The sequence below is a fragment of the Lethenteron reissneri genome, chromosome 23 (genome assembly GCF_015708825.2).
Source record: "Lethenteron reissneri isolate LAM-NWPU_2019-01 chromosome 23, ASM1570882v1, whole genome shotgun sequence".
Taxonomy (NCBI): domain Eukaryota; kingdom Metazoa; phylum Chordata; class Hyperoartia; order Petromyzontiformes; family Petromyzontidae; genus Lethenteron; species Lethenteron reissneri.
The window spans coordinates 19,477,092-19,549,180 of record NC_083801.1 but is presented as its reverse complement, the minus strand read 5'-3'; the positions used below and the strand labels follow the sequence as shown (position 1 = coordinate 19,549,180).

Sequence of the window (72,089 nt, the reverse complement as noted above, 5' to 3'; positions counted from 1 at the left end):
CATGCTACGGGCTCCCCACTTTCAAGGGCACCGCGCTAAATGCTTTCAAGCTATCAATTCCGCTTCAGTGATTCTGCACTTGCTCTATTACTATAGTACTATACGGCGTGTATAGTACTATAGTAACTTTTATAAACGACTGGGTGTTTAAGGTTTGCGATTTGTCGCATTACCTGGCTGTATAGCAAATGAAAAAGTACAATTACTTTACTATGCAAGTAAAACATGTGTTTTAATATGTGTGGTTTTTCTTAATAACATATGCTACAGGCCCCGCACTAGCTTACTCCGGCACTGCCTACACACTATACACGCCGTGCTATTCTAAAGGTTGAAAGGTGCGTTTAACGCGACACATATATTTAGGCATCTCAATGCGTGACCGATCACAGTTGAGGTTGCATTCACGTGAGACAATACAATGCAGTACGCATAAAGCACACCATTTAAACACGTATGTTTATAAATTACCTAACTTTACCATTTGTTTCAGAATAAAATAATTGTATCCAATGTACATATTGATTTTTTTACTGCAAATGTTATATATTTTTTTTATAATGCCATATTGACCGACAATACACACTGTATATAAAATATACATTATATGAATAAGTAGACCATTATGCGTGGAACAGAGGCAACGCACAATGGTTAGTGCACTACTACTCTGAACTCCCGCAACCTGAGTTCAATTACTGGCCATGGCTAACCTCATTGGTGAGTGACATCTGGAACAGTCCTGCCACCCCCCTCTCCACCACATCACCACCCCCCTTCACCGACCCACACTGACAAGCTGAGTGAAGTATGAACACACAACCCCCATGACCGACAAGCCAAGAGAATGCCCCTTATCCAGGAGTGCGTTCACAAATGGACCGTACATTATTATTGTTATATTGGTGAAACACTTCGTTTAAGGAGGCACTTTTAGTGCACCTTGCAGCATTGATAAATATAGTACTATCAACAAAAAGTGTTTTTGTGCGATGAATATTTTAGGAGCAAATGTGGATGTAAAGTGTGTAAGAAGATGCTTCATATGCATAACATAGTCGCGTCCAATGAATTATTAATCACACGGGCGTTTTAAATGTTTCTTTTGTATGAAATGTGGTGAAATCTCCGATATCGTCAATGGGGAAAATCGTCAACACGGTGCGTACCGTCCAATTTTGTAAAGATATGAGTCAGGCCCTTACGGTTTATTGAGCGACATCAAATGCGAACTATAATAGAACATTATAGTTCGCATTATTTACTGCCTAATATACGCACATCAGTGGTGCGTAAAACACTGCCACGGAGGCTTAGATTCTCATGTTAATATTCTAATAATAATACTGTATGTCTGAATAGGGTACATCTAACTTCGAAACCTAAAATAATCTCATGTCAGCTGGGAATCGGGAAGACACAAGCACAAACTTCGTGAAAATGAGAACATCTGCTTGAATTAAAACACGCCCAATGTCAGTCAAATGTGGAAACCACAGAGGAATAATTTATCACTTCCCGAACATCGTTTTAAGAAAATGAATACAACTCACAATGTAACAGTTACAAAGCTATGAAAATGTGCACTCCGAAAAGTCCTGTATTGATGGTAAACGTGCCACATTGTTAAATTAACCCATAACCTAGCAGTGATTAGAATGCCCATGCAACACGTTTGCGATGAAGATAATAACGGTCTCTTTGTGGCCTCATACTTGGCATCATATTGCACTATCTGCAGTATATGCAGAATGTATCACAGGTGTCACAATTAATCTTGTCATCCGGTCATTGCACTAATCGGATTATTAAAGGCTTCAAGTGCGTACGCCTGTGACTTAAAATCTCTCGCTAGCGTCCTACAGGATCAAATGTCTGGTTGTCTCTGATCTCGTTAGGAAAATTGACAGCAACGTGGACCTGGAAGCATTGAGGATGAAGCTCGCATTTGAAGTGGAGGATGATTTTGAGATCTCCATTGTGAGCTGTTGCACATATCTTTGTATTGATATTCATGATATCACTTATTTACGTATGTTATATTCTAATAAAAAAAATAATGTGGCGTAAGTTCCCTCACTCTTAAGAGAGTCAATTAGAAGGTAATGGTCGAGAGGCCCCTCTGCAAAAGCCTTGCCATATGCAGGCCGTGCTGCACGAGCGGCTTGCTGTGCAATAAACTTTAATATTTCAGCCGGAAAAAGCTTAAAGCAGCAGGGAAATTCAGATAGCCCAGGTGTAGCGAATGGCATTGCACCTCTGAGGTAGCTAGGGATGCCGCAGTCTAATTTGAAACAGACAGCCCTTGGATTATGGATCGCTCAGTTTCAGCGGCCAATCATGAAACGCACCCAAACTAAGCCACGTGTAAGAGTCCGCAGATATGCAGTGCTTTTGATTCTGATAAACCGGGCTACTAATAAGAACCATTGGTTGTGCCTGAGGCTCAGGGGAACTAAACCACCTTTATGAGTCAGTGGAGAAGTTAAAACACACATTCACCACCATAGCACATGACCTACACATGTCGCTGCACTGGGCACATGTTTTTTGACCATGTAGAATGACTATAGTCCTCGAACTGCAATCCACCACCAGTATTTTTGTTGCTGCTGTTATCAATGAAAAACGATAACTATTATAATTAAATTACAAATGCAAATGAGGAAAGCAGGATGCGATGGGAGAGACCGAGCAAGAGAAATTGAGAAAATAAGCAATTAAGACGCTTCGAAAGGGATTGAGGAGATATTTGAAAGCAGAGGAAGAGGCGACCGGGTGGCGTTGCCTGAGGAGGGAGTTTAAGAGGGTGGGGGGGGGGGCTAGCAGCGGCGGTGGCTCAAAGAGTGACCACCAAGAGTGGAGCAGTTCCCATTGGGAGATAGGAGGAGGCCAGCGTCCGTGGAGCAGAGAGAGGAAGCGGTGCTGGGATGTGGGAGTGGAAGAGGTTGCAGAGGTGGGGAGAGACAAATACTGCAACGTGATTTCATGCGTTCTTCCACGTGAATTTCAGCCACTGCACGGTCAACAAAGGCCAACGCATTGTGTTCGGGGGTAAATAGAATTATAGTTTACACTGTATAAATCGTGCAAACCGGGTATGCAATTGTGTACGAATATAATAAACTACATTTGTTTTTAATCAATGACATATCTTGCATTTCATTAAAAAAAATGTTGATGTCATTCATTTCTAATATAGTTCATCAATCTTCTTGGTTCTTTCGGTAAAGTCACGTAGAAGGGAAATAATAAAATAATAAAAATAAAACATAATAAAATAATTCTCACGACGTGTCTCCCCGACAGACCTGGTCTTCACCTGAGGACGGCTGCTTGCGTTGTGGCCGAAACGTCGTGAGAATTATTTTATTATGTTTTATTTTTATCATTTTATTATTTCCCTTCTACGTGACTTTACCGAAAGAACCAAGAAGATGAATCCCTGCAGTCACGAAAGCTTTCAATCGAAATTTAGTTCATCAATGTTTATTTTATGATTTACAGCTTGGTTCTTGGGTTTTAGATATTGAGCAATGAAACAAACTGAACCAAGGTACATACGAATCAGAATAATAATCAGAAAATGTATTCTGATTATTACTGGAGAAATCCGATTAGCTGTAAAGCTCTGTTTCATAAATGTCCATGTTAACCGTAGCCTGCAATCAAAATTAATCGAACTCAGGTCACCAGGTTCGCACAACGGTTTGCACAGACCTCGAAGTAAACCAAAAATGTGATACACTGTACCAAGATATTTTAGATGCGAAATCGGTTGTTTCTTTGATAGTACATAACAGGGGGGAAATAGCTTGTAGATCACCAACTTTAGCATTACACACTTTATGCAAACATTTTATATGAGCACCAGCTGTTACAAATAACCACAAAGAATGCCCCCATTTTCCATATAACAAAGGGGTATTTTTGCTCTGCAGAATGTCTAAAGCAGCAATGAACGTCGCAGTAAAAGCGCCGAGGATTTGCTGCATGTGGCTTGCATATTTTAGGAATACCCACAGTGTTAAACCTTTTGCACATTTCTGGCTTTCATTAACTTTCATTCATTGGAGTTGCAACGCAAAAGTTTGGATCTCAGTTTGGCACGCCGTTGGAGAACTGAACATTGCCCAAGCCGACAAGTTTAAAATATTGATTTCCCTTCTTCCAATCTTACTCTCACCACTACCGTAGTAGTAGCCCTGTGATGTATGTGAAACTCTTCCCATTGATTCACTCGGTCAACCTCACAAATATACAGGGCCACTATCTCACCCCCCCCCCCCCGCCAATGAAGATGCCATTATTTATGTTATTACTCACAACAAGCACAATTTCACTGACCTCACTCTCACCTTACCGCTACGCATTCGAGTAATCCTTGCAAACACTGTTAATATTGCTCACACACTGTCAGTTGGCACATCCGCTTTAATAAAACCGCTTTTCGCTATATTACTTGCATGAAGCCACTGTAACATTTGATACACATTTCGTGGGTTCCTTTGACTACCAAAAATCACGTTAAACAAAAAAGTTTTACTTTTGAATAATTCATGTATGAGAGGGTTAAGGATGCATTTTGCCATGCAGCTCATTAAAATGTAGTTCGAAGCGCAACTAATAAGTTCACACCTTCACCAATTCCGTTCGTTTGCCGTCAACGATACTGCCGGACACTTCATTTGGGTGCATTTCTCCAATTTCCAAACGTACAAATTAACCACCAAGCTCCCCCCCCCCTCTTTTCACTGCACGTGTGTTGCTTGCCTGTTGATTGGGCGTTGGTAATTGCCATGGGAGAGAGGAATAAAACAATTCCCCGCGCCCTTCCGATATGCTACGTATGATACGAAAGAAGTTCAACATACGTACGTACATACATTCTTATTTTTCATACTTTGATACTGGAAAATAAGGTCCCATGATATACATACATATACATACATTACAAATGAGTCAACATCGTTTGCATTCGTTTACAGACAATATTTGGCTGTCGCATAAAATTTTGCAACATCACCCAGAATGCACCTGATCCTGTCAGATCTCAGCATATAAGAAGTTTGAGCCTGGATCGTGTTTAGATGGGATGGCCACCATGCATAACAGCAGGTATAGGATGCATTGTGAGCAGTCGAGAGCAATCTAGCAGCAATTCACAGCAAGCATCTCTTTACAGACATGTCATCTTCTGTTCCATGTTCGTGTTCGTACGTGTTTCCGATCCATATGTCATAGCATGCATGCAATGTACTGACGATGAACATTCTTATTTAGGCATATGTTTAGTAAAAAAAATGTTGTTAGTTCATTCAAGACAAGTACGCTCTAGATCTTGAACCAATTAGGCTGAAAATATGCAATCCCAGATCCGCTTATTTATTTTGTTATTTATACTCTCTACAATGATGCAAATCATTTTTTTTACTCCGAATCAGATGAGAGTAGACTTTCACGTAATTTGACACTATTTTTTGTATCCATGTAGAAAGCCATAATGTACTTATTTTCGGAGAACCAAAACAGCAGCAGAAGAGGATAAAGAATACAGTTTAACATGTAGGCTTTCGTGATCAATATTATCCATAATATAAGTTTTAGCGTTATATCGTGTAAAGATAAATGTATAAAGGTGCTAGTTGTAATTACTGGCGAAACGTCGTACTCGAATTGTAAATGTTGTGGATTTACTCTCCGACACACCAGTCTGCTATACTGGGAACGAAGTGCATGTTTTGTTTACGTGACAAACCTTACCAATTGGCTGTGTCGGGTGGTGGCGGCTTTAACGACACATTTATAGTTACACGATCTAACCCCCCAAAAAACCTCTCCTATGGATAAAGACTACAGTTGAGCAAAGCGGAGAAAAGCTGAACAGAAAATGAAATATGATTTTATTGGACAAATCTCCAGCAGGTTTTCAAAACATTCGTACATCTTATTGTGCTTAGCACGATTATCACGTGTTATTCATATGTGTTAAACTGACGATTAGCACGGTTGGCTTCGTACGATGCTAAATAAGTTCAACATATGAACGTACATCCATACAATGTGAATGACTGGCACATATTGCATTTTCAGTTTTTTCCTTGGGCCATGCCGTGTGAAGAATTCAGGGAAATGATTGCACATCATTGAACAGGACCAAATGAGAGCCTATATCTAGCACTCTCTTGCCAGTGGGAATTATATATATGCTTCATTAAATTATAGCTCGTGAAATGTTAACCACAGGCTCAACTGTGCACGGAAATTGCACAGAGCCAGCCAAGGCAATAATTAGGTTGCACCTTTGATTCAGTTGATTCAGTCGTAAACTCACAACGTAGGGCTGTACTCACGAAACGTGTACACATTCATAACACGAGCTCATGATGTAAATAAATAAATTGATACACAATTTGCCAAGCAGCTGCACGTTGAAGTAACACAAAGCAGCTACTGTTACTTGGAGCAACTTTTAATTCTATTCATAATTGTTATTTTTAAAATGGCTTTTGAAAGTAATTTCCTGTTCATTGAAATTGTCTTATGTTTGTATTTTTTTTATATATATGAAGCTATAGAGTCACTCAAATATAATCTGTACTACAAGCAACACATTTGCATTCATTGTACACTTTTAGTGTTAAAGTATTGCATTTTAATATGAGCATTTAATTTGTATTAAACGTACATTTATTTGCAGGCCATATTCTGTACCCTTTTTCTAAGGGATGTTTACTGAATTATTTATCAGGGGTGCATCGTTCTAGGCCAATGGATAAAGGTCATGTCAGGTCTGATCATGACCCGTATCCAATTCCACACAAATCAAATTCAATCCGTGATTCCTTGGGCCTAATCTCTTGGCAACGATTTTTAATCCCGATCCTTTAATCGGGATTAGTTATTTTTTTGTGCATCACGACATATTCGCCAACTCCTCTTGTTCACCCTCCCATTACCCACTCTCCCATTACCCACTATCCCTACTATCTGCCCCCCCCCCCCTGAAATGCCTGCAGACCGTCCCATTATTCTTCTATTTCTCTGCAATTTTCTACAGAATAGTGGAGCAATCTGGAAGCAACAAGAAATGTATCCTATTTCCCACACTCATCCATGGGTTTTACCCAACCCAAAATGACCTGGAAGTTTTGCATTGTTTCTCCGTGCATGATGAACACTAAATAACCTGTAAGGAGTGTAAAAACAAATCCTTTTATCCACATGTATCCATGGCTCTCTGGATTGACAAAAGGAAGTTATTTGCGCCAACAAAGGCAGACAAAATCTGCTAATCGTACCCTCCATATCAGTGCAAATAATGTGTCCCACTGTTCTATACTTTTAAACACGGTATTTAATTATTCTTCAGTTAAGATCAACGCTCATATGAAAATGTCATTTTCTTATATAATTTATGTTGCATGTAAAAATGTATGTTGTATGCAAATGGTAATCCTGCCACCACTATTGATTCTACATGCTTTACAATTCCCCAAAAATATTGATTTGTGGATCACATATTGACCCTAAACGTGACCCTAAATTTTATAAATTTGTCGAATTGTAGAGAGGGTCGATTGTTGAATACCTACCAGGAATGCATTTTTAAAAAGTATTTCTTCTCAATATGGATTTAATTTGAAAACCAACCCAGTTAACTACATTCAATTGTTGCGATACATTTTGGTGCAGTGCTTCGAATTCAAGTCTGGGTAATATACTATTTAAGTGGAATGCTATTTTGACGGAAGCCAACGGTGGGACTTTTTTTTTCGAAGCCAAGACTTTGGCTTCGCTCTATAGGATGCATGCCCAAGTGATGATGTCCCGTGGTGTCGCTCTGTGGGAAGCGTGGGGAGGAGGTTAGGGCCTGCTGAACCCAAACCGTGGCACGTCTGTGTAATTGCGTCCTGAGCTGCGGTATACAACTCATGAATTAGCAATGCTTAGTTTGCATTTTCACTTCAATTATTCGTGAATTAAAATGAAAAGAAGCGTACGTTTCAAGGTTCTTAAATTAACAGCGACATTTCTGTTTGGCAGTGCAAGCTATGGCAACATGCTTAGTTATTTTTTTAGGATAATGAGCCAAGCTCAAATGCTACACCGAACTTGTTTCTGATGTTTAAGAATTACTCGTGTGAAACCCAGCATTGGTGCTGATGTTGTTTCGTGTGCATTAGCCATGTTTAGACTGGATTGTTTGTTCAGGACAAAAGGGCGTGACGCATACTGACGTTATAGAACAAGAACATTCTTACAGAATTATGGCCACCGTCAGCCCTAAGTCAGACCCATATTTTGGGCCCCCTCCAATGCCTTTGGAAGGCTGCTTGTGGCGCAATGGTTAGCAAACTGGACTTTAAATCCACAGATTTCCGATTCTATCTCCTGGCACAGAGCAGTTGAAATAATTGGCACGTTCTTAATTCCCACCACCTCCATCCACCTAGCAGTATAATTTGGTACAATTTAGTACACCATACTTAGGCATCTGGCCAGCATGGAAGAGTAGATCAAAAATCTCTAGACGGGGGCTCTGAAGAGAAGGCACCTTTCACCAGCAGTGGCATGAGCAAGACATTTGAGGACTGCTCCTTTACCTGACCTGTACCTTGAGAGATGCTGTTACATTCTGAACTCCTTGGGCCCCCCATAGGCAACAACCTATTGTCACTGCGGAATAATTGGGCCATGATTTTGTGAAGGTCACAAATGTGGAGGTCACAAGACAATAGTTTCATCATGGCCAGCAGTGGGGGGGGGGGGGGGGGGGTAACCATTACACTCTGTTGCTGTTCTTTTTCTAGACCCCCAGGATAGATGGGCCCTGTGCCCTGACATTACCTGATTTAATACAATCTAGCCTTGGGGGCAGTGTTACCACACTCTCCCCGCAAAAGGCAATGTATATAATTTTAAACATACCGCCGGTTGCTCTCCAATAAATTCAGTTCCTGAATAAGCTGAAGAAGCTCCCAGCATGTGGAATGAAAGGTCGGGCGTCATGCCGTTAGACGAGCCGTAACAACCCAAACAAAAATGGAGGGCTATGCACCGCAAGCTGAAAAACCTACGCAGTGGGAGACAGTTGTTTAACGTTCCTTTTAACAATTAAAAATGATATCGCATTTCGTATTGAAGATTTGTTGTGTTTAATATTTCCCAATGATTTGATAGTAGTCTCCTCGAAGTAAAGGTAATTGATGTTTTTACAGGATTTCAAAGTCATGCCCTTCTCACGTGAATTTGTTCTCATTAAAATAGTTTGCTTTGAAAAAAATTGACATTAAACAAAACAATTATGATGGTAAATCAGTGTAGCTGGTACATCAAGACAACAGCCTCTTCACAGTGAGGATTTTTGTATGTAGCTCATCTGATGAAGCACATCTAGGGTTGTGACCTCTGAAGTACAATAAACAGCTGGTAAACATGGGGAGAAGAGTATCTCACAATACCGAAGAGGAGGAAACTAAATGTAAATTCATCGTCTTGAGTGGGGAATTATTGTTCAGCTGACAAAAACCTTGACTTTTAATGTTCCCTGAAAACTGAGAGGTTTTCCCAGGACAGTTGCTACCTCGATCTTGGGAAAACCAGAACTGGTAGCAACTTGAAACATATCACATCCTCCCTTGCACCCCATCTCTCATAATACTGAAACACAGATGGTACAGGATGTTAGACATGGTGGGGAATCGGACTCGGGTCACAATCCGTTAACCACTGTGCACTGCTCCGTCACCATATCCTGTTTAGTAGCATATTTTACACCTTAAGTTAGCAGACTTGTGTTTGTTGCACAAACAGTTGAGCAACTAGGAATGTCATTTGTTGCAGGACAAAAAGACCAGTACGCAATGAAAGATGTAATGGAGTGATAGAGTCAATGGGTTTCTCATCACAAACCTGCACAGGTCATTTAACAGCACACTTTCCATGGTGTTTTTTACACAAGAAAGCACACGCTGTTCAATTACTTGTACAACTAGGACGCTGTTATGGGAAACGTAGAAACTTGAAACGATTTACTCACTAGCTTGCCGAGACCTGTGCGGTTTATAAAGCCATCTGCCGCTCGTGCTTGAGGTCGCAAAATATTCCACAGCACTGTTGAAGAGAGCAGACCGTCACCGTGTAGTGTGTATACTGATATTTAAAACAAATATGGCCAACCACAATTGGCCTTCATGAATGTGTCGGTGCTATTTATAGGTGGAAACCCACTTTAGCCACTAAATTGACTTTACCCTCAACGGACAACAAGGCGAGGCATTTCACAGCGGGGGAAACAATAGTTTAGCCCCAGTTAATGCTGTTTGGAAGTAAATCCTTCCAAGATGTATATCAGGGCCAGTGTGTAATAACATCCTATTAGTCCAATTACAAGGTTGCTCAGGATATGAAAGCTCACATGCCCTGCTGATAATACTTTTACCAGCAGACAATTGATAAATATTGTACCGGTTAATGTCAGGGTGCACGAGACCACAACAACACTACGACGCTTGAAATGTTTGTGGGTGCAGTTTGGTGGGCCTTTAAACGTAGCTTTCTATTTTTTCATCTCATCGTCAATTCATTCTCCTCTACCTCTGCTTTGATTTCAAATGAACATCGCAGCACAAACCTAAAGAACCCAGAATCAGCCTCAGCCTGATGGCAGGAGACCATTTCAAGTGCACGAAATGAGCTAAAGTAATGTTTAATACAATTATAAAACACCGACAATGTGACTGTTCTCATGATACACCTCAGCAGCCCAGAATCATAATGTTTATTGACACTGGAAGAATCCGATGAGCTATGAAGCTCTTTTCAACAGATCTCCAGTAGAGGCGGGTCAGATAGTTACAAGAAGCAATACAAAACCACGACAGGACTGCAAAGTATATAGGAAAGGTCAGCAAATCATTGAAATAAAAATACACAAATCAAACTGAACAATTTTTTTTATCTTACCAGGTAAAGCCCGCTAAGCTATTAACCTCTTTTTCAGAAACGACCTGAGTGGTCTCTTAGCAGACCTTGTTTCATTCCGTGTTCTACCTCCCCCTTCCCTCTCCCCCCTGGTGATCCTAAGCCCATGCGCCTCCCAACCAGACACATCTGCGAAGCGTGGGCATGGGGGGTGGTGCGGAGCACATTGAATAGGATTTCGTGGAACGGTCCAGACAAGTTCATCCAGCACGCTGGAGTCCACACCATCTGTCGAGCTCAGGGCAAGCGTGCGGGGCCGGGGGTTGTGAAAACACCGTAGGTTAGTGGCACACTGACAGTAATTGCTGTTAATTGATGGAAGGAGACATTCGCCGAGCGGGATAATACCTAGTGTATATGTACAACAACGTGCAGTTGCTTGATTATGGTTCATTTTAAAGTCCTTTGAATGTCACACAGCCTGACGTGTGACGTTGCTGGCGCACGGTGAGGTTGGCTTTGTTAATCTGCTGTTGTGTCACGTAAGCACCTCCTAGTTCAGGCGCACCGCACCAACACTTAACGTGAGACTGATTGCATTATTCCAGCTCAAAGCGGCGGAGTGCCCTGCACAGTGATGGAAAGCAGGATTATGTTCACAAAAGACAAATATGGAACCATTGCTCATGGGGACCTTCGTACGTATCAACCGAGGGTCTGCAAGCTCAGACTTTTTTTTAATGGGTTTTAAAGCTGTGTGCCCTTTATGGAATAAAACAAGGACACTGTAATGCATCAAAGAGACTCTTTACAAGTCAATACTTCAGCGGTGACCGCAAATTAAAGTTATGAAAATTAACGATTTTTACGTTTATACACACTACAGTTTGCGTTCATAAAAGCCAATTGATTATGAAACACGCAAGAACTTTAAAGAATGCATATTCTGTACAGAGTATTTGAAAAGGATCACATTTATGTATGTTCTAATTCATTTACATCATGTAGGAAATTAAATATTACACCGCAATAATACAACAATAAACCCCATTTCAATGCTGTATTTAATACGTTGCAAAATGAACAAATCTCTCAGTGTGTCGAAGATACAGCAGGCTGCGAGTACAGTGCAGCTAAGTGTAAAGGAAATTCAAATGTCTGATTCAGTTGGCAGCCTTCCCTGAGCATGTTCAGCCTCTGAAATGAAATGTATGCAAATGCAAATTGTGTTGCCCTCTATAACCACCCATTCATTCCAACTCTACACTGCTTTCCACATCCATGGCCCAAGCACAGGCCTTTCAGACTTCAAAGTGTCCATTTCCTAAAGCTGAATCCACGTAGGCTGTTTAATTTCCTATTCACCGACTTTGCCAGGTTGCGTTTGTCTGAGCCCCGGTCGGCGCGGTTTACACAAATATACGGGTGCGCCCACTTAAAAGTTCAGATTTCGGAGCTTTGCACTCCAGCAAAAGATGTTTGGGTTCGAGTAGCAGACAGAGTGAGTTTCACCATCGATGCATACTGTATGCGCCCACGATTGGAGAGGAATGCAAGAGACAATAAGTCAGCTTACCAGTGCTCAAATATCCACAGGAGCCTAATGTGTTTTGCAGTCCACCGATACTTTTTTAGTGTGTGCAGCAGCAGCAGCAGCAGCAACAAAGCCATTGCAGATCAATCGTAAAGTTATTTTAGTGGCTCTCACACCACATCTGCTTCCTCAAGACGAGCAATGCTGGTTGGGAGTCTATCCATTTGCTAATGTACCAAGCTTGAGCAAATCAAGGGCACGAAGTGTCTAGTTAGGCCGAAGCTTCTACTAAAGGCACATTTCCCCCATTAATTTTTTTTCCAAATTATAAATATATAGTATATTATTTTGACCAGGCAACGGTACATTTTAACTTGTGGTGGATGTATATGCGTAGATTTAAACAAAATGTTTCCAATATGTCATTTGGATAATCCCTTGAGATGGAACATCTCATTCGCAAAGATGTCTGGGGTGTCCAATTGACACATATACAACAGTTTGATATCTAGGTTAGATATTTAATTGACAGAGTGGTATTTCATAGAATTCACATGCTATGATTGTACCTCAATAAGAGCCAGGATATTGTGCATAAAATACAAATGTTTACAACCTAGCGAGCAATATAATTTTGCTTGCTATTTGACACAACTTAAATACGTGAAAATATCCTTTAAAACATTGTATTATGATAGTAGTGTATCCAGGTACTTTGCAAACACACAATTGTTGGGAGATAAGTGGGGTCCATATTGTCCCGGTGGTGCATGTTGTAAATTGTCCTCCCAATGTATGCTATACTGAAATTTAATCAAATATTTTAAAAATTACGTAATTCTCAAACATTAACATGCACCCGTATCTCGATCTCAGTAATAATAACTATGATGCAACACTTGGTCTCATTAATTATATCTTCTGAGCACTGAAAATGAAATTATGCATTTAACAGCAAACAAATTTAACGTAAGAAAGAGAATAGTGGCAGATTGCCAAGCAATTCGAGATTAAATCTTCTATATAAAAAGCACGTTTCTGTGGTATATAGCAAATAAGTGTAGTGTTGCTGTGTGATATGCTTCACTTGGGGTTATATATGGTAATATGAAATATGACATTACATTATTTCAAGGACATTTGAGCACGATAGCATGTATGTAACATGCGTGTTTTTTTTTTACTTTACAGTATAGTGAAGTGTTAGAAAAGCAATCAGGGGTCCTTAATAACGTCGTGTTAATTTCTCAAAGAATCACATATATTTGCATATTTCACAATATTCTCAGCTCTCATGTCGATAACTTTGGTGTGTGTGTACAATTGTACACTGGCATCGCTTTGATTGGATTTGGTTCATAAATAACTGGGAGTGAATCCCAATTATTTGCAAATCAATTTTCATCATCCATTTATGAAACTCGTGTGTTATGGAGAACACTTGCCTGAGGTCTGGCTTTCATGAATATCCATAGTTAACACATACACACATCATAATGGGCTCTGCACACAGGGAAGAAAACGTGATGCTGTGCAAATTGGAATTTGGCACAAGCATTCCTTTGACAGCCTGCAGCAGCTTATGTGCAAAATCAATATGGAGTTTGAAAAAGAAAAATCTGCAATCTGCAGTTGCCTCAGATATATGGCAATTCATATATTGATATAGGATAACATAAAAGGCGAAATTATATTCCAATTCTAGGGAACTTTTACACGATTACTTTTTCTTCTAATATGCTGCATTATACGTACGTAGCATTAAATGTGGCATGTTTGCTGTGACGAACAGCGTGTGTTTATTGTTTGAAAACGCAAGCATTTGGGAAACTCATGCACATAATGTATAAACCAGCTCCTTTGTGTCTTCTACAGTGTCAAGCTCTCTCAGAGTCGCATGTAAATACAGCGGGAATGAGAAATCCCATTACAATTCCACGGCAGTGCAGTGGATAGCATACACAAAGAATACGTTTTTTTTTTCTAAGAGGGCTCACCCTACATCAAGTACGCTCTTTCGTTTAGAACATTACAAATCCAATAGAGCTCTCAAACTCAAAAATACTTGCACCTTTCTCCACTCATTATGCTCTACAGTTAAATTGCAGAACTAAAGGAGGTAAACTTGTATGAAGGGTATATTCATTTTAGATGACAAAAAACGCCTGCCATTTAAAAAAAAGTAAGATTGCAATAATATGATGAATTTATTTTGTGTATTACATGTATCCCCACCTCTCAGTAGATTAAGCTTAGCTAAGCAGTACATGGGCACATATGAAGTACCATGTACTCTACTGTGATTTTAGTTCACTTCATTTAATAACATTACTCTATTATAAATATATTTTAATCTTGATTTGAAGCTTTCGTGACTGCAGTAAAGTCACGTAGGTATAAAATAAAATAAATCACGACGTTTCGGGCGCAACACCAGTGCCCATCATCAGGTGGGACAGCATGCTTGATGGACGCTTGTGTTACATTTAATGTACCATTCATAATATCGAATATAGCAAGCAATATTGATCATTAATAATACATATTTACGGAACTTTGTCAATCCTTTGCTGAATAAGTGCCTCCCCGTGCTGTGAGTCAAGGGGTTTGTTTGACCGTACTTCACCGCGCTGGCTGGTGTGGGTTGGTGAGAGGGAGCAGGAACCACTGGGCTACCACTCTATCCCCAGTGCTGATCTTAAATACATGTAAATATAAAGCAGCCACTATATTTTGGAATTTACAATTATTATAGATCGATTTTTAGCCCAGGCTCAAAGCTAACCTGAGCCGTTTAGACTGAGGTCACAGCCCGTCCGAGCCCGTTATTCTGAGGTCAGCTAACTGTGTTTACGATAAATCATACTATTAAAATATGACAAGATTTTAATACGAAAATATTGTTATAATATTGTTTACACATTTTTTTTATTAAGTGCATGGAGCATGCTGAAGGGTTTATGTTATTTTTTGCCAAAGATTAAAATAATAAATAGGTTAGGCATTATTTAACAAGCTATGTTGTCAGCATTTTTGAGGAGGCTTATGTTACATGTGTTTATTATTTACATATTAAGAATAATTAACTTATATATTTTCATTCATTTCTGGTAATTTTTTGGAATGCAATATATATAGCAGTGCCTGATTTTGTAAAATATATTTACTGGAGTAACTTGTTAATGTATGCCCTGTTCCTGTCGTCTAAGCATCAATCTGTGCATCACAGCAATTTTGTTTAATAAAATTCTCCTGCTTTCTCGTCTGGCGCAGACCCAGGGTAATTATAACACTATTAGGCTTGAGAAGATCATGGAATATCTTGGGGCTTCGTTCGGAAAGACTGACAGCACAGGTCACAAAACATGACCCTTTCCAATCCCAGATGAAAAGAGAATTGAAATTAATGAGATTCTCTACACACTCTAAGGAAAATCAGAGCAAATTAAAGTTCCACTACATGACTACTACATAATGCTCCAATGTGATGAAAGCCAATGCCTAATTTAAACAAAATTATGCATTTCAAAACGGATGCGTCAATATTATCTTACGTAGCAATCATTTGATCCTTTAAGGCTATACGCAGTACTGTATATGGCATAAATTAATTAGTGGTAAATACTTTTAAACAATCAAATACAACATCCTCTTCATACCTCCATGTTAATATGAGCTCAATGGAAAAGCCTACATTCATAACATGCAGTACTTTTTTTTTTATAAATCTCGCACTTTAAAATCAAAAGTTGCATTTATTACAACACACACAACTGCCAAACACCCGCTGTACTTTCAGTGAAAACTGAGAAAACATTAATCTGAGAATCGTACACAATAATAACTATCCACTGGTATCAATATAAATATGAATCTGTCGTGAAGCCAATTAGTAAGCTTTGTCACGTCAACAGAACATACCAATTCGTTACTCTCCAACACACCAGTGTGCTGTACTAGTAACTAATTGGCATGTTCTGTTTACGTGACAAACATTACTAATTGGCTGTGCCGGGTGGTGGCGGGTTTAACAACACACTTATATATCTACGCGATCTAACAAAAAAACCCTGTATTATGGATGATATTGGTCGCTAAAGCCTACTAAGTGTTAAACTGAGATTACATAATTGTGTGGGTTTTTTTCATGCCCACACTTGTAGGACCGCCACTCTTGTTCCCCCCTCTCCTCCTCCTCGACATGCAAAAGGATGCATTCAAATTGAAAAGCCTTCTGGAGAGAGTGAGGCTGACAGCAGACGTTGCCATGGTTAAGCTTTTGGCCCGAGTTTGATTGAGGGGCACCTCTTCGCAAAGCACCGCTCTCTGAAGTTTTGCGGCGACCCATTTCCTGGTGCGTCTCGAACTAGACTAGGCTCCAAGATGTTTCTTCTTTTTCTCGCTCTCCTCTTCTCCTTGTTAGGTTGCTGAGCTGACAGTGTGAATTGGAGATGACTCAGTGAGCTTGGAATTAAAGAGCCGCGGTGAAATTAAATGTGTTTTCATCGCAAAAAAAACCCACTAAATAACCACCCAGGACTATCATCTCATAAGAGAAGCAGCTGCTCTGACCGATCACTTCCAGAGTAACTGGCTCCAAGCATTGACCTTGTAGTAAGGCAGTCAGTCAAGTTAATACATCTTCCAAGTACACACACACACACATCACAGGCAAATAGTGGGAACTACAGCAGTGGACAACAGCAGTAGTACGCCCGCTGATAAAGTGGCAAGTCCCAGCAGAGGCACGTTTATTTTCATTCCTCACTGCCTGCGAGTAAAGAATCAGCCTTGCTTTGTGCTTGATCGCTGCCGTGACATCGGCCAACATAGCACGGAGGTCAGGTTGCTCTCACTCATTCGCGGGGATACAAAGGCAATGTGATGTTGGCCGTGTCTGCCAGAACCATGATAAGGGTTTTTTTTTTGCTGATTGATCAAATGACAAACAAGTGTACAATATAATGCTGGCCTTGGCAAAAATAATATGTGCCAGGTGGGTTATTATTATTAATTTAATATAAAAGAACAATGTTAACATGCTGCACTTTGCTTCGGAAACATTTTACTTTAATTATACTCAAATAAAATGGAACATTGTCAGCATGGTAATACTCGACTTAACCAGACCAAGGATGTTGGTCCAATATTCCAAACAATCCCAGTTAAACATATATAATAATTACTTTACATCCTCATTTCCAGGCTTGGGATAAATTGACCTCATAGCACGTGCTTATTATCTGTCTCTGAGTGTCACAGTGGCTGTATATAGCACGAGCTGTGGGTTCCCATCACCATGAAGTTGCCTCATAAACTGCCTGCCCTAAGATGGCCTCTCTAGCCAGTGGCAGAATGCAAAAAGAAAATGATCTGTTGCTTGAATGAGTTGAATGATTGTGGAAAGTACAGCAGACACCGACATGCTTTGAATTTAAACAATTTCCTTACCCAACCCTTCGAAGTCTGCATGCTGACAATTACATTATTTACATTAACTCACTAAAAATTTTTTTTTAAGTAGAATGTTTGAAAAATCGTGATAAAAAAGGAGTACAAGTCTTACACAGTTAAGTATAAATATATACAATCTTTATAACAATGTAACAATTTGAGAAGAATTGTAAGTAGGCTAATCAGGATTTATTTATTTATTTAACATTGTAGTAAAGATATTTGTTGCATATTTTAAGCTTTACATTGATAAAATACAGTACAATGTTCAGAATTTGAAAGACGAAAAGTGCTGTTTATTTATCCTGGCAATCAGCACTCGTTTCTTTATTCCCCGCAGGCAACAGCCAGTCTGCCTAGTCTTCCCTCTAAAGAGCACTTTTACCATGACCTTTGACACTGGCCGCATGACCCACGCCCACCAAGGATGGGGGTCAGAAAAGTCAGCGGTGACAAGATGCATGAGGAATGACTTTGGGATGTCATCCATTACATTTTGCTTGTCAAAGCTGAAAACCAATTGCATCAGGACAATGTGCTGATCAACACATGGCTGTCTTCCCGCTCGTAACACCACGCATTGCTTTGTTTACACCTCTGTTTCCAGTCAGGTGTGATGGCATAAAGTAAAATGTCAACTTTTGGCACCGAGGCTGATGTACATGCTAACAAAGTTATAGCAATGCTCTGAAAAAGGACCAATATCTGAAACATTACTTTTTACAGGTATAAAACTATACTCTTTGGTTCTTTCGGTAAAGTCACGCAGGTATAATTTTTTACTTTTATACCTACGTTACTTTACCGAAAAAACCAAAGAGTATGGATCGCTGTAGTCACGAAACTTCAAATCTAGATTGAGGAATTAAACTGTGTATTACTACACGCATCAGTGTATAAGATACTATTTTTATTACACGTTTTATTTAACCCACTATTTGTTGTTGTCGTTGTTGCATCCTCAAATCCTGTAACTCAATTTTTACCCACTTCCCAATGTGGTATCGACTGCAAACTTGGTATACTTATGTTATACTGATGACAATACTATATTCTATCATAAAAAATATATATTTTAAAAACATTATTTTATAATGTTATGTTTCGGCTTAGGTCTAATTGTCCACGCTCAACTGACGTTGGCTGTAAATCACCACGGTCCCTTAAGTTATAGCAAGCTTCGGGGCCACTTCCTGGTGTCATTTCATTAAAGCATGTTTTTAAAAAAGTTTTTTAAAATATTACTTATTTATTGTCATGGTGGTAAAGTTGCCTATGATAAAATGATAAATACAATGCAATAGTTGTGTTAAAATCCTTATACTAATAGTTGTAACTTACAATTGAATAAATCACACCAATGAATTAGTATTATTATATTTGTTTAACAAGGAAATCCCTACTAGGTTTCATGACTTTTTCAGCAGGGTCCTGCCAAGTTTTTGCAGTAGTGGGCAATGTTGCTATGTGAGATCCCGGATATTTTTTCAGCAATGGAATTTGGGCAATACCAGTTGCAGCGTATGTTTGTATAGCTTTGCCAGAAAACCAGAGAACCTTTCGGAACCCCATGCGGAACAGGGAGAGGACATATAAACTCCACACAAAAAAAAGCTACCGCATCTGGAATCAAACCCAGTCACTTCTTCCTACGAGGCACAAGTTTAACCACTGTGCGCCCAAATAACCAAATCTTGCCAATACAATTAGGACTACTTGGTGGCAAGTCAAAAGTGGTTGTCCTATTGAAACACTGGCTCTCACCATGGGAATGTGGAATTACTGCTATTGATTCAAGACCACCAACAGAGAAGAGAGCCACTCCTTTGTTCATTTGAAGAGACACTTTCACTTGACTATGCCAAGTGTCTGTAACACCTGTCTGCATATCACAAGATGCCCTTTTGGGGCACCACCTTCAAAACCACTTATTGTTACACAATGTGCGTGCCGTAATGTGGAGGCTGTGGTGAAATGGAGAGAAAAATATTTCAGCCGGGTAAGTTGGCAAAGAGGTTGTGGAGGAAGGGTTAGGAGAGAAGGTGGTTAAGTGACAGGAGGGGGTTAATTTTTTTTATCTGAGTTTCTTTTGCTTACTGTACTCTCTATGGATTTATTCACATTCCATTTTATTCTTGTATCGCACCATTGCTTAAAAGTAATATGAATGTCAGTTTAACACTTAGCATTGTAAAAAAAAAGTATTAATGTGTTTTTATTTATTAGATTTGTGTTAAAAACAAGTTTTGCTTATAAAATCCACCAAGCATTGATATGTTTACGCTAAGGGAGTTCTTACAGAGGAATGTTTCTGTTTTAAAGTTCAAATCTTGGATAGTATCATATTTCGCTTAGAACTTTTAAGTTCTAAACTAAATATTTGTCACTTTTGAAATTAAATCAATTGGCAAGCATAAATTAAGTTATTGGAACAAAACCTAAATGATCAGTGATTAAATATTGAACAAATGTTGCAACCAATCTAAAGTATCATATCATAAAGTGATGTGAAAATATACACTTCAACTGTACATGTGGTCAAGTAATGGCAATACATGATGCAGCCTTTTAAAATATTTCTTTATACATAACGTTCTCAAACCACATAATGCGAACTATGTCGCATTACTGCATTCCAAATTATATTATGTAAATATACTTGATATCCCAAGGATATGTCGTTCCACCAAGTCTCAATAATATGAATTTGAAAACGATAATATAATTCAACAAATTTAATTTAGTCGCATCACGTTAAATGCGGCATGTTTTTCAAATATACTTCAAGTCCTTGGGTTGTGCAGAGCTTTCATTTTCTTTATATATGTGATGGTTGGTCAGGATGTACATCTGCAATGAAAACATTGTGTACAGCATTTTCTATTCTCAGGGTTGAGGCTTGGGCAGAAGGAACACCTCTGTGTATTGCTCTTGGCCAATTCACCCACCATTCAGCAACCTTTCATTAATCTTTCATCCTCCCCAACTTCAACACGATCAGCAGATTACATGGTTTACACTTAAGCAATTTCATATCCTTGGTTACCAGTAAAAGTTATTTATTATACAGTCAAAGCATTGGACCTTACACCTTTTACATTGTTAATATGGTATCTCACATACCACCTACTGTAGACTGTTTGCAAACAAACGAATATTGACACAGTCCTGAACAAAAACAACAATTTACATTTATATTGTCTATATGCAACTGCATTTCAAGAAGCTTTACAAGAGTGAGGAAGGTGGGGGAGGGGGTGTAATGGCAGGGAAAACATGGAAAGGAGTAGAGAGAGTGCAATGACACTCAGGGCCCAGAACAAATGACAAAAACAAGCTTCACAGACAGCCATGGCAGTCAAGACAGCACCACTGAGTAACAGGGCAGTCTAAATGCGACCTGAAGCCCGTCACCAATGACGCAGCCTCTTACATCCATTATGCCTGTGGACAAAATTAAGAGATTAAGGTCCACCATATATTTTTACATTTAACTTAGAGGTTTGTGAGCATGGTGACAACAGTCAAATCTATAATCCACACTTTTTTCTGGATAACAATGAAATTGAATTCCCTGGCGCTGCTGAAAGATGCATTCTATCGCAAAAAAATGATGGTGGTGATGACGCTGCTGATGTTGACAATGATGATAATTGTCATCATCATGCTACTTAATGCCAGGAAAGCTTCTGCGTCTCAATACTATTTTTTTAGGAGGTTCCTTCATTGGGAGGTTGGGCAAATCATTTTTAAAAAGTGTCTTGCACATAAGAAAATATATCAGTACCCAAATAAATCCACGTATGTGATAATATTCAAAGCCCCCACATAGATCTGTTCACATGTAGTTTTTCCTCCCTCCACCCGCCTTACTTCAACACAGATAACATGTATTTAACTCTACTGTACTCGATATGGTCGGTAAAACGACAGTTACATCAAGGTCTGTCATTGCTATGCATGGGAAGCCAGAAATATTTTGATGACCCTTGTGATAGACATGATGAGGAATAACAGTTTTTGCTTTATCATTAGTCTATGTAGCACATACCAAATACTGTATGAAGAAAAGGACATGGCCGAAAATGATGCGTATGCCACTTTCAATAACTGGATTATTGTGAAATAAAATCTTACTTGAGATATTAACCATGGATTATCTGACAGCACATGTCATGTTGAGGCAGTTGTTAAAAAGAAATACAGGTAAACGTGGAAAACATTAAGTTAATTAGTACATTATAGTTGGCCTGCCTGGCATGGGTCCTTTGCACTGTTTGCCTGATTTTCCCAAAGCAGTTTACATGTAAATTAACAAACGCCATATACAATACTGTAACTAAAATCCATGTAAGGTAGAGAGAGGTTTGTACTGTTCAGAATTTATGTAGTAATGTATGATTGAGAAATTTTTAAATGTCTAGGATCTTGCCTCAAAGTTAGCACAAACCATGTCTCTTTAGATTGGGTGTCTTTTCTACGACAAGTGTATTTGTATAAACATAACATTTTCTATTAAGGACTTAGCATATTTACGCAAATATTATTTACAGGGAACTCATATCTTTCATGAGCATTTTTGTTATTGGAAGTCATGCTCCTTCTTATGCTTACACTGCTGATAATTTTTGTTGTCATAATTTATGATAGGGGAAATAAAATCGTGGAAAAGGATCGGGTATTCCATTATCATAAAATTCCTGTTCATAAAAAGTAAAATGCCCGTTTCTCGTCTCGTCGACAACATTCCCCATTGCTGTGCTGGGACCAGTCTCTTATAAGCCAATCATTTTTTTTCATCAATGTTCACTTTTCCAAGGCTGAAGGGAAGATTAGCTGAGTATATCGCCGACAAGTATTTAAATGTGGTACTGTATGTCGCATATCCAACTCGCCGTGAACAGACGTACAGGCGGATGTGTGAAATGGTCAGATATGTGAATACCAAGCCGAATGAGCTACACCATGCCCCAACTATGACAACGGGTGTGGGTGATTAAATGTCAAAGCAGATATGCAAATATGTGACTTTGTACTCTACATATAGTTTAATGTTATGGTTTTTACCATTCTAGTACAGTATAACATTATTATTATTATTCAAATAAGGCCAAGGTATCCAAGCAAACTCTAATGGCTGCAGTGTTTAATATTCATGCTGCATTTTCAACACTGCAGCAGCTTAGAGACATCACTAAACAGCAGAGGTGTGGACTCGAGTCATGTGACTTGGACTCGAGTCAGACTCGAGTCATGAATTTGATGACTTCAGACTCGACTTGGACTTGCATAACAATGACTTTGTCCCACCTCTGCTAAACAGTACCCATATTATCTGCTAAAGTGCAAATACTGCACACCTACCAATTAACAGTACAGTAGTAATACATGTACAGGCATCAGGTTCGTAATTTACTTTGTCCTTGTTACAATAATAAACTGTAAATCAGTATGTCAATTATTTTTGACAGGACAACCCAAGTCTCAATAATGTTTTCAAGAGAGCAGCATTGGGATGTTTGACCAGTTCCATGAATGTGTGTAGACTTATGTGGGAGTAAATAGAACCCAGATACATGAAATACTATTTCTAGTACAGAATATATTTGCCATTAGGGATTGTAATTATACAGATGTGTATAAATGCAGTAAGTGTTACCATGTTGTTTTTGTATTCGGCATTAGTGATATAAAAATATATATTTATGCCAAATTAATGGCTTGTCAATCATCGTTAGCCATGGCATCAACCAGAGCCACCGTGATCTCTTGCGGTCCTGCTGTGTTGACAATCCACATAGCAGCTGGACATGAGCCGATTTCAGCGCTCTAACTCCTGGGTGGATGTACTCTCCGTTCGCTTTCCATTCATTTCTTGACTATCACCCCCGTCATCATTCTTGACTGCGCAAGTATTTTTTTCACACTTTTGCACAGATGCCTCGCATCGCGTACACAAACTCATGCGACATGTGCTGTTAGCAAGAAGGGGGGTAGAGGTTGCAAGCGTGACACGCACGGCTGGCTGCCTTCGCCTCTCCCCCAGTTTATATGTTTACACACCACAGCAGGTACTCATTTAAGGCCGAGTCGTCCCAGGGGAGACACAGAGCAAGTTTTATTACAATTCGCCACCGACTTGAAACGTGAATAATCACTGCGGTGGCCGGGTTCCGAACGAGGTCCGTCAACAACTGCACCACCTCCCAACCACGTTTTGTAATACAATTGTGCAAAAGGTTTTGTTTATGTGTGTGCGTGATATACTACGTTGGCAATGGGGCGCAAATAATCAATAAAACCAACACATTTGCCAATAACACGGCCATAAAAGTCAACGAAACGCGGGATATGTACCTCGAATAAACGACGTTTCGGGCAATGTGGCTTCATAGCATTTCGATGGATCTCCATTTCCGTCCAGATTGTATAATGTGCTAAGTATATACAAATATACCGTGTGTGTAATATATATAAAAGTGACAACTTTATCTGGTTAACCTGGATTTCCCGTTATCACCTAACTCCATCTCCACGAGAAGTAACAACACTCACAACGGTAGACAAAGGGCCCTTGCCCGAAACGTCGCCACCGCCACGTGTTCCCTTTTGAGAACACTGTGCTATTGACGGATGTGTGCGTAGTTATTTACGTATTGTAAAGTATTTATCGACGGCTGATGCCAACCACGGCGATGTATCGATGACCCAAAAAAGTGTCGATATTATAATTCGGCGCGAGAGAGACGAGCGGACTTCACACGAAACAAACGCGTTAACTAATGCGCGCGAGGGGCATAAGCAATTCGTTTGAATAGCTTAGCCCAAATGAAAACGGCCGATTTGTGGTTAATTGATAATGTTATTGATCATAATCGATCGCGACTAATCGACGAGGCAGTAGCGGCGACGTTGACGGCCAACTGTAAGTCGTAGTGCGGTTAGGGAGGCCCCGCCTCCTGCTTTTGCGCGTCGACCAATCACAGGCGCCGCTGTCGCGGCTTGGCTCCGCCCTCTCGTTGGCGTTCAGCCAATGGGGCGAGGGAACGCGGTGTGGGCGCTTGTGCGTGCTGGGAATTACAAACGGGGGTGTTGAGGTAAATTGTGCTTTAAAGTCGCGTGAAGTTTTATTTCTTTCTTTCCCAACTTTTAATTGAAAACTCGGTGAGTTAAGTGTAATTGCTTGTGAATGGTACAGCAGGGATTAACCGCGGGCTGACGGACCTAGCGATTGTTTTGTTGATGAAAAAAAAACGGTATTGTATGTTGAGCTTCTTTCGCACCGTACGTATAGGCATTGGTGCTTAATCGAATGTGTTTATGTGTCACTGGTTAAAGACTAACAAGTGTGGTTGAGATGCATTTGTATGCTAGACGCAATGTAAATGTAACGTTACGCTGTTTTACTACCTCGTATCCTCAGCACAAGGTACCGACTATGTCTCGATCTCCCGTGTGAATCGACACAGATGTTCAAGCTAATAACGCGGCTTTTATTATACCGTGCTGGAATCGTGAGGTTGGATAGGGCAAGTAGTAGGGTGTTGAGTCTCGCTCTTTGTTCGGCAAATGTTGACGTCTATTACTGTCCTGCAAACCATTTGCAATGCAATGTGCGTTTTTGTTTTTGTTCACGAAAAATACTTGTGAACGGGCTGAACAAAGAGCGGCGTTTAAACCTCAAAACAGCCTGCAATGTTAAGAAACAACCGAGTGGAGCGAAACAAAAAAAAAACTCCGCCTCTCATTCGCCGTCAATGCAATTCTTAGAAAGTAAAAACAAAAAGGGACGGAACAACTCGGAACCAAACGACGGCGGGGGCGCCTAGCGGTTTGTTTCCCCTCTTGTGGCGGCGATTGTGGGGGGGGGGGACCTGTTCCCCGAAGACGCCCGTGAACAACTACATCCGGCTCGCCGCTCATAAATATCCAACAATTTTTTCCTCTCAAACTCATGAATATTTAAATTTGACTAATTAATATTCATGTTGGAAGAGGGGGGGAGGAGCTTATATTAATATTCATGTGGGTGGGCGGAGCCTATCTAGGCCAACGGCGCGTGCGATGGGCTTTGGTTGTGGGGCGTGTTTTGCCTGGGCGCGTGGGTGGGGGGAGTTTGCGGTGTGAGTGGGCGGGGCTTAACCTCGATGTGGGCGTGTCTTGAGCAAGTGTGACCAATGGGAGGGCGACTCGCGGGGAGGGGGAGGAGCTAGTGGGGGGGGGGGGGTGGCGCGCGAGCGAGTCGCTTGGCGCACGCGGCCCCCGAGGTCGTCAGTCGCGAGCGGCGCTCGCCGTCCTTGGTCGCACACCGCGCGCGCGTGCGGCACATTTATTTTGTTTGTTTCGAAACGAAGCGTCACCCCCACCCACCCACCACAACAATTACGACCGATTTTTGCACGGAAAGGACCGAGGCGAGAGAACGTTGTAAAGCAAAAACATTGGGCACTGCTGAAACGATAAACAGGGGCTTGAAACGGCGTTTACCAAATCGCGTAGAGAACAATCGCAGCGGCTACGGCGCGAGTGAAGAAGGCGGCGCTTTGTGTTGAAATCTGCACGCGGTTTCGGGAAGGGGGGGGGACGACGACTCCGTTAAGCCACAAAGCTGCCGTCGCTACTACTACTACTGCTGCTGTTCGAAGTTGTTTATTTGTAATTGTTTTTTTGTCATTCCACATTTTTTTCGCCTTTGCAGTGCTCAATTTGAATTAGATTTTTTTTTTACAAACGCTCGTGGATCGGAAACCCGCTGGGCACAACAATCGGTCTTACAGGGACGGCCAAAGTGCACGGCTGCCCGGGCAGGAGGGAAAGGGCAGCAGCAGCAGCAGCCTCTGGGGGTCCAAGCCCCCCTGCTGCTGCTTCCAGCTGCTTCAGCCTCTTGGTGCTTACTGCCCTGCTGCCGTCAGCTGCTGGCTGGCTGCTGCTACCTAGTGGCGTGCTGAGTGGTGCCTGCTGCTGTTGCTACTGGGTTCCAGGGTGGTCCCTGGTGCCGCTGTTGGTTCCTCCTCGGACCATGATGTCGCAGGGCCCCCAGAGGACACGCCGAGGCGGCGGGGTGGTGGCCCCAGCCGGTGGCACCTGCTCGCCCACCCCGCCAGGCGCGGGTGGCCCGAGCCGGCCGCAGCCCCTGCGAGCCACTGTGCCCTTCCAGCTGAAGCACGGATCGCCGACCCGCGGCACCGCGCACCCCTCCTCGACGACGCCGGCTGCGTCGTCGTCGTCCACCGCCTCCTCCTCCTCGCCCGCAGCTTCGGCTCCGTCCCCGGCTCAGCCCCAGCAGCCTCCTCCTCCGTCCCCCGCACTGTCTCCGGCTGCCTCCGTGGCGGCGGCGGCTGCGGCGGCTGCGTCGTCGCCGACCCCCCCGTCAGGGTCGGCTTCCTTGGCGTGGGGGGCCGCCGAGCATGGGCGGCTGAGGCCCCGGCGTTCGCCAGAGCACAGGGACTCCCCCGAGAGGCGCAGTCCCAGCTCCCCCGTGTGTAAAGGTAGGCTGGCGAGGAGCGGCGGGCGGGTTGGAAGTGTTGTTCGTGCCACCCCCCCCCCACATGCTCCCACCAGCAACTTGCACAGACGTAAGCAGCATCACCCGCAAGCCCAGACAGGACAACCAATTTGGCCCCGCGTGTGTCTGTGTGTGTGTGTTGGGGAGGATGGGGGGTGGGTGGGGAAAGAGCTTTGTAGCACATCGGATTCGTCCAGTATAAATATGCTGAGGACATAGCGCCACCACCAACTTATATCATCGATCCGCCAGCCGGCACCGACTCCCAACTCTTATCTCTATCGACCACTAAGCGAACCCGCACGCTACCACCTCCTCGACTCACACAAAAAACACGAATTCCATCGACTCCACGCAACAAGCACAACCATAAACAATCGCCCCCCAAACCGCAACCTTCGCAACGCCGCCACCCCCAAACCCAACAACCCCATTTACCAACCTCAAACCCAGACGCGCGCATCAACAAATCCAGCACCGACGACGACGGCGGCTGTCGTCGCTACTTGCCCCCGCGTGTAAGTGTTTGGTGTGAAAGATATACTCTACTGTATACACACGTGCGTTGCAAACAGGCACGGGTTATGCACGAAGGTTCGGGGAAAAAAACCACACCAAACGTGGTTGTTTTATAGACGTTTGCGCGCACAGGTTGTAAACACGCTAGATATTGCATAGTATACGCATTTACTGTGTGTGTGTAGTCGTGCATGGTGAAAGTTAATTTAAACGCGTGCACAACTCGGCATTCGTTCATGCACACGCACAATTTAAGAGGCGGCGGGCGTACGTGGCACTGATGAATAACGTGGGCACATAACGGAAATGCTGCTCTGCGTTGGGGATAATGTGCACGCGTAATGCACACACACACACACAGCACGTACCACTGATACCCGCCCGCGCCAGCCGTACGTGCACTACGGTATTGTGTGTAACACGAACACCTCTACATGCGTACAGAGACAAAGACCCCCTCCCAATCCCGTGTAGCTTTGACAGACTTTTGGGGCAAGTGTTAGCGAGCATCTATTAAAGGCCGGCACGGCACACGAGGGCGGTGGGTGGTCAGAACCACTCCCGGCCGCCTTTGTCTCCCCGTGTGGCGATGTTTACACGTCGCACAAGGTACTCGTTTGTGGCTGAGTCGACCTAGGGGAGGCCCATGACCGGTTCAGATAATCGTCACTCGCGTTCGGTGGCCGTGAGCGGGAATCGAACTCGGGTGGTCGGGTTCGTAGCGCGGCGCGATAATCTGTATACGACCGTACGCATATACACCACCACATGGTAACACGAACATGCACATGCCTGCGTGTACACGCGTTAAAAACCAGGAGGAGTTGTCGGGGGGTAGTAGAGGGGGTCTCCATCGCGTTCCCGTCCCCCCCCCCATAGTGCCCATTGCCGGCAGCGTGAGCAGCTGGCTCTGGTCCCAGGTAGCCCAGGTGTTTAAGAGGAGCAAGGGGGGGGGGGGCCTGCCGGGGTCGGGAATGGGGGTTGTTGCTTATTGCTTTGGGGTTTCGGTCGAGGCGACGACATGCTTTGGGTTCGGTGCTGTTTTTGGATGGGGGTTGGTGGTGGTGGGGCTGGTGGCTGTTGCTGAATGAATGAAGACGTGTAAGTTAAATGGGCACCCCGTGTTATCTCTGAAACTGAGCCTTGCCAATTAGGACGTCGTGCATTGTGTGTGTGCGTGCGTGCTCCTCTTCACTGGCGTGGTGCAGGCCACGGCGTGCCGGCATTCACAGGTGCTCTCTAACAAGCACTTGCCCCAAACAGCCTGTGTAGGTTATACGGGGAGGGGGGGTTCTTTGTCTTTATCTTATTCACATGTCCCTACCGTTCAGCCCCAGCCTTGGAAGCCAAAAGGACTCTGTTTTTGTTACGCCCAAGCTCCCCCCCCCGTCTTTTTTAAAGCGCCCCTCTGCCTAATATCGCACTTAGAGACTGCTGCTGCTGCGACTGTTGATCTCACACATTGTGCTAGTTACCTGCCCCCAACCGCAATGTCTTACCCGCAGCATGTTGTGTAGGCAAGCGGGCTCCTTCTTGTGAAACATATTGCAATAGTTGTTTTTCGTTCGACGAAAGATCGGATCGTACAAATCAATGGGTGAAGAAGAACGTCTGTGAGTGTAGTTCACTGTAAATGCAGCACACGCAGACATGTGTGTGTGTGTTTCACTCGGTTTTCGGGCAAATAATTAACAGCTCCTAATTGTTGATTGAAGGCGGCCTCATATCATTGGGGTTGTTTGACCATATTTTACCACACTGCTCAGTACGGTTCAGGTTTGTGAAGTTGGGGGTATCACTCCCTAATTTAAAATCAGCCGCGGCGGTGGATGTGTCCACCACTGCACCACCACTCGACCCTTGTGCAGTATTATTATTGTATTAACAGCAAGCGTGGTTTATTTAAGCCAGGTGATAGGCCTCAGATATTCTGCAAGTTGCTTGCCTTTTTCTGTAGCTTGTCACTTTTTTGTGAGAGCGTCTTTCAATCTGCCCTACTCGTGTGTGTATGAGTGGCACCGTCACATTACCGTAATGTTGGCACGGTGACGTGAAAATAAACAAGTGGATTAAACAAGAGGTAAAAAAGATACCTCGCATTCCATACAGCAAAAGCAAAGCAGAATTTTATTTTCAGAAGGAAGGAACTCCAAGCACAACCCCCCCTGTCAGTGATTGCAATCAGCTGCAAACCAGCAGTGTTGGTGTGTGTGTGTTAATGGCGAGCTGTGGATATTGCAAAATCGCTGCAAGCGTGTTGTGGTGGGGTGGGTGCAAGTTCATCTTCAGTGGACGGCTGCCAAATCGTGAAAGGGGGTTTGCTTAACGTGTGTGCCCTTGCCTATGTGTCTTTAACAAGAGGAGTTGATGACGAAATGTGACATGAAACGAAGTTACTTTTCTTATACCCAAGAGTTTTCAACAAACATATAATTTGGGTACACGTATTTTTTGGGGTGTATTTTTTATCAATTGTAAAAAAAAAGTTGACCAAGTTATCAAAGTAGTGATCCTTGCTATTAAAACAAATCAAAATGAAAAAAAAATTCCCTTTCCTAGACTGTTAAATATATTAGTATTTTTAATCTGTTATAACAATCTCTAATTCCACACGTTTGGTGGAATGTTGCATTGAAGAGTGATCTTAATTGATCTGCTAATCATTAACGTCTGCATCTGTGAGAGGGGATTCGTGTAATATTTGGACAATATATTTAAAATAAATTGCAGATATGGGCATTTTTGCACATTATTCTGGACATTTGTGCAACCTCCGCCTGTGCCGTCGTGGCGAGATGTTAACTACCTCGCTTGGTACATCCTGACCCAGACATCTGCTGTATATTTGGAGTTTGCATGTCTCTCCCTGTGGTCGCGTGGATTTTTCTCCGGTTTAGAATATTTGGTTGCTATACATTTCCACTTGATAAGCCACTTTGTTGAGCTATCATTTGTGGCTAATTCGCTTCTGAAAAAGAGCAATATAGCTCAGTGGGCTTTACCTGATAAAATAAAAAATAGTTTGGCGATTTATAGACTGATTTCTCACAGCTGGAAAGTTATCAGAATATCGACAGTATGTAATTGTTTTTTTACTTCTAAAGTTTACATTAAATGAAGCATTCCACGTTTCCCTCAAACACGTGAAACATTGCAACTGAGCAGTCAGTACATTGTGGTCACATGAATAACTGTATACAGTTGTCATTGTTGGAAGATAAATCTATAAGATAATTGTGGAAAGTTCTACATTGCTTATGTAAAAGCTTTCCTGTTTTCAGAACCTTCAGTTTCTCATAATTAAATATTGCAATTTTGAACTTTATATTTTTCAAATTAGTATATTTGTATTGCTCTCCTTCATAACTACTCTTGTGATTTGCTTTTGACTCAATTTCAGTTTCATTTATTTGGTACAGCCCTGTGAGCCATTCGGCTCTTTATTTGGGTGCAACCGCAACAAACAAAAACATGAACAAGAAAACATCTTAAAGTGACTATGTACTAAGTGCAAACAGATAATCCAAGAAAAGACAGCAAAATATTGCAAAAAAAGCACCGTGTACACCAACGCTGTGTGCAAAAATTGCAGTGGGATGCAAGTCAAACAACAACAACTACCACAAGACAACATTAAGGCCATCAGTCTAACTCCGTCTACAACAAACAAACATGGCCAAACCAAAACAAGTTTTCGATTTCACCAAAATGAAGCAATGAAGTCTTATCTCACCGACTGTAATGCTGTATAAATACTGTATACATGTCCAAGCTGGAATATAACATTTCTGTCAACTAAATAAAAGCAATTGGTAGCTATAAGGCAATTTAAGAGTTGCCATTAATAGTCCAATGTGTTTAAATTTGCAAAGAATATATAGATCAGGTTAAGTTGAGGAAACCTACATTTGCTGCAATTTATACAGCACGTTTTTCTAAAGTGCATTCCTTCCTCCATTGTGTGAAAGCAAATGGCCCCATGTTTAAAGGAGTCACAACACACCATCTTTAAACAATTGATGTATTGAGTGAAGTAACAGTTGGAAGTGCGCGAATTTTCCCTCAGGCAGGGAGGACCCGCAGATGAAAGTTGTTGAGGAGTGTTAGCCTGCTGCTGCTGCTACTCCTGCTGGGGCCAAGGCTTTTGTGGTATCCTGGAAGCCATTTTGCTTCCAACATCAATGATTCATGCAAATAATTTGGATTATAGCACGAAGAATATGGGACATATAAAACTGTATTGCAGTAGTCACATTGTTCTGTTTTCACTAATGGTTGCCGTACCTATTTTTTGTAATAAAAAAAAATCATTTCCATTTGATATGCCGAGTACAATAACATTTACATCCACGTTAAAATGCATCGGGGTCATGATTGCACAGTCGTGTGTGTGATTAGATGTGCTAGGCCTGGTGTGTTTAAAAAAATATATACTAATAACATGGTACAGTTTATTTGGTATGAGAAATGCAATGAAGGAATTGAATATTATGGCCTATTGCCCCTCTTGTAGAGAAAGTGCAGCCTGCCATTGTTAGTCACCTGCAGGGAACCGCATGTGGTAATATTTTGTCATTAAGTTGTATTAGCACTTGGCTTTATTTCGGCAGTTTTATTGCAGAACTGGGGGGTGGAGTGGTGGCACAGTGGTTAGTGCCTTGTGCTATGAATGCAGCGACCTCAGTTTAATTCCCAGCCACAGCTGACATGAGTGGCAACTGATATCTCAACCTGTCCTGTGCCGCCCCCTTTACCGACCCGCCCTGACCAGCATGGTGAAGTCTGATCAAACGACACCCATTTTCAAAGGCTGTGGAAAGGCCTTCATCCAGCAATGGATTAATGAAGAGCTGTACATTACATGGCAGGACTTATTTTAAATGTGCAAAACTGTGATGAGAATAAAAGAAAAATGAAAATTCAATACCTTTCAAGTTTTTTTTAATGCAAGTGCAGCGATACATTTGATAGAACACCACATGATAATGCGTTCCATTTTGTATTTTCTTTTTTACAGTTGAAAAGAACAAGTTTCAGCATGCGCCTTCGCACATTCGACGTACATCCTCACTGGACACCATCACGGGTCCCTACCTCACAGGACAGTGGCCACGTGAGCTGCCTGGAAGGGGCTCTCCTTGCATGCGCGACAAGTCCACACAGGTGAGTCCCCATCGCCTGCCAGCCGTCACGCTCCCCCCTCTCCCAACTCCTCAAAGCTCTTTTAGCACCATTGAGAGCAAATCTAAAAATGGTCGCATTGCAGAATTTAACTATATATTTTTAGTCAGTTTCACTTACGTTTGTAGACTTTGAAAAGTTATTTTTATGGCTGGATTATGACAACTATTTTTAAGGGGTTGAAAAGTTACTGATTTTCTGTGCCTTTGAAATAGTACATCCGTTCTTCCTTGGATGCTTCCCATGCTTTGAGAAAAAACTAAAACATTTACAGGAATCAGTATGAAGCTTGCTACACAGCATACCAAAAGCATTGACATGTTTGGGCAAGATTGTCAACAAAATACGAATAAAGAAATCAGTTTAAGAAAAACTTTAGGTTCTGGTGGGTGCCAACATGATTAGTGTGCACGCATGCAACGCATGCTTGTGACTATAAGCACATGTGCATGTGGGGTAAGCTTATTTGCCGAGCCAACAGAGCACAAGACATCTTCTGCCCGGAATGCAGTTTTGTAATCACTTTTAACACGATGCAATATTTCAGTTTTTATATGCATGTGTGTGTCTAGAGAATTATCTCCTTCTCACATCGCTGGTTCCAGCAATGTCCCAGTGTAATTATTTCAAAAAAGGTTTGATTCCTTCATATAAAGTCCACACTTTATACAGTATGTAGCAATGGTGAAATCAAGAAGGCGTTCTGTTCCTTACCTAGTTTTTCCTCACAAGTTGCTGGAACTGCTTGTGGTAAATGGTCACGGGTAACGACGGACTGGCTGTGAAGGGATAGAACGTGTTCGAGAGGAGGTGGAGCGATTCGTCTTTCGTATGGCGGATGTAAATGCAGAGCATCAGCTACAATTTCACATTCAGGTTGTCAAGCCAGACAACCGCGTCAGGAGCAGCGGAGTGCATCGCTGTGATGTCTCCTTCATATTTGTGGATCGGGGCATTGCATCGTTTTATGTTGTATGGTCTGTTTTAGATGACCACAGTCGTGCGCAGGAGAATTAAAAAAATTTCATTTGTGCATCAGGTATTCGCATCTGCCATGGTTTGTGCAGATGCGGTTTAGGGGGGACCATGAGTTTCATGGAAGATCAAAACCAGAGATCTTCTGTGTTTGGTCTTTCCCCAAGGTATTTTGTGAGTTCTTTTGAACTCCATTCAGATTTCCATGCTTCATCGGGGTTGAATTGGTATTGTTTAAGATTAGGCGTATGGGTCCAAAATGTGGAGCATTGAGATCAGCTGATGTACAGATGCTGGATGTATTATTTCATCACAGGATCATGAGAGATAGCGGTGGCTTGGGAAGCCTTCATCCAGGAAAAAATTTATCATGGCTGGTGATGCATGTGTGTGGCTCTGTGCATTTGCATGGTGAGTGGTGGCACAGTGGCTAGCTTGCTGCACTATTAACCCGGCGACCCGAGTTTGATACCCGCTCATGGCCAGCAGCGCTGACGGGTATCTTAACTGGTTCTGGGCCTTCCCTTGGTCGACTCAGCCTCATGAGGACCTGTGTGCGATGTGAAAACATCACCACTGGGGAGACAAAGGCGGCCAGGCGTGGTGCCGGCCACCCCACCCCCTTGTGTGCCGTGTTGGTCTTCATAGGTGCTACTTGCTTAACAGCACTTGCTCCAACAGCCTGTCAAGGCTGTAAGGGGGATCTTTGTTACATGTATCTGCACGCAGGTATTTGTGCTATTGGCGTCGCTTGTTATAGTTTATGAACATCTCGCAAAATTGTTCATGTATCCTCATGTACAAAGTTATTCGGATAGTAGGATAGAACCTAGGAATCCCCCAACAAAATTTTGCCTTTCCTTAATTAACTGTTACCAGATGCTTAGTTTCAGTTTTATTTGCACAAGTTGGACTACGTTCAGAATGTGGTGCTTTTATTTTGAAATGTAACCCTTGCAAATAACAAGCAGTCAATATTTCTTCTGAACCTTATTTGAGAATGAGTCTACTGACTCATGTTTGCAATGATCATTGTATCAGGTGTCATGCTTGTAAGCGTCACCTTCACATGTAAAATACTTTAATACCTGGATGGTTGTGAAGGTCAATACCGAGGAACAGTATTAAGGCCCTGAACCCAATTGCTCAAGTGCAGAGCATTGGTGCGGTGTGACAAGTATCTTCAAAGCATTGTGTCTTGGCTTAATGCAAGACAGCATTACATTTCGTTAGAAAACCATGTTACAAAGAAGTGGAAATGTTGTTTTCAGTTGCTTCACAAATACATTTTTGGTGGTGTTTATAGATTATATTTGCAAGTCCCCACACCATTATGTGAAGCCTTGTCAAGACTTAATTTTACACAAAACAATCCTATCAGGTTCACATATCCACATTAACAATTAGCATGTTAATAGCCATTTTTATGTATTTCCTGAGTGATTAGTAATGCACTCATTACTTTTTGTTTATGCACCAGTGCACTTTTTATTTACATTTTCTTGCGGGGCTCCATATTGAGCCATTGTAAGTGAATTTCTATTTCTATTGTTGTTAGCTTGTGCATGGTTATATATACGTATACATGATATTATATATACGGATACATTATATTTCTCTCCCTATCTCTCCCAAACCACAATTCCCACCTGCACAATTTTGGAATCGAATTGCAAGCTATTGAGGTTTTCTGCAACGCTATCATATTTAAATGCTCAAATGTTTGCAGTTTGACCTAACATGTCTCAATAAATGTCCTTCAATTGAAACGATGTGACAGTGGTCGCACATGATCATGGTTGTAATCCATTGCGGTGCCCTGTTAAATAGCATACAAAAATAAAATTATATTTGTGATCACTACTACCTGAATGTATATACAGTAATTCAATTTGCACCAGACGTGTTAACCACTTCACTCGCTCTCTATCTTTTGTAGTATTTGTCATTGTCATAAACAGTAATTACAGTACAGTATAACTTTAAGTCATTTGCGAGTGTAGTTGTGATTGGTATAATTATTTATCGTAAATTACAGTTACAATGTTGCTGCAGTCGTTAATTGGTATGAGTGGTTTTAATTAGAAATGGGCTGCCCAATTACAGAAGTAATCGGTTACTTTGCCGATTATTGGCTCGATTCCTCAACTGCTTGGAACACATTCCTGCGGAGGGAGCTGGTAGGAACGTTGGATTGCTCGGTCAACGACGGCGTGGTGTATTCCGCAAATATGCCCGACTGAGGGCGGGCACAAGCCGGCGTGAGTAGGTTAAACGTTGAGTTTTATAAGGGCGCCATGGGGTGACCAGCCCCTCCCCACCCAGCCCCTTCACACCCTCCCCTCCCCACCCAGCCCCACCCTCCCCACCCAGCCCCTCCACACCCTCCCCTCCCCACCCAGCCCCACCCTCCCCACCCAGCCCCTCTCCACCCAGCCCCACCCCTCCCATTTTAGGATGCACGACGGACGGACACAATAATCCCCTGTGGGCTGGTGTAACCAGGAGGTTCCTACCAGTATAACATGAAAATAGTTGGGTTAAAAAAATGTGTCACCTGTCCCCCCCCTCATATGTGTGCCACTGGTTGGGAGGTGATAGATTGGGGTCTTGGTAATGTCTTTGGTATTATCAGCCGCATGTGGCTTCTCAGGGTTTTTTTCCTGACTTCGGGAGTAATTGATAACAAAATAAGTAGTGGATTCAAATTTTTAGTCGATTAATCATCGACTACTTGTTCGAGCTCTACCATTACTGTAATAAACTATAGTATATCTGCATTTGTTAATTGCTATAATAGTTTTAATATTAATAATAATTATATTGCCCTCGTTATTACTGTATTAAATTGAGATTGCAGCAGTTAATTGTGATAATAGCAAGTAAATAATAACGTTGACAACTTGATTAAGACGAAGAAAATAAATATGGTCACGAACCTTTTATTTAAAACACTGTTGGTCTCTACAAGTTTCTAAATTCACACTGCAACAATGCTTATGATCAGCATTGCAGTTAATTGCTGTTATAATAATGATTTATTTTTGATAGGTTACCCCTCGAAGCGCTCTACACGTGATAAGTGACTTTAATCTTATCTTAAATATTTTAAAGGGCACTCTGCACTGGAAGCCATCTCGTTGCTGCACAAGGTGATGCAGCACCTGGCCTCTGAGCAGGCATTAATTTTCCAGTAGGAGGTGTTAATTGCGATGTGCAATTTTAATAGAGTAATTTGCGGGTAATTATCGATCTGTAACAAAATTATGATCATGATGACGGCACACAATGACCAACTAATTTCAAGCTGCTGTATGGAAACAATGGGCATATTCATTTTTATCGATAAAAGGCAGTTGGTCATAGGCAGGGTGTAACTACATAGTCTCGAGCGAGGACTTAAGCTGGGGCACCGAGTCGACACTACACATCACATCACGGGTGGTCTGAGTTCCAGACCCTTGGGGCAGCAGAGGGAAACGAACAAACTCCCACTGAGCGAATGTTGACTTGGAGAATCAACACAAAGCCTTGATTTCTGGAGTAGAGAGGGCATGTAAGAGAATTGAGTGAGATGAGAGGGGAGAGATTGGTAGGGGCGATTCCATGGAGGATCTTGATGGGATTTTAGACCATTTGGAGCTTGGAGATCATGAGATATTTGTGGAGGCTATAGAGAGTTGCAATAGTTTATTCTGGATGTGATGAATGTGACAGTAATGCGACGAATAATCTATGTATATAAAATAGCTATTTGCAGCCACTCCATTTTAATAACTGCGTCACACACACTGTCCAAAGTCAACTTTAAAGCGACATTGAACATTATGATAGGGTCAAAAACGCCCCAAACCATCCTGTAGGTGTAGCTGCCTTGTTACAACTATAAACGTGGCAAAATGTTTACTAATTGTGTTGTACATGCAGTTTTGTGATTGTTTTTATTCACCTGTAACAGATGTTGAAGCTCATTAAAACACTATTTAGTTTCCTCTAATAAAAAATTCTAGTCGTAGATTTTGCATCTCTGTGCCATATATATTTATACGTAATGGAGTCTGAACCAATAATACTTAGTCGCTCAGAACTATAGAGGGCTATGGTTTATTTGAACCTTTAAACGTCCTGAATCAAATTCCACACATCGAATATTGAGTTTGGCCTAACTTGACCACAGTAATATTCTTTGTACTAGATGCCCTTTGTTCTCTCGTGCTCTCTCTCGGGCCAGACTATATGGAAAGCGTGCAACTTGCTTTGGTAATCCATCTGATTGTCCTGGTTGCAACACAGCATAAAGTAAAAAGGATGTGTAGAAAAAAGCCACCATATGGTATAATAGGCATTGCCCATTGCTTTCTTGTTAATTAAAAGCAATAGAAACTTGTTGAAACTTGAAAGGTTGCATTTAATTTCATGTTAACAGAAGCAATTAGGTTTTTTTTATCCAGACCACAGTCATTCATCAAAGTCTGGGCAAGCTGAAAGTACTTCTTCAAAGATAAAATTGAACAGTTTGCAACGTTTAGTCGTATATATAACATTTTCGTTCTCCGTGTTATTTCTAAACAATGCACATATTCCAAGCAGTTTGCCGATATCATCTACACAAAGCTTTAATTTCACCACTGATTAAATATGTAATTTTATTTTGATATAAGTTGCGTCTAACTTTTAAAACATTTTACTTTCTGCATCTTGCTCGACAATACATAAGTTGAACTCTTTTTAGATACACTGACTGAATAGCTGAAAGTATATGTTGCTTAAGGATTGTATAAATATATACAATAGAAAACATTTTCTTCAATGCTTAATTGGTTTTATCGAGCATTGTTATGTGTGCCTAGGCTTCAATTCGGAAGCCAAATGGAGATATTCTGTGGAGATGTCTTACTGTGTCTCACTGTTGTTAACAGTTGCTTTTAGTTGGGTCTTTAAGAGACCTTTGGAACATTTTTTATCAGTTTCAATTCTAAGTGGAATCCAAAACCTTGGAAAATACTTTCATATTCTTCAACACTAGTGGCCATGAAGCCCATTACACACACCTGGAGTCAGCAAAATTTGTGCTAATTAACCTTGTTTGTGATTTGTCCCATGTCTATTCCCTTGTTGGTGCATTGTATATTTTGGTAGCCTTGTGTGGTGTTTTTTGAAGGCATGTTCTCTCTCAGCCATAATGCTTTTTTTCCCAGATGTTGGCCTTTGTGCATACTGTTGACAGGCTTGGTAGCAGCACCCGCAGTTACTGTGCTTGTCATGAAAAGGCAAAACTAAAGGCATGACTTTTAAGCAACTGCCAAGGTACAAAACAGTGCCTGACTAAACTTGACCTATAGGCACAGTGCACCCCAAGGCGTTTGATTTAACTTCCTATCACGCTATTAATGGTGAGTAGGTTTATTTTGTTTGTTTTACATTTGCATCGCTTAAAAAGTGTACATTTTACACTTGATTCGATAAGAAATGTCCCCTTTCTAAGATGCAATCATAATTAGGCTTGAATTCTTCATTAAAGCTTGTTGGGGGTGACCAAAACAATGTGAATTTAGTGAGTGTTTACTGTGACCTGCAACTTTATTCATCCTTTGACAAAATGTGTACATTTTTAAGGAGTAAGTTTTAACATAATGGAGATTATTTCGATAAGAATCTAGTTACAGTGAAATTCTTTGGTAAACTGATGCTAAGAAGCTTTTGAAGGAACTTTCCAGATTAGCATTTGAAAGGAAAAAAAATTACAGAATAAATCTCAGGCAAATATTAAATGTATCAAACTGCTGAGACACAGTTCTGGGTTGGCACATGCCATATTGTTTTAGAAACCAACTACTTTGCATTTCATTTATAATATACCCTAGTTCACACTGCCTTTACCCGCTTGTACATTGATGTCACATGAATGGAGGTTTGGCCGGAAGGAAACTATTACTTTTTACATATATCTTTGCACAATTATAAAATGGTAAACCACTTCTCAATGTTAAACGTAACCGAATATTTTTTAAAATCTGCACTCAAGCAGAATTCAGTTCTTTGGGATGTGGACATGAAGGTGTCACCACTGCACAGCCGTAGAAAGTTTGGCACCAGTGCCAGGCACATGCCATTCATGCTGCCCGTGTGTTTGCTCTTCCCTTTCTTGGACTGTAAGAATTTTAAATAACTACAGCTTATTGGTATTCAAAGGTCTTGCATATAAAACGGATGCATTCAGTTTATAAAAGTGTGTGCTCATAAAATGCATGCTTATATAATCCGAGTGCATTAACATGCATGATGAGCATACTTAAAGGATTCCGTGGTGAGTATTGTCCAGCACTCTGTTGAAAGCCCTGTGTCATTGATGGAATTTCTAGATTCCTATGGCAGGAACCGTTCTCCTCAAAAGAGAACCACTGCTGTCTTAATACAAAGTGGTACTAATTTTATCGACCTTAGAAAGGATGTTGCCTTAAGTTTAACCCTGAACCAGCATTTGAACAGTGATTCTAAGTTGAGTGTTCTGCCCTCTGCACCACCTAACATACCAATAACGTCTCTCCAAAACTTCCCTGTGTTTATGTCCTGTGTGTGTGTGTGTGCATATTTTATACTGGAATGCAAATCCAGGCACGCATTCTCAATGACCAACTCATTCATTGATTACAGTCTTTAAAACTTTTACACGTCGCTCTAATACATGCCTTTACATGTGCAGAAGCGCACCGTGTAGGGTCTTGAAATATATATAATTGCATGCATATGAAGGTAAATAGAGACACATTTGACCGCAAGGACTGAGTAAAGATCATTGTGAACTCGCCACTAATCGCTTCCCGTAGAAAGAGAAAATGACACGCATAATACGTTGATAATTATCAAATTGTACTGCAGTGTAGCAATGGGCTGCCCACTGCAGTGAGAGAAAAAAAGGTTTGACCATATGGACCGTTGCCTCGTCTTGTGCTGGCTGCTGGGCCCCTCTGTGCGTAAAGGCTCTTTTCCAAGCCTTACACTTCTATAATGCAATGCTTGTTGCTGTTGTTAAAAACAAAAAACATAATTCTCAATTACCGTTATATACCAAGCACTGACATGTGTGCCTTTAAGATACGCAAAAGGGTTAAACGGATTGGGTTTTTAACGAATTTAGCTTTATTACATTGATGGACCCTCATCAGAACCGGTGTTATGTTAATGTGCATACACACTAGCTTTCATAAGTATAATATGGGCATGCAGGCATAGGCACTTGGTAAAAATATTTTCCTATGGGGCAGAAATGTTATTTTTAATGGAAATATGTTTTTTTAAGTCGTAATTTTTTTTACGTCCAAAAATTAGAGAGTGCAGAGTGGGCGGTAGATCGACATGTTTGTGTATGTGCATTTATGTTGAACTTCTTCCGCACCGTACGTAGCCAACCGCGCTAATCGGAGGTGCGGGGGAAGGGCAACAAACTGAACACAAAAAGCAGTTCTAAAGAAACGAGTTTTCAATCTAGTTTAAAAAGTGCATAGCTCCAATGGCTTCCAAATATCAGAAGGAAGAGCAGTGACCGTCTGATGGCTAGCCAAAAAGCTGCTGCGAGGATGACATGGCTAAGGGCACGGGTTCACCGATTGCATCAGTCGACCACGTGCTCCACTCGTGCCCTTGCCGCGTTTGGATTTGGGAGGTTCTGCTGTATTCTCCGGGTTCTTTGAGTGCAAGGTGGTAAACTGGTTTGAGGGCCAAGCTCTCACCGATGCATGCAGGTGTGATGATTGTCGATCTACGGTTGTGTCTTGGATACCGTGATGTGTGAATGCGTATTTTTGTATGTATGTATGTTGAACTTCTTTTGCACCGTACATAACCAAACGTGCGACTCGGAGGTGCGGGGGAAGGACAACAAACTAAACTCATAAAGCAGTTTTAAAGATTAGTGAACAGTCCTTGGAAAATTGTAATGCTGATTGCTTGAAGACGCCGCACGATTGCGGTACTGATTGATGGTGGGCGTATACCGTATTAATAATGACGATTTGTTTTTGATTGTGGCTCTTTATACACCTGAGTATCTCGGTGCGCTTTGCGTCACATCTCATCTGAAAACATTTCAAAGTGAACCCCCAGTGGCAGTTATCCATGTTGGCACAAGGTGACTCGGCACCTGCCCTGCAAGCGGACATTCGTCTGCCAGTTGGGGGCGATGGTTGCCAGGTGTAAATGTCCAATTGAGCAATTAGCGGATATGTATTTTAAGTACTTCAGAGGAATTCTGTTTGCCATGAATGTGTACCCCATGATATGCACCGTTTGATCCAGTGAAAGCTTCACTGAACCGGTGGAAGAATACTCCCAATGTGTGCCATTTATCAGTTCTGTTTTTCACCGTCTCTGCTCATACAGAAATGCTTCGCCATGTGGCACAGCTGATCTTTGTGCAAACTCTTTCACATGGCGGCTGCTAAAACACCGCTGCTGGTGCTGACTTGGTATAAGCTCCATCTGGGCAAATACACTTTTTTATTATTCAGTTGAATCCCCTCTGACAAAATGGAGACTCGTTTAATGTACTGGTGGCCAGCTTGTGTAGAGATTATACATGCAGTGTAAATGAGCACGCAGGTCTTTTGTGGGATGTTCACAGCCAACTAATCGAATTGTTTGATATTTTTCCTTGTCAAGCTCATTCATTCGCACAGCCACACCTACTGCAGGCAAACTCGGGCTTGCTCATCAATCGCCCTCGTATGCTTTGATAATTGAGAATTTGCCTTGGCCAGTGCTTTTATGAGCTCATTTTAAAATAATCCCACATGATTTTTAGTTTGTGTATGGACACGAAAGAATAAAACCCATTTATTATGTTTAAGACATCGGTGTGTATTCACATCTTTTTTGAAAATTGCTAAATATGTGCAATTAAGGTAAGGAATCTATTTCTAAAAAAGGGTTATTTTTGCGACTGTAATATTGTATGTATGTTATGCTGATTGCAATTGATCTGTAGTAGTCCATATCATACTAACTGTGAATAATTTAATCATACTATTTGAAAATCAGTAAGTACATTTGAATCTTCTTGCCAATAATGCATACCTGTTTTTTATAACTTGCAGTGATTTAAAATAAATGTTTTTGATGTCCTACCTTCAATTTGTTTTGCTTTCAAAGATCCAACTATTCCGTGCATCTATGTATGTACGTTGAACTTTCTTTCGCGCCATACGTAGCCAACCATTCTAAATCGGTGGTGTGACATACAACATCTTTGTTCTTTTTGAAGATTGTAATTTGCGGTTGCAGTAAAACAGCCAGGTATTGCAGGGCCGAGGTGGCACGGGCCAAAAGAGATGTGGAATAAATCACGCAGATTTTCCGTGAAAACATTTCAATATGTACAGCATGAAAAGCCACATGCGTAGCTTGCAAAGTTTAGGCATTTCCTGTGTTATTTTACGACCTCGCTGGATATTTTGCTGGAATCCTGATAATTTGGCTTCAATTCAGGTGTTATTTTGTAAGAATGCCCATTTCAAATTAAATACACCTCCCACCCCCTCCCACCCCGGCAGGTCTGTCCACAAGTGTTTTGTGCGCGCTTTGCATTTAAAACAAGTCAGGGAGAGACTTCTTTGCTCCCCATAACTCTTCACACACAACAGCCACCCAGCAGCAGCGACGATGGTGCGAAAGCTGTGCACGATGTCCCAGTGAAATGCGACGCAAGTTTAATTTTCATCTCGTGTTTTGAATGTTTTTGAATGCATTTTTTTTGTGTGCGTTCGATGTCAAAACAGGAAGCGTATGAATAATTACATGAATGTATTTTTGTTCTCAATGTTTTAAAGACTCCAAGTTCTTGGACGAAAGATTCTTCTGAGAAGAAAAAAGGCTCGCACAAACGTTCTGCATCTTGGGGAACCTCAGACCAATTAAAAGAGGTATGCAATCATAATGAATCATACAAATATCATTCAGTGTTTGTCATTAAGAAAATAGAGTAATAGGTAATCAAATAATTCAACTTTTTTAGATAGGTCAATAATAGTTGTGAAAATTATTTACTACTTCATTAGCCAACTAAGTTGTTTTCCTCATGTAATCTCATGCATATTTAGAAACTACTGGTGATATCCAAAGCTATGACACTTGGATGTGCAAGGCTGAAGGCTATATAGGACAGTACGTAATCCGCAGATGTCTCGCATAGTTCGATAAAATGTGACCGATTGTCTAGAATTTAATTGCTTTTCACACTCCATCATTGGTTTCAATACTACACTTTTGTTATTGAGTTTAGAAGTTAATTACACACTGATAAATGATTGCCTACATTTTTGTTGGCAGCATGCTATAGTCGACTGTTTAATTAACTATGTCACCGATTTAAATGTCTTTGACTTACAGTTTTCCAAGTTTTCACTCAATCCCTTAAGTTCTCAGCCATACACATGAGTTGCTGATCTTTTGAAACATAACAAGAAGAAAATAGATGTATTTATCACAACCGTATATATTTTCACTAATTAAGCTATGATTTAAATATGTTATTCATGCGGTAACAAAGTTTTTTTAGTATATATTACCCATCTCCTTTTTATTTTAGGAGATAAGCCGGAAATGTTTATGCAGTGAATTTATATAATGTCTTTTAATAAATTGTCACGCATAGTCAGCAAAGGAACGTTGCGCCAATAGTGTGACCTCTTGTAAAAAAACATTAGAATCAAGAGATTTTTATCATTGGAAGCATTTAATGTACATTCCTTACATGTTCTTAAATGAGCACTCTAGCATTTCATAATCAAATTCAGCATGGAATTGTTTTGTCAGTGCCACGAGCACTTATAGCAAACACTAAATCATAAGCATAACTTCTCTACTCTTTGGTTCTTTCGGTAAAGTCACGTAGGTAAAAATAATAAAAGTTGCTTCTGGCTGTGGTGGTCTCACCTGATGACGAGCGCTTGTGTTGCGCCCGAAACGTCGTGATTTTTTTTTTCACTTTTATTATTTTTTTACCTACGTGACTTGACCGAAAGAACCAACGAGTATGGATCCTTGCAGTCATGAAAACTTCAAATCTAGAACGTAACTTATCTGTCTACACATGAAGGAGAAAAATATGTTATTCCATCAGCCTCTTGGCTTGCTGACCAATGTTTTCCAGCAGCATTAATTCTAAACTTATTTGACCTTCTGGGTCAGAAGCCCAGTATGTCAGGGACCTGTCCATAGAATTGGTCTGAAATATTTTAATTTCCAGTTAAACCTATTCTTTCTAAGTAATTGAATGCAATGCACCGCATATAGCAACTTTATTATAGTTAACTAAATGTGCAAGTGACGTCATGCATGCTCACAAGATCACTAATAATTGCGGTAATGCGCTTGATGTCACTTCATGATATGGCTGGTTGTACTGGTGCATGTTTGAACGCGTGTGTGTTTGATGGGTCACAGACGATATGCGGTGTTATCACGTGCTCCTCATTCCTCCTCCCCTTCTACAAGTATATGGCAGCAGTGCTCAATTAACTCTGGCTTATGAACAAACCAGTTGAACGTTTTTTTAGACAAAACTAGTATGGGGATTCGAGTGGGGGGGATTGCAATTCTGCATTGGCTGTGGTGCAAAAGCACAGATGACAACAAAAACACATGTGTCAATAAAACTGTGCCCTAAATTTAACTTATTTTTGCAAATTAACTTTCACTATCAAGAAAGGCCATTGCCTGAAGCGTTGCCTATGTTGTTTTTAATTTATTTTGATAAAGAGTGCCCAACTTGCAATTGAGACCAAGATGATGGCATAATGTATTTTGGCTGTGGACTCTATCGAGGTACAGATCGATCCACTAGTGGATGAACTTAGTCGAGTCTCCCTGCTTCTGGTTTTAAGTCTTCTGTCAGTGGGGTTGTGCTGTGTGCCACTGGATTTGTGATCCCTACTGAATGAGGAACTGGTGCACAGTTGTTTACGTTGATATGAAGGTGCACAATTCACAATGACCACATGTTAACAATTTTAGCTATTAGCTTCATCAAGTTTTTTGTGTCTGTTTGCTTGCAATTTTCACTTTAAAAACAGCCTTTGACTCAACAAAAGCACAGGTTACGTAGGTACAAAATGTAATCGGTCCCAATCAAACCTAAACATTATTCACATTAACAAGAATTAAGAGCTATCTGCATTGAACTAGTGTTTACATTATTACACTTGAACGGCTAGGTTATTACTTCTCAAATGTTTCCTCTCACTTTGTTATTGTCTGCTTATTTGTGCGTACTTGTTTTTAATACCAAATGTGACGTGAAAGAAAGTCACATTACAATTGGCCTATAGTTTATTATGGAAATAGGATCTTTTTTTGATTAACTTTGCTATTTTTAACTTGAGTAATAATAAAATGAATTACTTGTAAGTCAATGTTGAGTTTGGAAAATATTACCAACTGCTGAGGTAAAGCGATTTTAAATATTGTTCCTTCTGATAACATAACAGTGTGCCTATTTATACATGTGTTTTCCTGCATATAGGAACATTTTTACTTGTGTTTATTCCTTGTAGAAGCTTGTATTTTCATTTTAAATGTAATTCATATCCTACCCAATAATATGCACACACATTTATGTAAGTGCGTTGCATATTGTTTTCACATAATGTGGTATTTTAAAATTGCCCCTTGTTGCCCCGAGCTATGAGGGCTGCAATGTATGCTTTTGCGGAAAAAAATACAGTACTTGTAAAATACTTAAAATGCAGTCTAGCTCAGCATGGTGAAATATAACGACTCATCACAAACGTTTCATAAAATTTGTACCGTATGGTGAGTTTTGATAAGTCTGGAAATTATGCAAAACGAATGTGTACTTTTATTTATTATCTACTCTTGGTGTACTTTATCATAATCAAAACCGCATATGCAGGGTTTGTTTACAGAATGGCTGGGTTCACGCTTGCAAAATAATCACGTAATTGGCTCGAATAAGTAATAACACAGTGTGTGAGAATTTGACGGCTGACATTGCATTTGATGAACGAGGACAAAGCTTGCTTTTGGTGTGCATGGGTTTACACTTTCACCATTTATTTGCCAAGCTTATGAACATGTCTCCAAAAAATATATCAGTTTGACATGCTACATCTGCTGTGGTGATAAATACTCGGGCAAAAATGTGGAAGCAGACTGATTTATGTTTACTGCTATAAAGTAAAGTTCAGCCCCATTGTTATCTCCTTAAAATATGTGCTTAAAATCTTACATGTTACATAACGCAAAATAATCGGTTTCTTTGTGGAGAATATAATAAATAAATAAGCCGGCAATGTGTCTCCTTCACGTGTCGATCCCTCCACATAAAAAAATAAAATACACTTAAACAGATTCAAGCAAAGCCTGACTGCTGATGAGCCTATGAATGTCGAACCCGTTCCAGAGTTTGCTCGTTTCTAACCAATGCCACTAAAATTATGCACTCTCTTAAGGCCGCGTGACTCATGGGATGTGTAAAAATATACCTTTACGTGAAGGGACAAATATGTGAAGGGAGACGTATTGTCAGCTTTATTTATTTGGTTACTTAAAACGTATAATCAGTTGTTGATGTTTGCAAACGTTTTCGTGTACAGTGCATGTGTGCAAGTGTTTTTTATTCATGAAGTTTATTTATTATTTATGGCAGTGCTTGTTATTGGAAGCGATGTGGTGTTCTTGTGTTTATTTCTCGTCCGCACTTGAAGTATAACTCAATTTAGACTGTACAAGTGATCCCTTCATTGAGCAATGGAGAGTAACTTGAACAATGCTCGATGGTCCTAATGAACAGTAGAAAAAGAATTCAAAACTATGGGTCCCAGCTGAAGAAGCAAGACTTTGGTATCCCCCAATGTGTTTGATTTACACTTATGGCACTACTGTGTCTGGAATGTGTTATCTGTTGGCAGATTGCTAAGCTCCGACAGCATCTCCAAAGAAGCAAAAAGAGCAGCAAGCACCAGCGAGACAAGGAGAGGCATTCACCCCTGCATGGAAATCATGCAGCCATCCACCCAGCACAGGTATACAACAAGTGTGTCCCCCCGCTGTGTCCTGTTTTACTCCCGTGTTTTCATAATCACAAACGTTATTCATCCGGAAGCAATCGGATAAGCTATGAGGCTTTTTTTTGCTTGATAAAAAATAAAGTATACTTCATCATACTTTTGATGATGAGGGCCAGTGGTGTTGCACATCTAGAAACTCTTCAGTGAGACGAGAGATCACTGTTGGATAGTACCAAGCCGTCCGTGAGCAAATTTAAAATTTTAATCGTGCAATTTTGGGGCATTGTCAAAAGTTATTCAATTACACGTGGAGGTGCGTGCACACGTGCCTTATGACGCTTTTTATCCAGAGGTATGGACCTCCACGTTCGGATGAAAAAATCCCCATTCCCAGGCATGAGTGTAGAAAGAAGTTGATGGTTATTTTTAAAGCAGGGATGTGCCTCACAGCATCATTTCCTGTCATGCTTGTGTTGCAGTTTGTATCAAAGCACAGAGAGCACAGGGGATGCCTCTGCAATGGAAAATCTTCCCAGTAACCATGGCATCCTTGCCATGATGGTGCTTTTGTTATTCCCTCTCGTGTATGAAACCTCAAATCTGGATAATAGGAAAAACTGCTAATCACCTGGCCCCAGTCGATGGCACAGTTTACATATGAAATGGTTGTCAAGAGTATGAGTTATCTCTACATTGTAGGTCAGTGGTATGTGATTATAAGTACTGTAGCTGAAACCAGTGCTTTAAAATGTTAATGATTTTCATCTCTACCTCTTACCTCTTACAACTGAAATTCTAGTGTCCTATGGCTTGGCAAGTATAGTCACACACACACACACGTGTGATTTGGCTATGGTCGTATAGATACACCGTTACCAACCCTAGCAGTTAAAGCGGTATTCTTCCAATTTTAAAACCTTTTTACTGCGAACTGGTTTTCAAATAAAATATTGCCTTTAAAAACGTAACTTTTTTAAAAACGTGTCATGAGGTATGATTGGTTATGAATATTGGTATGCAATAAATGGGCTTAACGATTAGCATTTTTTCACTTAATTTTGTTGATTTGGAAAGTACGTAGATAAACTATTACAATTATTTGACAAATAAGCAGATCATTGTAAATGTGCCATGAACAGTATGTGTAGCCTGTAATAAAGAGTTTTATGGGTTCAGCTTACTATTATTAGTCAAGTATGACATAAATCATATATTCCAAACTATATAATTGTTGGTAATATTTTTAATAGCCAAAGATTCTGCCAGAGTTATTTTACATAATGATTTACATTCTGTAGACAATATAGGGTGACCTTGAGTATTATTTGAATATTGGCCTGGGGTATGTAACAGATATTTTCTATTACTGGGATTTCATTTGAAGGGCATCTGCGTCGCATAATGGCGACAGATAAAAGGACAATCGGCAGAGCCCGTTTGTGATCAGTTTTAGAAGCTGTGTAAGCAATTGGGGTGGTGACATGGCTTGGCAGTAGCGCGTTTCCTGCTTGTGGCAGAGAGTCCACGGTACAAAAAGCAGCAATAATATTTTTTATTTATGAAGTGCCCTTGAACAATCGTTCTCAGGGTGCTATGCACGGCAAGGCGGAAAATAGTTAAAAACAACCATGTAAAGAATAAATTAGAAGGACGGTTGAAATAACAAAAGAGAGAAAATAATTTTACACGGATACGTTTTTAGTTGAGATTTGAAGATTTGTGTCTCGGAAGTCCTGACCTCGAAGGACAACGAGTTCCAGAGTTGAGGTGCCGCAATTTCAAAGGCACCGTCACCCCAAGTGTGAAGTCTAAACCGTGGGACAGTGGGAAATGTACAATCTGAAGATCTTAATGAGCTTCATGGAATATATGACTGAAGGGGAGGTCATGAATGTAGGGAGGCGCGATTCCATTTAAGGCCTTGAATACCAGCAGCAGTTAATTCTAGATTTGAAGCTTTCGTGACTGCAAGGAATCATATTCTTAGGTTTTTTCGGTAAAGTCACGTAGGTAAAACATCAAAATTAATGAAAATAAAACAAAAAATCACGACGTTTCGGAGGCAACACAAGTCTCCGTCCCACCTGATGACGGAGACTTGTGTTGCCTCCGAAACGTCGTGATTTTTTGTACTGTGGGTGTGTTAACCATAAGATGCGTGCCATCTACTTCACAGTGGAGGTCAAAGATCCTGTGGCATCATGGTCCAAATCTTCCAACGTTTGAATGACCCGCAAATTACTAAATTGGGATTATACATAGCAACCATCGTCCCCCTACTGTTAAAAAAAAACTTTGCGAAACCTTCCTGAAAAAGTCATGAGATTCGGTAAGACGTTGCTGTGTCACACTGTGGAATAATAATAAATAAATAATATGCCACAGTGGACATGTGATGTGCATTTCCAATATTTGCATAGTGACATTTTACAAAAGGCGTCTTGGTACGTTAAAATGTGAAACAAAATTGCATTTCAATATGAATCATACAAGGCAACTAAATGTGGGTTAAAAAGTCTATATGACATTGACGTGAAACTGTGGAATTGTCTCTCTCCTGAACTAATATATTTGTGCTTCAGCTAATGCATGTGTAAACACAACATTAATACTTTGGTTAAGTGTACCCAGGTGTTTGCTTTTATACCATGCTTGGCATCTGGATATCAAGCAGTTTGAAAATTAACAGAACCCAATCTTGCCATAAAGCAGTCCCACTGCAAGGTTTACTGCAATGTAAACGCTTTGACTGATCAACACCTGTAACCCATTCTACATATGGGGTTCATAGCTGGCATTTATTTGAATAGCTGTTGGGTTTGAAAAGTCTGAAATAGTTATGCGGGTAGCATTTTAACCAAATTCCCAAATGTAGGGCAATGCATAGGGCACTTATGTGTTACCTTTTTTCTTATTTGATTGTCAAAGTTTTCTCCTGCTGCATTCCTTATTGATTTTTTGACAAGGTCTGCATTGTGAGCCATACATTATGTTGTAAATGCTGACATAAGACTACTTGTGGTAAATTAAATACGTGAAATTCTTCAGGTGTATGCCCCATGCAGCATATACATCAGATGGTTGTATATCAGGATAGGTAATGTGTCCAATGTAGGCTATGGTAAAAGTATTTTACAAAATACAAATAGATCACAGATGTAGTAAAGCATAAAGTTAGATTTTAAAATCGGCTGAAAACAGCACCAACTTGCATTGTAGGCTCAAACCATGATAATGATCACTCTATGGTTCTTTCGGTAAAGTCGCGTTGAAAGAAAATAAATTAAATAATAGAATACGACGTTTCTATTGCAACACAAGTGCAATCGTCATCAGGTCGAACTAAATTTGAGAGAGAGACAAAACGCAGACACGGAGACACACAGACAGACACATAAGCAGAGATAGACAACACAGTGACACCAAATTTAGACATATCTATGTTGTGTGTCTCTCTCTGCTTGTGTCTGTCTGTGTGTCTCCGTGTCTGTGTTTTGTCCCGCTCTCAAATTTAGTTCTACCTGATGACGATTGCTTGTGTTGCAATCGAAACGTCGTATTCTATTATTTAATTTATTTTCTTTCTACGTGACTTTACCAAAAGAACCAACGAGTATTTCCTGCAATCACGAAAGCTTCAAATCAAGCATGATAATGATGATTACATAAAATAGCTTGTAATTATCAATCAAAATGTGTATTTTAATTCCTTCCCGTTGGCTACTTGGGATCAATCTACCCTCAATAATACAATATTTCAAAGTCTATAGGTACATTATGATGCTGCCCTGGTGGAACACTGGCACACTGGACTTACAATCCAGCGGTCACTGGTTTGATTAGATCTCCTCGCATGGCAGTTGACACAATGGGGAAAGTTTATTAAATAACCCTGCCTCTGTCCACCCAGCACTATATGTGGGTACACCAAATTAAAAATCCTTGCAGTCACGAAAGCTTCAAATCTAGAATTTACACCAAATTTAGTAAATTCGCTTGTCGTAGGGTAAAGTGTGAGGATTCCCACCACTTTCACAACATCTGGCCCGTGTGGAAGGGGTGCCACAGTGGCGAGATGTTACTAATCTCGCCTGGTATACAGGAGGTCGCAGGTTTGATCCCGACCTCGAGGCCTGCTGTATATGTATATAGTTTCTTGTTCATGTTTTTGTTTGTTGCGGTTGCACCCGATTCAAGAGCTGAATGGCTCACAGGGCTATACCTAATAAATGAAACTGAAAAAACTTAAACTTAATATTTGGAGTTTGGCATGTTCTCCCCTTGATTGCGTGAAATTTTCTCCGGGTCCTCTGGTATTTCCCTCCACATTTTAAGACCTTGGTATGCAACGGGTCTGTTTTCATTCGCTTTGTTTGTTTTACATGCACAGATGGGTTGCCTTGACCTCTTGACTTAATTTACTGTGCTTTAAGGTAGAAGTTCACATTGTCAAATAGATTCGTAAAAATATAAATGTTGAAAAAAATGTGTTTTCATTTATCACTGCACAAAATGGTATTGATTCCACTCCAGTAAACGTTGAAATCCCTTTGCACAGGTATCTATTTCAAGGGCCATTCCAATCCCAGTGACGAGCATTGCCTACGCCCGCACTTCTCTGCCACGGATGAAGAACAGTGTAGAAGGAGTCAACCAGGAGATTGAGCGCATGTTCATCAGTGAAGACAGAGATAAAGACGGCGTTCTCAGGGTAAAATTGCACGTGCATTCTTTATGGTTTATTCCTCTGCCAAAGTTTCCCTCTAATGTGTTGGGGTTGGGGCCGCACGTTGTGCAGCATGATATCCGACATTTCTCTCACTTCTTGAAGTAGCTCCCAGCATATGGCGCGAAATGTCAGGCATCATGCCGAATAACGCGGTACAACCTGACAATACATCGGAAAGCCCATGAAGCACAACCGCAAAAAGCTTCGCAGTAGCATTATTCTTGCCTAAATGTTTGCGTAAATTGAAAGACTCGTGATCTTGACAGATTTGAACAGAATGCAAATTCAAGCTTTTAATTTCCAACCATTTGTTCATACCATCGTGACAAAGATTGTGAAGGTAACTTTTGAAAAGCTAATTACATGATGGCACATATACCACAAGCCTTGGGAAACGTAATGGAGCCATCGGTTATAAATGTAAAATCATACAAGGAAAAGTATATCTGCACAAAAAACACCGGTCTGATCTAGTTACTCAAATAAGGTCAAGGTAAAATGGCAGGTTCTGTCATTACCATGTCGTGTTACAGCTGCCTTTATTATCTTGCTGTTTGTGGTTTTGAACATCTGCCATTTCAGTGGCGAGATGTTAACTACCTCGCCTGGTATACAGGAGGTCGTGGGTTCGATCCCGACCCTGACGCCTTTATATTTGGAGTTTGCATATTCTCCACGTGGTCGTGTGGATGTTTTCTCCAGGTCCTCTGGTTTTTCCCTCCACATGTGGAAACATGCTTTTATAAGTATTTGGCTGCTATAATTTTCCGTGTGATAAGCCACTTCGTTGAGCTATCATTTATGGCCGGATTGCTTCTGAAAGAGAGCTATATAGCTTAGTGGGCCTTACCTGGTAAAATAAAAAGTTTAGTTTAAGTTTAAACCTATTGGCTGCCAAGAAAGTTCTGCCCATTACGCACCCATATCATGCATCAACAAAACCAACCAAACTAAATTTGCCGTAGCTTTACTTTACTTTACTTTGGAGTCTGCGGTATTCTCAAAACCCTAAGAAAAATTTCGTTGTTCTCCTGCAGCCGTGCGAAAGCGAAGATGGGCGTCGCGCCCCCGTGCCGAGCCAGCAGCGCAGCGTGGACACGCAGACGCCCTCAGGGCCGCAGTGCAGCCGCGAGAGCAGCAGCAGCAGCGGCACGAGCAGCACGAGTAGTAGCAGCAGCGAGAGCCGCTCACACTCCGTGTCTCCAAATGTTTCCGTGGCCGCCGCCGCTGCCGCCGATAACAATAACTACAGCCCCTGCTGCACCGACGAGCTGCTGGCGCAGTGCAAAGAAAAAGGTAAGTGTTGGGAGGAATCACCTTGTCACCTTGTGCCGTCAAGTCGAGTACGACCTCTGGTAACATCCACGACCAGACTTCACAATCCACACCTGTCTCTCGCTGCCTCTCGTAGCTGGGTTAGTGCAAGGCGAGTTAGTGGTGTTCTTGATGTCGTCCATCTACCTCTTCCGAGGTCAGCCTCTGCCCCTGCTACCTTCTCCATTCCCAAGCAAGACCGATTCCTCGAGCCCAGAGGTCCTCATAACGTGTCCAAAGTATGTAGATTTCTGCTTCACGAGTAAGGCCTCGAGTGGAAGAGTGGGAGCGATCTCTCAGGACCAACATGTTTGATGTTTGATATTTTGGCTGTCCATGGTATACGTATTATTCTTCTAGAGCATCACATCTCAAATGCGCTGATCCTCGACTGGTTCATTTTCCAAACTAAATTAATTTCGTTGTTCTGTCGCCATCATATTTTGGAGATTGTTGCAGAGTCCAGGCTTCTCACCAGCTTTAACGTTTACCAACAGAGGGTCGTCATTTCAGCTTTGCTATTTGCTAGTTGGGTGGTATCAGCATATCTTAAGTTGTTTATTCTTCTGCCTCCAATATTCATGCTTTCTTTGATGGAATGTAGGCTTGCCTCTCGCAAAATTTTCTCAGATGGGATGAATACAAGGGGGGGAAATATTGGGAAAATTTTGGAGCCCCCAGATGCTTGTACACCGAACTGCCTGTTTAAGTAACTAATAATTGCTCTATTCTAAGCTGAAATCCATTCTGTTCTTACATGTACTCAGAAGAATAGTTCATCTCAGCTTATTGGCTTTCCAGACCCAATGTTATCCAGTAGCTTTTGTTTAAGCAAGCACCTCTGATTAGACATGTTAGCTACGTACGGTGCGAACGAAGTTCAACATGTATACATACAAGCAAACTTATAGGTCTGATTAGCACATTCAAAAGTTATTGACAAGAAGACTGCATTACACAATTGGGCCCTGTTTAATACAAAAAACAATGTATACAAATGGTTCGCTTTGTTGTGGAGCACTATGGGCAAAAGCACATGCGCGCACTGTATATGTATATTGAGTTGACATTTTAGTCCAGGTTGTTTGGAAATGAAAAATATTTGTTTCATATAATTGAATTGTAGTGCTTTAATTGGGTACCACATTGTGTGCCTTGGTGAAGAAACTTGGTGGGTTTTTATTTATTAAAAAAAATTGGTATTTTGTTATTCAATGAGCAAGCTATAGGCAAATGAGCCATTGGGTAAACTAGCTCCCCCTGTGTCTGATGGTAATCACTCGACCCATCAGGTGCAGATGGAATTGGGACAAATCCTGTAAGATCTTTAAATTCTATAAAATATTTGCAATTAAAATAATTTATCTGCCATGTATTATTGCTTTGTTCCATTCATACTCTTTGGTTCTTTCGGTGAAGTCACGTAGGTAGAAAAATAATAGATCACGACGTTTCGATCGCAACACAAGCAATCGTCATCAGGTGGGACAACTACAGCGAGAAAAAAAATAATTATATGAAGAAGCTGACTTTAATTTCCAAAGTTGTGTGAAATCACATGATCCGAAGTCTGTCCGCATTGTGTGTCTATGTTATTTGCAATTAGCAGCCTGCATTCTTTTCACGTTTACCAGCGGGTCCATGAAGTATATCACCAACATAAGTAGAAGTATGAAGTAAATAATAAAACAGAATCGCCATCGGTACTGTTATGTCGGCATTGGCCAATTTATATTAGTGTTTGTTCCATGATAACAACCAGGCCTCCTCCCCCCTACAAGCCGGAACGCCAAGCTGGGCTGTACAATACAGCCACCTAACCCCCTGGAAATTCCATTTAATTTCACGAGTTGAATTGCGAATCCGTGTTCAGAATCTTGACAGTCGTCCAGCTCTTAATGGACACAAGTATGCAAATGGCGAGTACTAGCCTCACGACATGTGAAACTAATCAGAGGGACAGCCAGACCAAATGGTTTCCAGCCATAATCTTCACCCTTACTGCTGAGGCTTTCCCTTGGACCACTGAGATGGCAACGTCGGCAATTGTTAAACAGGACCCCCCAACAAAACTGTCCTTGTATTTATGTATGTTGCACTTCGTTTGCACCGTACGCAGCCAACGGTGAAACCAATCATTTCTGTTGTGTCCTAGCATAGATTGTAGTTCTTAACAGCACATGTAGCCTCATATATTTATATTTTATGTGTGTGTGCTTATTTGCTGGTCTCGCTCGCAACTGCCATTCTACAATTTAACTCACGGGGTATACAGTCTGTTCCTCCCTGTGTTCTGAAAAGCTTTGGTGGGGTAGTAAAGAGATGGGACAATTTGGTAAGTGCAGTAGTGTTAGAGGGGGGTGGAGGAAAAGTAGGTTAAGGAGTGAGAGCAAAGCCTATTTATGACGAGTTGGGCGAATGAGTCATCCTAGTGAAAACTAAAAGTTGTAGCACAATATAAACTAATACGTTCTGTACTTCCCTTCTAATAGAACATAGTACTATGATGTATTTGTCTGTCTGGCCATTTCAACATTGCAGTATTGTAATTCTACTCTAAAATACTCATTCTTTTTGGTATAAAATTTGCCTATATTTCTAAGATTTATGGATTTAGTAAAAAAATAAACACTTTGGTATGAGCAGGGGTTATTGAGAGGGTGTGTCAGGAAGAGCTTAGTAAGAGAGTGAGAGTAAAACTACTTTTAGTGGAATGTGGATTGTGAGAAGCCCAATTGAAGAGAGAAAAAAAAGCATGATTTTTTTGCGCGTGCTAAATTAATCAAGCTCGTGTTAACGTATGTATTTTTCCCTCTTTGCAGAAAATGGTGACAGCTCTCCACTCCCTAAATACGCCACATCGCCCAAACCCAACAACAGCTACATGTTTAAACGGGAGCCACCCGAGGGCTGCGAGAAAGTCAAAGTCTTTGAAGAAATTTTGTGAGTACCGACACCTGATGCCTTGTCCTTTTTTCTGTGTGTGCGATTTGAAAATGTTATTTCCTGAATGCCGATAGATATTTTCCTTCTGATGCGTTAAATATTGATCTGATTATGGGACCTTTTTTGCCAGTATCAATGATTAAATAAAAATAACGTAGTTTACCCCGATTCTTTGAAACTTTAGCGTGTTTGGAGAGGGAAAATTCTATTATTTTTTAATCATTGATCTGCTTTTCTTGAAAACCAGTAATTACTGCTTCTTGAGTTTTCCAATTGTAGATTGAGTATCACCCTAAAGGGATGTGGTCACAAAGAAATCTCTGTTTTCGTCAGATATAAAAGCACATTTTCAAGTGTGGTATTGTATCTAAGAAAAAATGCTTCCAGCCTTCCTACATCCACAAGAAGCCCAGTGGGAAATCTAAAAAGGCCATCGTGCAATTTAACACATAAGCAGCTTTTTGCAAATTGATTTGCACAGGATTTAATTTAGCTTTTGCAATTGTGCAAAAACTGTAAATTCCCCAATTAAGTAGTGATCTTGCTGGTCGTGGTATTTTCTCTGCACTCCGAAACAATTATGCACGTTTTGCAAAACTGGATAAGCAAAGAAATCAAATTGTGTTTTATAAAAAAAGTAATGAAAAGGAGTGTATTCTTTTTCTCCATTCAGCTAAATGTAACTGAATATACCTTCACAAAGCAATATGTTGTTTGGTGAAATATAAGACGATGTAAAATGTAAATCTATATAGGTACAAATGCCCTACGTGTATGTGTAAATCTCTTTCCACGTATTGTATTCCACACACACACTTGACGTTGACATGCACGTGTGTGGGGTTTCCCTGCAGACCCAAACAACTTGGTGAGATTCCAACGTTTTACGGCCCAGACAAAAACAAGGTGAACTTCATACCGAAGAGGAGCTCTGCATTTTGCCCCGTCAGCATTATGAAACCACTGCTCTTCACCCCAGAACTGGCCATAAAAGGTTTCCCTGGTTTGGGACCCATGCCTATCACGGGGGGCTCAGCCACAATGGTGGTGGTGGCCCATGCCGCGTCCCAGGCCATGCTGACGACGGCACAGCTTCTGGAGGAGGGCGGCTTCAGCAGCATCAACAGCAACCTCAATGCAAATGGGCTAAACAGCAGGGTGGTAAGCCCTGCCAGCCAAACGACGACGATGCCACAGCAGCAGCAACAGCAGTGTGGCTCCTCACTCGCCGTCCCAGGAACCACGCTTGTCTGACCGCGGAGCTGGCCTCCGCACACGCACCTTAGCAGCCGTGTTGGCGCACACACACACACACCCACACACACACACACTCCCCTTATAGGCATTACTTGTAACTTGTCTCAGAGCTCTCGGCCACTGCAAACATGCACAAAATAATAAACTTTCTTAACTGGAAAATGTATAACATAGGCTGCCGCGCAGTATGGTAAATGCCGTGTAATTTTTTTTTTTGCTAAGCAATTGCACAAAATGTGTCCTTTCAGTTCCATTGTAAACCAATATACTGGTTTTTCTTTGTGTCTCATTGCGTTTTGGGTTAAAAGGTTGAGATTAACTTTTCACAGTTGGTATGGTTTTCCAAGAAAGAACTACCCAAAGTTGCATGTGAATAGGTCAAACAATGTAATGTTGTGAAAGTATGTGTTTTACCTAACGTAATGCAGTCTCAGTAATTTCTTCAGACCCTTGGCTGAGCCCAACTGGCGATATACTAATTGTTGTAACTCAGGTAACTTTCACTGAAAGCGTGTTTGCAGTGGGTATTAAGGACAGAGCAATAAAGCAAGCTAAAAAAATGTTAAGAAAAGAGTAGTTGAAGTTGAATTAGTAACTGGTGATGAGGAAATGCTGCAGGATGAACAGTCAGGTGTTCCCACGTTGCCTTTCATTAATACATTTGTTTTATAAGATTCTCCCAGTGAGGACTCCAATGGAATTGATCTACAGTGGCTAAAAAGACTTGGAGGAAGAGAAATCTACTGTGTGATGTATAACATCAGTCTAGTGATTCATGCTTAGACACTGGTATTATAATGCTATTTCCTGCCATTGTGTTATTGCGTGTTAAAAAAAAATGTGTGTTTTAGTATTAAACTGTTTAGTGGTTTCCAAATGTACAACATTCCATGTTAAAGGATAAAAAACATTCCTTGTTGGTTGTTTGCAAAAAAAGAAAGAAAAATACAAAAAAAATTCACAAAACCCCAGTTTTTAAAGACCTTTACTCTACAAAACGTTCCTTGTATAATCATCCAGATCTTTACAAAATGCTCTTTCTATATGCGTTTGAATGCTGTTTGTTGTATTTTTCTGAAATGAAATATCTATTTTATAACGTTATGAAATCATTCCTTGCTTCATACACACGTATTGCAGGCCACAGCTTTAGTATTTGTTCTGTTTCCGTCATGGTTCTGTGCCTGTTAAATGTGTTAGGTTTTGTTCCTCTTCCCCTGTTCCATTTTTTTTCATTTATCAGTTTACTTTATCAGAGCATGCTCTTTCCGATTGCTTAGGGCTGTATTTATGGATTTTATTTATGGCAGGTAGTTCAAGTAAAACCAACTTGATGTATCCTGAAAAGGCATTTCATGACATGTGGGTGATGATTATATGGAACCCTTTGAACGTTGCAAACTGGTTATGGATTTGAAAGTAAACAATAAAAGTGTTATGAAATGTTTTGACAAAGTTTGTTCATTTTGAAGAGTTATGTTTTCAATAAAACAAATCAGTATTTTAGATTGTTAAGATTTGAGAGACGTACACATGACCTTAGCTTTTTTTTTATCTGCAGAAAGATGTATGTAAATACAATTGTTTATTTAGTACTGGTAAGTGTAGGTTCAGAATTTAATGCATTTCAAATGAACTAAAATGCATTAATGAATTCCCCCCCCCCCCCCCAATTCGCACAAGGGCTCACGTGACATCACATATCCCTCTAAGGAACTAGACAGGAGGATTTCTCCACATCTGGCTTCTGCCTGATGATGCCGGTTGTAATTACTGGTGAAACGTCGTACTCCGATAGTAATGATTGTGGATTTGCTCTCCAACATCCCGGTGTGCTCTACTCGTAACTAATTTGCACGTTCTGTTTACGTGACAAACCTTACTCATTGGCCGTGGCAGGTCTAACGACACTTACATTTGTGGTCTGTATTATGGATAACATGTTACTGCCTCCATTGACCACTGCCCTTACCATCACAAGGTTATAAGTGCAAATATAAGTGAAGGCCAACTCCAATGCTGCTGGCTCTGTTACTGCCCATTGCCCATTAAAATGTTGGGACCTCCGTGACTTATTTTTAGCTAGAGTAGTGGCTTTTAATATATCCAAATAAAAATGACTAATAGCATGTACCAGCATTGTACTAACATCAGTAATGATCAATCCACTGCTGGATGAAGACCCTCTCTAAGCCACCACCACCACTTTGCACAATACTGCAATGAACACAACCATAACAAACTAAATATGGAAAGTACATGTATGGCTTCATAAAAATGTCGATCTGATTGTGATATGTCATCTCTTAAATATCTATTTTGAGAAGTTTACATCGGTAAGTCATGCTACAACTTGTGCAACTTAATTTTTATCTTTTCGTTTTACTCCGTAGACTGCATTTTCTGAATTATTTTGGAGGGTGGCAAGCTTACATTTTCATGTAGCAGTGGTGAACTTTAAATAAATATTTAGGAGTCTAGTATTTGTAACGCTGGCAGACATTTTATCTTTTGTAACGCTGGAAACATCTATTTAACCGTTATTATTAAGGAAAGCATGGTCAACCCTTTCCATAATCCTAATCTGTTGCTATATGTACTCTAGATAAGGGCAACTAACACGTAACACTCGTAAAGTACACAAAACCACAGGAAATCAACGCAACTATCTGGAAGTCATGCATTTCCACCATATCCACATTGTTGCTGCGAATGTGCTCATTCCTTCAATGCATGCCATTCTCTATTCGCACAAAGTTTGCTATTGCAGTCTTCAAAATGCAACCTTAAACGTTTGAAAAACGTGGGTTAAAGTGACTGCGGAATTATAGAATACCGTACGTAGTTCACGTTTTTGAGGTAGACTGGCATTCCAAGTAAGATCGGTGAAATGCTTGTGTAAAAAAATGCATTTCTGTATTGACATGGTGCCATATATAAATAACGAATTGACCCTAGTGGCTTAACATTTACGAAATGCCAATTGTTTCGTGTAATTTTAACATGTTCCTTCGAAGTGGGCAGGTAGGAACTTGGTTGGACAGCGCATTCGTGCACGACAGACAAATATGCACGACAGACAGACAAATAATCCCTGGTGGATAGTGTGGAACCTGTTGTTCCTACCTGTAGTAACTGCATACTTTAATACAGGTTTTGTTTAGATCGCGTAAATATATAAATGTGTTGTTGAACTTGTCACCACCCGACAAAGCCAATGAGTAAGGGTTGTCACGTAAACAGAACATGCCAATTTGTCACGAGTACAGCACAACCGGTGTGTTGGAGAGCAAAACCACAACATTTACAATCTTGAGTACGACGTTTCGCCAGTAATTACAACTAGCTTCATCAGGCATGCTTTAATGACATGCTAGTAAATTGTAGCTTTAATATGCTGCAATATGTGACAATGTATCATGAACAATGAGCCTCCCATATTATTTCATTTTGTCTTGAGTAATACACAAGGTGGCATAAAAACGTGAGTTGGGCTCCGATCCACCATCCAGAAGTGAACGCAATTCTCTTGGCGAGATCTGTTGGAAGAGGCTGATGGAACATTTTTGTGCTCTGCCAAGCTGAGTAAGGGTGCGGCAAATAGCATGTCCTTGCTAAATGCAATTCATATCTGTGCTAACGCTGGCAGATGTCACTTTTTTTATAAGTAATTAAACCAAAAAAGGTCTTCCCTGGGCGGAGTGATGCCATGTTAATTGCATTTCATCTCCTGGAAATTCACGAGCAAGTAGCTGGAAGCCTCAATCTTGGCGTAAACTGGTTTGAATACGTTATTGGAAATTCAGAATCAAGAGTGGTTGGGTTCGAGTTATGTAAGAAGAGAGCAATAAAGAGAACATAGAGATCGCATACAGGCATGGAGCTACCACAACCAACAAAAATGTGCAGTCTTCCAATAGTAATTGTATATATGCCTTTCTTGCAATTATACAAAACAGTACCGTAATAAAATGTATGCTATGGCACTGGATTGCAAGGCTTTTAAATACCTTTTGAGGCTGATGCCCCTTCCCCACTTGGCTTTCCATGCCCCCACCTTAATCTGCGTATGGTGCCAGGCCATGCTGGCATAACAATGTGTCCAACAGATGGCTCATGGTTGGATGGAACCATTGAAGTGGGTTTCTGCCGAAATTGCCAAATCTATTAGAAATTACAGATGTGAAAAAGATGGAGCAACCTTTGCACAAATCCATGTATGTGTTTCACTATTTTTTCGATAAAAGCAAACAATGATGTTAATTGTGGGGCTCTACATCTCGGGCATAATATTTATGCCGGAGGAATCCAATGAGCTATAAAGCTCTTTGTCACATGTCCAGTAGGGACGGGTAAGAGCGTTACAACAACAGTATAAAAAACATGATAATGCAAAGGACAAGAAAGGTAAACAGATCACCCAAACACACAAATAAAACTGAACCATCCTTCCCGGAAAAACCCACTGAGGTATTAAAACAATTTTCAGAAGCGACCTGGCCACAAATGATAGCTTAACAAAGTCGCCCATCATTTGGACATTTATAACACCAGAATCTAATTAATAACAATTCATGTTTCTACCGGAGACAACATCCACACGACCACGGGGAGAGAGAAATGCAAACTCCAAATATACCGCAGGCATCAGGGTCGGGATCGATACCCCGACCTCCTGAATATCAGGCGAGAAGGATAACATCTCGCTGCCGTGGCGCCCCTTTACAGAAACAAAGTTTACATGAAGTGGAACTCTTCCATGTGAAGGGTGGACGAGAATGGGCAAAGTCTCGCAACACCTTCTCGGAGGCGGTGCAGAGGATTATCTGAACTCTCCAGGTGTCATGGGTTAGTGCGTGAATCTATCCATCTGAACAGGCTGGATGTGGCGGTCGGGGGGGGGGGGCAGAATTGTTCTATGTCAAGATGATGCAGATTTGGAGGAGGTCTGAGTCACTTGGTGTTCTGTTTGGAAGCCCGATTATGGACAAAGCAGAGGCTGGTGACTCAGATGAGAGATTGTATTTCAGAGGATTACCTGCCTTGGGGTCATTCGCAGGTCATTCGACCAGCGAGAGAATTGAAAAGCAATGGCATTACCACCACCGATACGTGGGGGCCCTCACGGGAGATGAGGTGGTAGGGTAGAATCATCCAGTCGGAAAGACGAATGTGAGGCGGTCTTTTTTTTGTTGTGATTGTTTTGTGTTGTTGCTGTCACTGTTCGTTATCGCCACGCTGTTCTTGGCTCTTGAACATTGTTTCTGAATCATAAAAGCGGGAGAGTTGTTGGCACCTGCCTGCCAGGGAGACGAGGTGTGAGAACTTCCGTGACATCTGCAGTCTGTCGCTTCCCCTCTTTGGATCGTCCTGTCGTTCACTCGTTGTGAATGGGGGGTGCTTCTGTCCGGTAGATTGGATTTGGCATGGTCCATTGAGATCACCACGATCGAGCAGGAGTCTTGTACTGGTGGTAGGCTTTGTGGCTAAAATGCAAAGGCGGAGTTTGACTTCTATATTTGGGGTGTGGCAGGGGTTCGCTTTGTCCCTCACATTAGGAAACGCAGGTGCTTGTAATTAATTTAAATGTTTTATCTTAATTGTAACCTACTGAAAATACATTAATAAAGGTGACCAGTTAGGGAGGCACGGGGGGGGGGGGGGCACCTGGGGGGGGCATGGGGGGGGGGCACAAACTCTGCCCATGCTAAAATGTGTGTTAATATGTTGAACTTTTTTCGCACTGATCGGAGGTACGGGATTTATGACAGGTGCTGGGACACGGACCGGGATTCATGAGCCAGGGGATGGAGATTTTCAACGGCTGCGTGCAAACCGCTGAAGCCAAGTTCAAGTGAAGTGTGGTGCAGTGGTGGCACAGTGGTTCGCGATTGACCTGAAGCTATGAACGCGACCGCCTGTGTTCAATCCCGGGCCATGTCTAACATCGGTAGTTGGTGAATCTCGAACTGGGCCTGCCCCCCCCCCCACACTTCCCACCATTTCACCAACTAGCTCTGATCATCAATGTGCAGTATATGGATCAAAGAACATGGCGCGAGCAGGCTTTCATTTAGCAGTGGATTTACAAAGGACAGTCAATAATTATCGTTGGTCAAGTGAACAAGTCGGTGAAATACCGAAGCTATGGAGCATCTTGCCTCTCAAGTCCCGCACTGACTGTTAATAAGTGGGCACATGCTCCTGTGCCAGTGGTCATATTGCACGTATGCATGTATGTAGGTTGAACTTCTTTCGCGCCGTACGCAGCAAGCCGTGCTAATCGGAGGTGCGGGGGAAGGACAACAAACTAAACACACAACTGTCGGGTCACATATTCACACGGTATGTACCGTGACATTATACCTGTGCCATGCACTGAAATTTAAATAAAGCATTCTGTCCGGAATGTTAACGTTTTCAAGATAATAATATGAGTTGACATTTTCCAGCAGAAATGGACACGTGTTGGACGTAAAAATGTCCAATTTTAGATGGCCTTCCAAACCAGAGTTCGGAAACATCCAGTGTGTGTCTTCTTGGTTATTTCGGTAAAGTCACGTAGTGACCGAAACGTCGTGAGAATTATTTTATAATGTTTTATTTTTATTATTTTATTATTTCCCTTCTACGTGACTTTACCGAAAGAACCAAGAAGATTAATCCCTGCAGTCACGAAAGCTTTAAATCGAAATCCAGTGTGTGTGTTAAATGATTGCTTAGAAGAGTCACGTGGTTTTCTTTCCGCTTTCTTGTCCAGTATAAATAAAATGTGGATCTCTATCAGCATCTAAATGTAACTGCAACCCAAGATGCTGTGCACAGATTAGCATGGTTGGCTACGTGCGGTGCGAAAGAAGTTCAACATACATACATACAAAGAGAGGGACGGCAGGAAGGTAGAGTATTAATATGTGCTGTGTGTTTAAATTAATGTGCAATTGGTATCACTTCAGCAGCGGAGGGCAGTTAGTCAGAGGCAAAGGAGCATTTGAAGGTCTTTAGCCTGCACTTGTTACAGGGATTCCAGACCTGAAGGTCAGCATTGGAGAAGGAGTGACCTCCCATTGATAGGGGATGTATGAGGGTTTTGCAAGGAGTTTTGTTTGCAGGAGCAGCAGCAGCCAGGGAGCACGCGAAAGGGAGTGGAGCGAAATTTTTAACGGGAGGGATCGGGAATTGACATGGGACTGGATTGGGAGCCATTAGAGGGATCTGAGTTATGGTGGGGTGGTGGTGCTATAATCTCATTTGCCAGTGCGGGCGAGGAGCCTTGTGCAGGAATTGTGAATAAAAATTCGTGTCCGCCTTTAAAGTCGTTTACAAAGCAACGATTTGGCCCACTAATGCAGTAGAATTATTTATTTACGGGTATCGTCGCTTGAAAGTGGTTGATACAAAAAAATATAACGGGGACGTGTACAGCCCTTTTGTTGATTCAGCGTTTATATTTTAAACATCAGGTGAACAAATTAATATGTAATTTTAATTTATATGCAATTTGCACAGATTCATATTGGGCATCTCGATTGAGACATTGGTTGCATACAGTGTTTGTTAAAACAGAACCTTAATTGTGAAATGTCACCCGATCTTGGCAAAACATCAGCAGATTAAGACCCTTGCACCACACACAATTGTTGCAGCACTGTTCTGCTAGCACCAATCAAAATGCCATTATTATTATAAACCCTCAAGCTAGAATTAAACATGTTCAGCGCTTAAAATTACAATAGTGTAGATTGTGGAAATATTTTTTCTTCATAAACTGAATGGCTTTTTAATTACTCCTTACAACAATATATTAGAACTGACAAATTTATGCTGCTGATGTTATTCTGCAGAGCTGTGATCTGAAAATAGCTATCATTGTTTTAGTGCTTTTTGGCAGGGAATGCTATTGTTCAAGTGAATTATGTTCGGTAGTCATCAATCTTTTTGATCCCGTGCATGATATTATGTCCTTTCATTGTTTTTTGTTGTTGTGCGTTTCATCCAAAGGAAAAAGTAGAATGGTTGCATTGTGAAGTAGCTGCTGCACACAACAAATGTTCCTTGGACACACCAGGAGCACGGAAAACGGTTATGTCTGCTTTTAGAGATAAATTCTGCTCGAGCTTGTGATAATTTATCTACTCAGCGCTCGGAATAAAAGCCTCGAAGCAGCATTTGGAGAAACAAGGAAGGTCGTCGTTTATTTTATGTGCCGATAAAAATGCAAGTTATTTTCCGCATAGTATCGATTGTGGAGCGAACGTGTTTATGCACCATTGCTGTTGTATATTCACGTTTTACAATATGACTCCCAAGTGGTAGCCCTCCGTTATGGAACGCCTACAGACCCAGCACTCGGGGACTAATAGTCCCCGAGTCATGGAGAAACATCTTCAGGGACATTGGTTTTCAAGTGGTAAGAGGTTAAGGTCACTAAATAACTGGGTATTAGACGAAGAGAAACCTTTCTTTTGAACAGCAGTACCCTCATTAAAGTCAAGGCACGGTAGGCGTCTGCTTGAACTAAGATTACGTTGAGACGGAGTGGACAGTGGTTTAGTCTCAACTGCAACATGATTGAAAAAAAAAATGCCCCTTAAAGATGCTAAATTTGCCTTCAAAATAAAAAAAAAATCATGATGCAGCTGGGGCCTCATTTGATCTTTTTTTTCTACCATTGGAAGGTAAGATACACGTTGCACAGAAAGCACACGTACAGGTGAACCTTCACGCAAACTACGGTCATCCTCGCAGCGGCATTTGGCTTTTGGCTCAGCCATCGAACAAAGACGGCCACTGCATCGCGCGCACACTTTCAGATGCGCTTCTGCGGCCGTCTGGAACGCTCTCCCTTCTCATATTCGGAAGCCACTGGAGCTACGCACTTTTAAATCGTCCGGATTGCAAACTTATTTCTTTCGAGCCGCTTTTTGTGTTTTACTTTGTCCTTTCTCCCGCACCTCCTTTTAGCACGGTTGCTTATGCAGGATGTGAAAGAAGATCGACATACATGGGCGTCACAAACCATTGCCGCGTAGAACCAATGTCTGCGTGTATATGCAGCGACGTGGGCAAGTGTTGCGACCTGTCGCGTAACAACTCTCTGCTTGGCAGTGTAAATGGAGAGGAGACAATCGTTCCCAGACAAGAACCTTCTTAACCTCGTTATAAATTCTGAATGTAAAAAAAAAAATCTCGAAAAAAAACTTTCAATATATATGAAAACCCACGCAACAAAAATCACACGAATGGATTTCCTTTCCTTTCATATTTGAGACATGCCCGGATGTGCAAGATCGCGTGTCATTATTTCAGGCTTTGGTAGATTAATCATGCATGGTTGCCAAGGGTAACATTCAAATAAGTTTCATCTATTTTAAAATGCACGTTTAAATTAATCCTGCGGTCCTATCGCAATGCCCTTGCTGAGAAGCGTGTGTCTTCTTCAAACGTTTTAAATATTTAAAGGACGCAAACTTGTCTCTCTCCCACCTCTCTTTTGGCCATTTCTTCTGAAATATTGCTGTGCATTAAAGACGCGTCGCACTGTCGATCTAAAAGACGTAGAATTTGACATGCTTAATGTGTATGGTACTTAAACTTGCAGAGATCTGGCACAGAAAGTATAACCGGTAGCAATTGGCTCCTTGTATTTATGACCCCACACGCGGTGTCACTGGAAATGCGAATTATTCTGGCGCGTGCTTTAGAGAGCGAGTGTGTGTGTGTGTCTTGAACTGTTTGCTTTGGAAAGATCATGAGTCCCCTTCCTCTGGAATAATGACTACCCCCCCCACCCCCCACGATTAACGCGTGCGGTTCTTCGTACAGTAGTGTCGTGTGGCCCACATACGAGCGTCTGCGCGAAATAAATAACGACGTGTTACGTAGGATTTGTGCTACAATGGGACCGAGCAATGGTTTAACGGAGCCTGGGCTAACAGGTCGGATTTACATATGGAGATTTGTTGCATGTCAGCCCCATTTTTCACACCGAATCTGGCTCACGCGTTTTGTTCCCTTTCCAAAAGTTATCCGTTCCAACCCTCGTGTTCTGTCAGTTGTCACATGATGCAGTTGGCTGTGCGCGTCGCTTTGCACTCAGTTTAGTGGCATCGCGCCAAGCGCTGTGCTGCACTGATATGTTACTTGCTGCTTAGATGCCTGTGCATGTGCAACAAAAATATATATTGTCCAGCAGAAACATGGTGTTTAAGCAAGAAAAAACTCAATAAACACCGATAAATGGTTCTCGCTTGTGCCAGAATTGTCCATGACCTCTCTCATTGCTTTGCTGTCCTATAACTTCATTGTGTATGTTGGCATTTATCGCCAGGCTATGTGACATAATATGATAAAGTACAGATACCCACTGAGGTTAATCGCACTGTAAAATTAGTGGGAAATGTTACCGCCCGTCCTGAGTTTTTTTTTTACCCAAGAACACACACATATCGCCACATTCGCAGGGAGTGAACTCAATGACCTACCAGTGCATCCTCTCTGTGCATATGCAGCAAACACAGCCCACGTTTCTACGGGCTCACGTACAATACAGCACTAAAATTCCTCTTACTCGAGTGCCTTGTATTAAGGGGTTCGGAGGAGTGGCACAATATCACTGCACTCTGAACTTAGTGACCTAAATATAATGTTTAGCCGAAGCTACCGTCGGCGTTACGTGTAATCCGAACCGGTCCCAGGGCTTCCCTACATTCATAAACGAACCCTGACTCGCGTGGTGAAGCATGACAAATGAACCTTGTAACCGACACAGCGTTGCGGAGTTTGTCATCAGCAGCGAATTGACAAAAGGCCATAAAGGTTTATTATCCGCTAAGCCTATTCAATGTGCCCCCACTTGATATGTGCAAAATTAACCCGAGCGGTAATTTTTCTTCGTATTCGAGCTTTTACGCATTACAGAGGCGGTGACGTGGGATATCGTTATCCGGGCCTTTGCGTAGAAAATAGCCACCCAGAAGTAGTCTCCGAGAAGCCACTGCATTTGTACAACTGTCCGAGCCTTTTGTGCGGGAAAAAAGGGGTGACCCTGTCATGTTTATCTACACGTGTGTGTCCCCCTGTGCTTGACAGCTTGGCAATAAAGGACGAACTATCACCCAACGTACTAGCACAGCTTGAGTCCGAACTCTAGGAACATCCTTGCCGCTCTCCCCACCCCCACAATCAGCCTGCTCCCCCCCGCCCCCTCAGCTATATAATCCCTTTGTTGAGGAGTTCCGAGGACGCACTCGGAGACGGGGGTAAGGTTATGGCTTTCGCCAAAGGTTTATTAGAGATGTTACAAGCTAACACAAGGGTACACAACTCCCAGGGGTCAGGGGTCCTACGCTGAGTTCTGGTCCCTGCCCGGCTAGCTCCGGTCTCTCTCTCCGTGTCGGATCGGGGACTCTGCCAACTCCACCGACCGGAGGGAGAAGCACCTCTATCGGCTACCACCGGAGTCCTTCCAGACTCACGACTTTGTCCCTCTACACCCTGGTTCCCTCTCTACCCTCCTCACTCTACCCGTTCTCACAGTGACCTCGCTCTCGGTATGGGGTCTCCCTTAAGTACTTCCACGAGACATAACGTCATCAAGCCACCCAGCGCGCATGACGTCATCGCACGTCCCCATTTTACTCCTCTACACCTTGTTACAGACATCTCTTTGGCATACTTCAGCGATTGTTTTCGCTGTGTTCGTCCCCACCTGATGAAGGACGCTTGTGTTGCGCCCGAAACGTCGTGATTTATTTTATTTTCTACCTACGTGACTTTAACGAAAGAACCAAAGAGTATGGATTCCTGCAGTCACGAAAGCTTCAAATCAAGATCATATTAGGAAAGTTTCACTGTGTATCCGAACTGCTGGATGCACCATTCATAGATACCCCACGAAAAGAAAAAAATATATATTATGATAAGAGATACACAGATTCAAAACATCTGCATATCTTCCCCCCAAGTAACAATACACTCACTGTGATACGTCGCTCCACACTCCGTAAGATGTGGATCCATTGCTTTGACACTTCAATCTTCTTATTTCGAACGGCCTTTAAAAAAACAACACAACAGCAGGCTACTGCTATATTATCGTTAATGTTGCGAGCCATTCCACAACATCTGCGGTAACTGACTGGTGTAGTCTGCTCGTTGCACCAGAATATACGCGCGTTGTGCTGGCAGTCAAGAGTGGTTTGCGCCTCACCACATTCGAAGTTTCGTGTAGTTCCTGATCTGTCATTATGGGGGAAATATCCACCCCGTCCACGTGTTGGTTGGACACGGCTGAGAGCGGTCCCCACTGTCGTTGAGGCACAGAGAAGCCGAGCAGTCACTTCATGGGGTCTTCAAGAAGGTTCTTGTTTGGGACACCGCTTTTTATTCCACATCTCGCACTGCTGAGTGGCAGGGTCCTTTTTTGGCTGACGGAAGAGTCGTGGCGTGTGACCGATGCCTACGTCGACTTCAGACAGGAGGGTGGCAGGCATGTGATGGCAATATGCAAAGGGATGATTCGGAATTTCCAAAGTGAGGATCTTCCACTGCTCTCTAAGCTTTGCAGCATCCCTTCCAATGTTTGATGGCGGAATTTTATGGAGCTGCTCACCACACGCAGTACAGCATTGATTGCGGTGTCAATGAGACCAATGTGCTGTAGAATGCACCAGAGTCTGCGTTCATGTCCGAAGGGTTCCAGTGTCATATCCCCAGAAAGTCCCTGCCAACTTTTGGATGATATCGACCCTTCGATGTCACCTTCTTGCTGGTGGCTTCGAGGTGATGTCGACATCTGAGAGTCTGGTTGAAGACGACTCCGAGGTATTAGACCTTGACTGACCTCAAGACTTCGACGTTGCTCAAATGGAAGGAGGATACCATCGTGTTCCCTGCATTGGGGCTTCAAGCGCAGCCACGCTCTGAAATACTCGTCAAGTATTATCAGCTTCGCCTCCAGGCTTCTCCACGCACCCTCGGCGTCTTTGAAGCTTGGGTTGCCAGTGCAACGTCGTCCGCGTAAAACGAATTAGCGAGACTCTGTTGATGGAATGCCGCTGACGGAGAGCTCGAATAAGACCGCTGCCAGGACGGGCTCTTGTGAGGGACCATTATTCACCCTCCGGTGTGTGTGGCTCTGTCAGTCAGCGAGGTGCATGTGGAAAGTTTGGTTACTCTCAGCATTGTATTGTTCGGGAAAATTTCGGGGGCGGGGGGTGTGTACTCGGATGACATTCGTCAGCTTCAGCAGGAGACCCTTCCACCGCACGGTGTTGTAGATGGATGGAAGGTCGATGGATATTGTTGAATGTTCGTCAACAATCACCCGCTGAGCGACAAACGTAAGAGGGTCATTATAAATCGGTGCGGTATCTATAATTGGATTCCCCTCTGCTTGTACTTTGCCATAAAACATAAATTAATACATTATACCAAAGTGTGGTGGCACACACCTGTGAATATGTAAGCGAGGTAGGTCAGGTATCGTGTCGAGATAAAGCCAACGTGTGCATGAGACACCCCCCCCCTTCCCCCAGCTGTCGGGCCATGAGGTGTCCATAAGGCAGGAGAGTGAGAAGGTTGAAAATCGAAATCTCGCGGAGGATGAGGGTTGAGTGTTTCTCCGTTTGTACGCACGGGGGATTTCTCCAGCCACTTTTGGTTTCTGTCCACATGCAAAAAAAATACACAATTGCTCAAATGTTGTTGAAAAGCTTGAGTGAT

At 41.5% G+C, this 72,089-nt stretch overlaps 1 protein-coding gene across 1 annotated transcript; it reads left to right on the top strand.

The window, feature by feature from the left end:
- The first annotated feature begins 25,022 nt into the window (after nt 1-25,022).
- On the top strand, nt 25,023-59,811 carry LOC133346163 (protein FAM117B-like). The gene is made up of 9 exons (XM_061557618.1): nt 25,023-25,078; nt 26,896-27,402; nt 32,956-33,101; nt 43,919-44,011; nt 48,020-48,133; nt 52,677-52,829; nt 53,885-54,143; nt 56,984-57,104; nt 57,962-59,811. Exons 2-9 carry the CDS (start codon nt 26,934-26,936, stop codon nt 58,359-58,361), a joined length of 1,755 nt encoding a protein of 584 aa, XP_061413602.1. The 5' UTR covers nt 25,023-25,078; nt 26,896-26,933; the 3' UTR covers nt 58,362-59,811.
- The last annotated feature ends 12,278 nt before the right edge of the window (nt 59,812-72,089 follow it).

Excerpts from the sequence above, each read along its gene's own strand:
- LOC133346163 (XM_061557618.1), top strand. The coding sequence starts at position 26,934 with ATGATGTCGCAGGGCCCCCAGAGGACACGCCGAGGCGGCGGGGTGGTG. Across the intron at positions 33,102-43,918 it reads TGCGCGACAAGTCCACACAG|ACTCCAAGTTCTTGGACGAA; the intron begins GTGAGTCCCCAT and ends AATGTTTTAAAG. Across the intron at positions 48,134-52,676 it reads CAGCCATCCACCCAGCACAG|GTATCTATTTCAAGGGCCAT; the intron begins GTATACAACAAG and ends CCCTTTGCACAG.